At 39.3% G+C, this 72,089-nt stretch overlaps 1 protein-coding gene across 1 annotated transcript; it reads left to right on the top strand.

Annotated features, from left to right (window-relative positions):
- The first annotated feature begins 24,393 nt into the window (after positions 1-24,393).
- On the top strand, positions 24,394-52,520 carry LOC107800886 (akuammiline synthase 2-like). Its single transcript, XM_075220545.1, has 5 exons — positions 24,394-24,529; positions 24,644-24,977; positions 46,954-47,416; positions 51,298-51,832; positions 51,957-52,520. Exons 1-5 carry the CDS (start codon positions 24,394-24,396, stop codon positions 52,289-52,291), a joined length of 1,803 nt encoding a protein of 600 aa, XP_075076646.1. The 3' UTR covers positions 52,292-52,520.
- The last annotated feature ends 19,569 nt before the right edge of the window (positions 52,521-72,089 follow it).

Here is a 72,089-nt window from a genome sequence, read left to right on the forward strand (position 1 = left end):
GTCCCAGCGCCTGCTCACATCAAGGATCACACTTAAGAGCCCCAGGGCTTGTACGATCAACTCCGGACCTACGAGGATACCGCAAAGCACCGAAACCAGCCTGCCTGGTCAAAAGCAATAACATAAAAGAGATGTATAAGAAATAAAGCTTCAAGTTTCCTCTTATATTACATATGCAAAGAAGGCGCACTCTCCATCTACATACATGCTCTACGTATATAAAAAACAAAGCGACAAAACAACGAAATCTACGCTCCGCCCCAAAGGGCTATAGCTTGCGAGGTTCTCTCTTCGTCTCATAATCAAGAAGTGATCGCGCATCACGCTTGTCCGCCCTTGCTCGAGTCAATTCCTCTAAGAGAACGAAGCCCCTCGCACCAATCTCCTCAAGTAATTCTCTTCGGTATCTGCAACGAATATATTCCTCGACCCTCTTCTCCCGCTCAAGGGCTCGCCTCAACTCGGCTTGAGCATCCGCAACATCTTTCATACGAATCGCCATCTCCTAATCAGCCTTGGTTCGACTTAGTGCCGCTTTAGCCCGGGCATCAATTATTTCAGCCCTAATCTTCGAGAGGTCAGACTCGAGTTTCTCGATCATATCCGCTTGGACTTCGACATTATCATGAGCCAAGCGAAGTTGGGCTTCGAAGGAAGGGACCTTGGCCGAGGTGCCTGCCTTCTCTAAAGCTTGAGCTTGCACCTGAGCCCTCAGCTTACTACAGGCAGTTCTGGCGCGGTCCACATTGCCCTTAAGGTACACCAAGGCCTCCGTCTTTTTTTGCAGCTAATGCAACAAAAAGGGGGTTAACCTCAAAGGTCTAAAGGGACCAAAACATGTGTCACAGAAAGTTACCTGCTCCGTCAAATAACTCTCATAATTCAAGCTCCGATACACCTCATATCGCCAATGTTGCAACTCAACCTCCTTATCCTTGCTAAGGAGCCTAAGGGACTCTCCCTCGTCTAGAATTTTCTGGAGCCTGGCCCCTTGACGGAGCAGCTCAGACATAAGCCTATCACAGGCCTGCACAAGGAAAGTTCAATAAAGGGAGGAGGACACGGAATACAGAGGAACTGCGCCCAAACTCACCACAAAGTGAAGCCGACGAACTTCTTCGAAGTCTGAACACACTCCTGTTGATCCTGCCTCTTCGGCCCCAGGAGAACCGACTTCGGGCACAGTATATTCACTCAAAGGAACTGTTGACCGAAAATCAGGTACTTCGGGAGCAGCAGACTCGAATGATGCCCTCTCGTCAGAAGCACAAGCCTGATCAGCACCACTATAAGCTCCATCACACCGCGGATGCCGATCCCCCTTATTGCCATCGTCCCTCGGCTCGGAGGCCGATGACTCCTTCCCCTCTTCGGAAGAGCATCACCTCATCCCAAGGAACCGCCCGATATCTGCAAGAGATGAATCCAGTACAAATGAAGGGGGAAAACGTTACCTCAAATATACGAAGGGCAAGGCAAAGGCAGCATGCATACATACCTTGGTATTTCGCTCCCCATCTGGCACGGAATACAGCTCGCCATCGATGTTCATCGCAGGACGAATGGTTCACCAGCCCCCGGACCCAGCTGGGCAGGTCGAGGACTTCGCCCGAAGTCCATGAAGTTGCTGCAACAAGGGAGGCAGCGCTATTACTCAACTGATTTTCGCTATTGGTAAAATCTGAAAAGTACCAGACGCTCCACTCACGAGCATAATTCCACCCTTCGGGAAAGGGAAAAAGTTCCACGGGGATAATGTCAACCGTCCGGACCCGGATAAACCAACCGGCCCACTCTCGACCCCGTCCCTTTCATCGTCAACTACAAAAGGTGTGGATGAACGACACCTCAGGGTTAGCAGGCCCTGGTGAAGAAAAGGCCAGTATAGCCTGATAAGATGGTTAAGCGTAAATTCAAGCCCAGCCTCCTCTGCAAAGAGCCTCATCATCAGCACCACCCGCCAAAATGACAGATGTATCTGCGCCAAAGTAACCTGATACTTCAAGCAAAAGTCAAGCACAACCCTATCAAGGGGACCAAACGCAAATGGATACAGATATACACTCAAGAATCCATCAGTAGAGTCTGTAATACTCTCATCCGGGGGAAGCACTTGCAGTGCTACCCCCTCATTCCATCCACAATATTTCCTCACCATCTCCAGATGTTCCTCCCTTATCAAAGACGTTGTATTTAGAGCAAACTCCCTCGGATCCTAAGCGCCGGGAGCAATACTCCCCGTTCCCTACCGAACCGATCCCGAAGTGGTTTCCATGACTATGGTAAAACTAACAGGTCAAAGCAATGGCGTGCACCAACACTTTTTGTGCTTCAAGAGATGAAGTACACTATGCCAAAGAAGAAAAATGGCTATCTAAAAAATAGTGAAGTCTTGCAAAGACGCCGAAGCCGTCCCACATATGCGCAAGAAGTAGCGACGACTCACCTACCCGAAGTGAGCCCCGAGAAACCTACAGCCTCGATGCAGATCAACCCAGTCATACCCGATCCCGAAAATATCCTTCAACGAGAAGCCCAAGTTCAAGAAATTGCCCATATTATCTCCAATCTCAAGACAGTGCTCTACTCCGAGGATCCCCGCCAAGGAGAAGTCGGACTTCGGGAAGCTTTCAGCGCCATCACTTAACGCAAGGCAAGTACCTAGTCTCATGGTTCCCTCTTTCTAAAAAGAGGAATAAACACAGGAAGCTCCGATCACGAAACATCCACGAAGGTCCGAGGTAGTGCCTGAGTACAGGTAACTCCTCAGCAGAAGTCTATCCTGTGCGTTTTAAAAAGGGTTATCTACATCAGGATCAAAAGGGACCCCGGGGTACTCGAAGATGACCTTCATTTAGGGTAACAATCCCAAAGGCCCCGGAATTCGACGCATTATCTCCATATAACTCGGAGGGCCTCGGTAGCCCGATCCTATCAGATCAATCTAGGATTGGTCCGAAGAATGATGATAGGTTCGAAAGAGAGCCATGTCGATCAACGGAGGATCGGAAAGAGCGCTTGTGCCAAGTCAGATATCAGCAATTAACAAATAAAAGAAGGCGTTCAAAGGGCCTCGAAGGGCATGAGAGCATACAGAAATGAGCAAACCAGAAGTCAGTAAAATGTATTCTTATTCATAAAAATTTATGTACAAGCAGCTCTCGAGGGGTCGATACATACAATTACAAAAGCCTACAGAAGTCTACACCTAAAGCAGAGGAATGGAAGGATGTACATGTGATGAAACCGGGCGCCCGGTCTGCCCTCGAAGATCCATCTCCGATATCAGCATCTTCGAGCGCCGCCCCTCGAGTGCGCATCCTCGAGGGAGATTCCTTCGACCTCCACCTCCCATAGGTTCCGAGCTCAATCCCCCAAGGGATTCCTATCGGAGAAGATGAAGAAGAGGAAAAGGAGGGGACGCAGATAAAGCAGAGAAAAGAGACATGGCCTGCTGAAGCCATAGGTTGAAGATTCGGAGGGTCCCACCCTCAACGGCTGGTAGTTCCACTTTGTCCCTTGGGAAAGAAAACCCTAGGGATGAAGTGCCACACCAGGCCTGGGTAGGAGAGTGAGCAGCGGTGCATAATCCGAACGATTGTATACATGAGGGGGAAACCGACTCCCCGTCCATCATCATCTCGGGCCAACAGCAGCAGCCACAGTGAACATGTTAACTACCATGGCAGTAACAGGACAGCATGGTTATGCTCGACAAAGGGAAGGCCCGGCAGAAGGCCACAACACAGTCTAAGGAAGCTCCGCCTAACGTCCTTGAGGCCATGAACCCCAAGCATAATGTTCAAAGGTAGAAGAAAATGGTAAGAGGGAATAGGCAAGCAAGCCAACAAAGGCACTGGGATAATAAAGACAACGCCAGAACATCCCCGTTTATAGGGGGTTACGACACGGTCATCGAGGCTTCAAAAGATTGACCAACAGATGTAGTTAATGCATCCTTGGAAAAACAAACCAACGGCGGTACTTTCACCTTGGAGAGCGGGAATCAGGAGTGCATTGAATGAAGTCGAAAATGCATGAGCCCGTGGATGCCCTAGTCCCCACAAAGCTCGTGCCAGGAGTCACATCATCGGAATGATGTCGCCGTAAGGAGCTCGAGGAGTCAGAATCATTTCCCATCACTTCGTTATGGGAAACGCGGAGACTATCTGTACGCGGAAAAAATCAGAGGACTTGATTTCTTGCTGTCAAGTCACTTCAGAAGAACGACTCGAGACCCAGAGGGCAGGAGACCACGACCGAGTTCCCGACCTCGGGGCTCGTCAAGGCCTGACTTAGGAAAACACAGAGATCGAAGCCAGGACAAAGGGGAAAGCTCCCAAGGCACACAGTTAAGTCTAATAGGGTCGGCCTATCCAGAGCCTATGTTGAGGCATCACGTCAAGCCATCCCATCTCCATACTTTGCAATTGATCTCCACATACTTGCAGTCGAGTTCCCCTTCTATATAAAGGGGACTCACGCTACCTTGTAAGGGACTGATGTTGCTCCATTTCTCCACAATTGCAATAATCTCTCTCTCTCTCTCTCTCTCTCTCTCTCTCTCTCTTTCTAACTTGTTCATTCTCACTAGCCCGAGACCACCTCGATATTCATCATCTTCTTACTCGTTCTTCATCGTACGCCTTAGTATTGTCCATAAAGATCCTTGTTTAATTATATCGTCAACTGTTATCCCATCCTCGACTATCTCCGATAGCTCGAGCTCGACCCCGGCGTCGACCCCGAGGTCCTTCATCGATCAGACCTATACCAGGGCAGCAGGCCCTACGGTTCAATTACTATCTCGTTTTAGCTAACATTTCATCATTAGATTCCATATTATTAGCATCAACTGCTCTAGCAACTAGCTCGGGAATAGATCATGTAATTTTAGAATTCCATTTACAAATTTAATTGCTGTTACCATTTTCACGCTAAACAATTTTCATGTTTCATATACTCACACATCAGAGAACTAAAACTAAGCGTTTGCTTGGCGGTTTTGCTTCTACACACAGATCTCTTATGTTTGACATAATACCGAGAAAAGTTAACCTCTTATGCTAAACAAATACATGTGTCGAAAGCCGAAGACAACTATCCCTGGTGTTCAAAGGACACATTTTTCCTTAAGAATATGGAAGAATAAGAAGTAAGGTTCACCATAACCACCAAAATTGTCTCCTCCAAATGTCCTCAATGTGTTTCAAGTTTCAAGAGTGCCAATGCTATTTTTTCTCTTTTCCTCTTTGCTAATACCAAGTCAAACTATCGAGTAAAATTTCTGATCAACATATGCAAACCGAGGGGATTATGGGAAAGAGGAAATAGTTAAAGCCATAGAGATTTTCTTTTGAAGTACACCAAGTATAATGTCCTAAAAGTATCGCGACAGAACAATAATCACGTTTGGTCTATGAAATTTTATGAGCTTCAATGGGTTATCCAGTGAGGTGAAACACCATACATAATAGTGGCAAAAATGGGTTGGAACTGAATTGATCTCTAACCCATCCCTTTAATTAATTAGGGAGGTTGATCTTTAACCTTGGAAATGAAGTGTTATGTGTTTAACACATTACTTTGCCACCTATTGTAATAGATGTAAGAATCACCATGTTTCTAAAGGCAAAAACTGCCAAGTAATTCCCTTGTCAGGGGATTTAAACATTATCCAATACTCAATTAATTAATTAAGTAATATCCCGTTATCCGATAATTAATCAATTACCCGCATAATTAAAAATTATCTTAAATTACCTAAAATTCTACTTATTTTTAATATATTTTATATGACTTGCTATCATGGTCATGTGGTACCATATAAAATAAATACATACACTATTATTTCATTAAAACATCCATGTAAAATATATATATATTTTCTCAACTTCTAATTTTCCTAATCTCATATAAAGAGTAAAAATTTTCGTATGCTTAATTCTTAAAATGGTAAAAAGATAACCTTCTTTTCTTCTGGGAAAATAATTTCTATCTTTACAATAAAGAAAATCTCATAAACTTTCTCATATTTTATATTTATAAAATTTAAAGCATATTCGAAAATAGTAATATTAATAATTATATAAAATCATAATTTTCAAACTTTTTACAAAAGTATTCCACTCAAAAAATCATATCAAATGTATATGGCAGTATTAAGGTTGTTACAATTACGAGGTCTTATAGTCGCAATTTTTGTACTCAAAAGTTGTATCAACTAGTAGACATGAAAGTACAAGCTACGAAAATCAATATAGACATTTCCTTGAACTGTTTTATATCACTTCAAAGCTAAGATATCAGACAAGTAATATAACTTGGACTATACAGGATAAAGAAAAGAACTTTTACTTGGTGAGGTCCAGAAAATGTAAAGAACATTACCTTATAATGATTTAAACCAATTCTTCAAGAAAATAGATAACATACCCCCAAGAAGTTATTGAAGCACTTGGAATTGCAAATAAGTTATTTTGGTCATATCAAAAGTCTAATATTGCAAAATTAATGGCCAATAAATTTGAAATCCCAAATGACATGAAAGGGCTTCCCTACAACTTGATTAATTCAAGATTACTCATCTATAGGTACACAAAATAGCTTTCAACCTCGTATGGATTACTACGACTTATCCTAATATTAAAGTACGGGGTGTAACAACATATGCGACCCTAGAACAACAGAACACAATCCTCATAGATTGTAACCTCCTTGGCACCACCCTATATTACCGTCTCTCTAAGAACCAACAAGTGCAGATCATTGTGTTGACGAGCCTTGATCCTTCCAAGTAATGAAGACTGAGCCACTACACACGCAAGAAATCAATTGAGCTCAGAAACATCCAACCTCACAAGTCTGTTAGCTAAGGACTGAATGTCCAAAGCTAATAGCCTCTCCTATGTTGAAATGAATGCCAAACTGCCCATACTCTTAGCCTTTCTGCTCAAGGCATCCGCAACCACATTCGCCTTGCTCGGATCATAAAGTATGGTAATATCATAATCCTTTAGTAACTCGAGCCACATGCGCTGCCTCAAATTAAGATCCCTCTATTTGAACAAATGTTGCAAGATGCGATGATTGGTGTAAACCTCACAGGACACCCAATAAAGATAATGCCTCAAGATTTTAAGAGCATGAGTTATCGTAGGCAACTCCAAATCATATACGGAGGTTTCAGCTGACATGAAGCATATGCAATAACTCACCCCTCCTGCATCAATACACAATCCAAGACAATGCGTGAAGCGTCGCAATACACAATATACTTCCCGAATTGAAAGGCAACACTAACACAGGCACTGTAGTCAAAGCTATCTTGAGCTTTTGAAAGCTCGCCTCGCAATCATCGGACCATCGGAACGAAGCACCGTTTTGGGTCAATCTAGTCAAAGGTGCTGCAATAGATGAGAAGCCCTCTACAAACCAGCGATAACAACCTGCTAACCCCAAGAAACTCCTCAGTCGATGTGGTAGGACAAAGCCAATTCTGGACTGCCTCGATCTTCCTGGGATCTACCTTAATACCCTCGCCTGATAAAGCATGCCACAACAATGCCATAAAATCTAACCAGAACTCGCACTTTGAGAACTTAGCATATAACTTCTATTCCTGCAAGGTCTGAAGCACAACTCTCAAATGTTGCTCGTGCTCGTCCATGCTACATGAGTAGATCAATATGTCATCAACAAATACAATGACAAATGAATAAAGATATGGTCTGAACAGTGGGTTCATCAAATTCATAAATGTCGTTGGGGTATTAGTCAAACCAAAGAACATCACCAGAAACTCATAGTGGCCATATCTAGTCCGGAAGGCTGTCTTCGGAACATCCGAAACATGAATCTTCAGTTGATGATACATGTATCTCAAGTCGATCTTAGAGAACACCCTGGCACCCTACAACTAGTCAAACAAATCATCAATATGATGCATTAAGTACTTGTTCTTAATGGTAACTTTGTTCAACTAGCGGTAATTAATGCACATCCATATAGTCCCATCATTCTTCTTCACAAACAACACCGGTGCACCCCAAGACAGCACTCTCAGTCTGATGAACCTCTTTTCTAGCAACTCCTCAAGTTGTTGCTTCAACTCCTTCAACTCTTTCGTAGCTATGCAGTACGGTATACTAGAGATAGGCTGGGTACCTGGAGCGAAATCAATATAGAAATCGATATCATGATCTGGTGGCATGCTTGGAAGATCAGAAGGAAACACATTGGAGAACTCCCGCACCACGGGCACTGAATCAATCATCAGAGTCTCTACAGCAGTATCCTGAACATAAGCTAGATAAGCCAAATATCCCTTCTCGACCATGTGTCAAGCCTTCAGGAAAGAGATACCCCGACTAGATGCACTGACAGATGAACCCTTCCATTCCAATCTAGGCAACTCTAGCATCACCAAGGTAATAATTTTGGTATGGCAATCAAGGACAACATGATATGGAGACAACCATTTCATGCCTGGAATGACCTCAAAGTTGGTCATATCGAGCAATAAAAGATCCGCTCGAGTCTTATAACTACAGAAAGTCACAATACAAGACCGGTAAATCGGATCCACAAAAACAAAATCGCCCACTTGTGTGGATACATATAAAGGAGTGTCCAAGCGCTCATGAGGAACACCCAGAAAATGAGCAAACAGAGATGAAACATATGAATATGTAGACCCTAGATCAAATAGCACCGTATCATCCCTACCGTAGATACAAATAATACATGTGATCACGGTATCTGAGGCTGATGTATCTAGTCTAGCAAGAAAGGAATAAAACCTGGCTAGATTGCCACCTTACTGGCCTCCACCTCTAGGACAGCCCCTACCTACCTGTCCTCCGCCTCTAGGCGGATGGACGACTGGTGCGACATCTCGTATGGTAATCATAGGCTGATAGTCCTGCTGCTCAGTATTGCCTCGAAGTCTAGGACAAAACCTCTTCACGTGGACAAGATCCCCGCACTCGAAACAACCCCTCGGAATAGTGGACTACTGACCTAAAGTCTGACCGTAATGGCATGAATACCCACTAAAGTAACCCTGAATAGTTGGGGGCGATAAGTACTCTCTAGAATTGCACTGAAATAGGGTCGTGCTAGAGTACCCCGAGCAAGCGATGGTGCTAACTACATGGGACTGCTGGGCTGAACCCTCATGAACTGACCTCTTCTCCTACGTGTGGCGCCACTGAATCCTCCAAACTACCGGGGCCGGTTGTCCCTCGGTGCAGACTCTCCACTGTAGATGCAAATACGCTCAATCCACCGAGCTATATCCACAACCTAAAGAAAAGAAGTCCCTGGCTCTACCACACTGGCCATAGGTACCTGAATCTCAGGCTGCAGACCTGCAATGAGCCTCTGCACCCTCTCTGAATCTGTGGGGAGTATAATATTTACATTGTGAGACAAGTTAGTGAATCTCGCCTCACAGTCGGTGACAGACATGTGACCTTGACGGAGTCGCTCAAACTAACGCTGAAGCTCCTCTCTCTCAGAAGATGGTATATACTTCTCCAAAAACAGATGTGTAAACTGGTCCCAAGTCAAGGGAGGTGAACCTGCTGGCATGCTAAGAAACTAAGCCAACCACCATCTATAGGCCTTGCCCTCAAACTGAAAAGTGGTGAAGTCCACCCCATTGTACTCTAGTATCCCCATGTTCCAGAGCCTATTCCTGCACCGGTCAATTAAATCCTAGGGTCCTCTAACCTCTCACCCCTAAAGGTAAGGGGCGAAGCCTAGTCCTTCAGTCCAGCCGCTTCTGCTGATCATCAGTCGTGACTGGTACAACCTCTGGCATAGCTGCTGTAACAGGTTGGACCTTATTCGCAGGTAGTGCACATGCTATTGGATAAATAGTAATGGCATGCCTTGGAGCCTGAGCGGTAAGGGTCTGTGCTCCCCCTCTTACTAGATGTGGTAGGGTCCGCTGGAAATAAAGCAACCTGTGTCATAGAATCTATGAACTATAGCATACGGCCCATGACTTCCTGGAATCCTGGCGCACTCAAGAAATCTGTTGGGGCTGGCACAGCTGGAAGCGCTTCATCCTGCTTCTCAATAATTGGATCCTCTACTAGATCCACAGGTCGCACAATAAGAGCAACCCAAGAGTGCCCTCGTCCTCTTATTGGAGCTGGAGGCCTTCCCCAACCTCTAGAAATGGGGGAGCAGCCCCTCGACCGCCTGATACATTAGTTGTGCGTGTCCTCACCATCTGTGAGAGAACGCTAAAAAGACACTTAGTATAATATCAACTATACGATAGGATATGAAGAAAGGGAAGTTTCCTAACACCCTATAGCCTCTCAAATATAAGTACATACATCTCTGCATCGATCCGTAAGACTCAATTAGGCTTGTTCATGACTTGTGAGACCTACGTGAACCTAGTGTTGTGATACCAAGCTGTCACAACTCAATTCTGTAATAGGTCGAGACTGTACCTAAGGCCACCATTAGGCAAGCCCACAAGCGAATCTACAATTTATATATATCCCTTTTAACATATTTTTAATTACACTAAATTTCATGCAACGATGCTAAGTCTTATTAAAAAAATATCAACATAATAAGTACATAGTATGTTATGATAGAAGTGACAAGTACAACAGTACAAAAGTGCTACAAACCCCAAAACCTGACGTCACATGTACATGAGCAATGTAGGGAATATACAAAACTACTAAGACTACTATCTGAAAGTGATAGAAAGAAATAGTAAATAAGATAGAAGGGGAGCGTCTGGTGCTGCGGATCGTAGCAAGGCAAGCAGCTCACTCCTGTGTGACCACTGGTGGAACCTGTCTTAGTACTTGCACATCAGTGCAGAAGTGTAGCGTGAGTGCGAAGAACAACACGTATCTAGTAAGTATCAAGTCTAACCTCTAAGAATTACTAACGAGGGGTCGACTTGACACTTACTAGAGGTTAATAATAATAGTAAAGGTGCATAAAGTAGACATAGTAGGCATACAACAGGTATTAATGTGTCAAATAAAAGAAACTACAATAAATACAGCAGGAGCCCGTAACACATTACCAACATCTCATAGCTAACCGTGAAGGCACTAACTCAAATATTAAATCTGGAACCCGTTTCGATTATTAAGCATGAAGTTTTCAAGGCAAACGGCTCGATCCCACAAGAATAGTGATACTCAGTACTGCCAATACGAAAGGCCCGATCCCATAAGAATAGTATTACCATCATATTGCCAAGGCAAACGGCCAATCCCATAAGAGTGGTGTTATCATACTGCCAAGGTGAACGCCCAATCCCATAAGCGTTGTATTATCATACTGCCAAGGTAAACGGCCCGATCCTATAAGAGTGGAGAAGATTACCTCGCTCGCGAAAGTACTTGCGACGTGAGAGGACATGGATTTTTCATAGTTATTAAATATTCCTCAATTTTTCCAAAAAAAGAAAGCTACATCGATAATTGCAACTTTAAATCCCTGTCTCAGCTCTATTCAAGACAACCAATATGTAAGATAAATACAACAGTGCAATTAAAAGCATGATGTGGATCTAAGTCTACCCTGACATAACAAAGAATATAGCTACGCATAGACTCTTATCACCTCGTGACCTAGATCCTCACACAAGTAATACACAAAAAAATACACCAAAGGGGATGAATTCCCTCTTACCAGGTTAGACAAGAGATTTACCTCATATCCAAACTCACTTCCAGTCCACTAATCCGCTCTAGAAGCCTCAAAGCATTGCTGAACAATCCGAAACTAGCCAAATATTATATAATTCAATCAATATACGCTCAAAAATTCAAAATTTAGCACCTGGAGTAATTAACCAACCCAAATTGGGAGATTCCTAAAATTCACCGCTAGGCTCACGTGCCTGGATTCAAGAAATATTCAAAAAAAATGTTACCCATAACCTCACAAACCCAAATATATAATGTCCACTCAATTCCACAATCGTTTTAGTGGTCTAATCCCATTTTTATCAAAATTTAGGTTTCCAAAATATACCCATAAGTTCTATAAGTTATATATTAAGAATCTACCAAAAATTTAAGTATTAAGCTCATATTGTGTAGAAATTACTTATCTCAAAGTGTTAGGTGAAAATCCCCCATCAAAGAGCTCTAGACTCGACCAACAAGTGAGAAAAATGGACGAGAAATCCTAAGTCCCAACTTTTGTAACATTGTGCCATGTCTGTGCCTTCATCGCGATTGCAAAAAAGCCCTTACGATCGTAAAGGCTAAACTGATGAACATAGGAAATTTTTTCTGCACAATCATGAGAGGACACTCGTAAACGTGATGCACTAATTTGCCTCCTCATCGCAAACGCGTGCCCTAACTCGCGAAAAAGTAAGGAAACTGGGTTGCCCAGGCCCTCGACTCTATGCGATCGTGATAGGTCTCCCGCGAACGCAGAGGCCACTGGGTCCAAGCCTTCGCGAACGCGGACAACACTTCACAAATGCAAATCCAAAACCACCCAATTCTAACTCCTTCTCCGCGATCACGTGGGTTCCCTCGCGTTCGCGAAGAAGGAAACCAGAACAACACACCAACATATTTTGACTTAGCTCCAAGCGGTTGGAAACACGCCCAAGCACTCTGGGATCCCGTCTAAATGCACCAACAAGTCTATAACCATAATACGAACCTTCTCAAACTCTCGAAACACATAAAAAACACCCAAACTAAGAATCTCACCCCAAACCAAATTGGATAAAGTTATAAACTTCAAGCTTGTCAACTTACTCTGAATGCGCCGAATCACACTTAAACTACTCAGAATGACACCAAATTTTGTGTGCAAGTCATAAACCACCATAAGAAACTATTTCCATTCTTGGAATCCCAAATAGGCCTCGATAATACTGAAACTTACTCCAAACCAAACTTAAAGGACTTGAAAACCTTCAATGCGTCAACTTCCAATATTAAGCGTTGAAACACTCCCGGGTCATCCGAAACACGATTTGAGCATACGCCCAAGTCCAAAATCATTATACAAACCTATTGGGACCATAAAATCTCGGTTCCAAGGTCGTTTACTTAAAATGATGACTCAAGTCAAACTTAACCATTTTAAGCTACTATTAAGGAACTAAGTGTTTTGTTCCGATTTTGACCCGAACCATCCCAAACACGAACTAACCGTCCTCACAAGTCATATAATACTAAAAGCACATACGGGGAGTCTTAATTAGGGGAATAAGGATCTTGAAAGCAAAATAATCGGTCGGTCGTTACAGGTTTCCTTCACTTGAACCCATTCATATTTCATCTGTACACAAACTATGTTGTTGCTTAATTACTTCGTTGTTTCTCATTGTCATTCGTGCTCCATTATTTTCACTGTTGATTGTAATTTGAAATCCTTCTTTTATTGGCCTTATATTGATGTTCTTTCCTCGTTACGTTTATGTATTATCCTACACATGTTTACATGTCCGGTAGGTGTTTTTACCTGGCATTGTCAATAATCTACTGAGGTTAGGCTTAATACTTACTGGATACCACTGTGGTGTACTCATACTATGCTTCTGCACATTTTTGTTCAGATCAAGTACTTCGGATCCAGGTATTTCTAAAATGTACAAGGTGTCTCTTTACTTTTGTTTTTAGTGATTAGTTGTTTCAGTCTTGAGTTTTAATGCACTTTTAATAGGTTGGCCTTATTAAAAGCTGACTATCTGAATAGGTTTCACATATGTGGTCATCTAAATAATCCACGTCTCACATACTTTGTATTTTATGCACACGTTTTACATACCTTATATTTTATTTTATTTATTATCTTTATTAAAGTTTTTCGTTTCTATTATATTAATAGAATGTATATTTATATTTTTGTGTAAAAATGGTTCTTAAAGTGATGCTTGCTTGAAGGATAAAATAGTCCTCCAACGTTCGTGATGGTAATTTTAGTCTTTTGACTTTCACTTTGAGCTTTCACACTTATAATATAGTACTAATAATCTTAGTGTACGTGCGGCACACATGTATTTTGCATCTTAAAAAGTGCACCGAATATAGATTAAAATAAAGTCCCAACTTTTGTAATATTCTGCCCAGGTCTGTGCCTTCATCGCGATCGCAAAAAACCCTCATGATCACGAAGGCTAAACTGATGAACACAGGAAAAAATTTCTCTGCGCGATCGCGAGAGGACACTCGCAAACGTGATGCATTGATTTTCTTCCTTATCGCGAACACGTGCCCTAACTTGCAAACGCGTAAGGCAACTGGGTTGCTCGGGCCCTCGCCTCTATGCAAACGCGAGAGGTCTCCCGCGAACGCGAAGTCCGCTGGGCCCAAGCCTTCGCGAACACGGCCAAGACTTCGCAAATGCAAAGCACAAAACCACCCAGTCCCATTTCCTTCTTCACGATCGCGTGGGTTCCCTCGCATTCGCGAATAAGGAAACCAGAACAACACACCGGTAGATTTTGACTTAGCTCCAAGAGGTTGGAAACGCGCCCGAGCCCTTTGGGATCCCGTCTAAATGCACCACAAGTCTATAACTATAATACGAACCTACTTGAACTCTCAAAACACATAAAAAACACTCAAACTAAGAATTGCACCCCAAACCAAATTGGATAAAGTTATGAACTTCAAGCTTTTTAACTTACTCCAAACGCGCCGAATCATACTTAAACTACTCGGAATGACACCAAATTTTGTGTGCAAGTCATAAACAACCATACAGAACAATTTCCATGCCTGGAATCCCAAACAGGCCTTGATAATATTGAAACCTACTCCAAACCAAACTTAAAGGACTTGAAAACCTCCAATGCGCCAACTTCTAATATTAAGAGCTGAAACGCTCCCGGGTCATCCGAAACACGATCTGAACATACGCCCAAGTACAAAATCATTATACGAACCTATTGGGACCGTCAAATCCCGGTTCTAAGGTTGTTTACCTAAAATGTTGACTCAAGTCAAAGTTAACCATTTTAAGCCATTATTAAGGAACTAAGTGTTCCGATTTCGATCTGAACCCTTCCAAACCCGAACTAACCGTCCTCACAAGTCATAAAATACTAAAAGCACATACGGGGAGTCTTAATTAGTGGAATAGGTACCTTGAAAGTAAAATAACCAGTAGGTCATTACAGGTTTCCTTCACTTGAACCCATTCATAATTCATCTGTACCCCAACTATGTTGTTGCTTAATTACTTGGTTGTTTCTCTTTGCCATTCGTTCTCCATTATTTTCACTATTGATTTTAATTTGAAATCCTTATGCTATTGGCCTTATATTGATGTTCTTTAATCGTAAGCTTTATGTATTATCCTACACAAGTTTACATGTCCGGTAGGTGTCTTAACCTGAAGTCGTCAATATTCTACCGAAGTTAGGCTTGATACTTACTGGTACTACTGTTGTGTGTTCATGCTATGCTTCTTCACATTATTGTTTAGATCATGTACTTCGGATCCAGGTATTTCTAAAATGTACAAGGTGGCTCTTTACTTTTGTTTTTAGTGATTAGATGTTTTAGTCTTGAGTTTTAATGCACTTTTAATAGATTGGCCTTATTAAAAGCGGGCTATCTGAATAGGTTTCACATATGTGGTCATCTAAATAGCCCACGTCTCACATACTTTGTATTTTATGCGCATGTTTTACATACTTTATATTTTATTTTATTTGTTATCTGTATTAAAGTGTTTCGTTTCTATTATATTAATAGAATGTATATTTACATTTTTGTGTAAAAAAGGTTCTTGAAGTAATGTTTGCTTGAAGGATCAAATAGTCCTCCAACATTCGTGATGGTTATTTTAGTCTTTTGATTTTCACTTTGAGACTTCACACTTATAATATAGTACTAATAATCTTAGTGTACGTGCGGCACACATGTATTTTGCATCTTAAAAAGTGCACCGAATATAGAATAAAATAAATTATGTGAAATAACAATTGATGTTGAAATAGATGCAATAATTACAACACCTTATCCAAATTGGAAGTCTTGTGTTGTGATTACTATAGGGAGGGCGAAGGAGCTTCTTTACTCCTGATTTGTTATCCTATAATTCTGTGAAGCATATTCAGTAGAAATTTTATCCATTTTGAACAATCTACTTGCAAAACCATGTGCCAAAAGGTGTATATTTGTGCCTAACACAATTAATGGTTGCAGCTCTATATGGGAAATTGGCACAATCTTTAGCCCATTTTGCTTGCTGCAATTAAGTGATATAGACATTTATTGAAGGTGTAGTTGTATTCAGATAAAATTGTGCTCCCGTTATTTCTCCTTATGTTGAGTTTTGCTAGGAAAGAGTTGTGTTTAGGTTTTCCAACTAATCCCATAATTTTTATAAGTTATATGTTAAGAATCTACTCAAAATGCAAGTATTAAACTCATATTGTATAGAAATTACTTACCTCGAAGTGTTAGGTGAAAATCCCCATCAAATAGCTCTAAACTTGACCAACAAGTGAGAAAAATGGACTAGAAAGCCTAAGTCCCAACTTTTGTAACATTCTGCCGAGGTCTGTGCCTTCATCGCGATCGCAGAAAAGCCCTCACGATTGCTAAGGCTAAACTGATAAACATAGGAAAATATTTCTCTACGCGATTGCGAGAGGACACTCGAAAACGTAATGCATTGATTTACCTCCTTATCGCGAACACGTGCCCTAACTCGCGAATGCATAAAGCAACTGGGTTGCCCGGGCCCTCGCCTCTATACGAACGTGATAGGTCTCCCGCGAACGCGAAGACCACTGGACCCAAGCCTTCGCGAATGTTGTCAAGACTTCGCAAATGCAAAGCAAAAAACCACCCGGTCCCAATTCCTTTTCCGCAATCGTGTGGGTTCCCTCATGTTCGCAAAGAAGGAAACCAGAACAACACACCAGCAAATTTTGACTTAGCTCCAAGCGGTTGGAAATGCGCCCGAGTCCTCTGGGACCCCATCTAAATGAAACAACAAGTCTATAACCATAATACGAACCTTCTCGAACTCTAGAAACATATAAAAAACACTCAAACTAAGAATCGCACCCCAAACCAAAATAGATAAAGTTATGAACTTCAAGCTTTTCAACATACTCCTAACGCGCCGAATCATACTTAAACTACTCGGAATGACACCAAATTTTATGTGCAAGTCATAAACCACCATAAGGAACTATTACCATGCTTGGAATCCAAAATAGACCTCGATAATACTAAAACCTACTCCAAACCAAACTTAAAGGACTTGAAAACCTTCAATGCGCCAACTTAAAATATTACGCGTTGAAACTCTCCCTGGTCATCCGAAACACGATCTGAACATATGCCCAACTCCAAAATCATTATACAAACCTATTGGGACCGTTAAATCCCGGTTCTAAGGTTGTTTACCTAAAATGTTGACTCAAGTCAAAGTTAACCATTTTAAGCCATTATTAAGGAACTAAGTGTTCCGATTTCGATCTGAACCCTTCCAAACCCGAACTAACCATCCTCACAAGTCCTAAAATACTAAAAGCACATACGGGGAGTCTTAATTAGGGGAATAAGGATCTGAAAATCAAAATAATCGGTCGGTCGTTACAGGTTTCCTTCACTTGAACCTATTCATATTTCATCTCTACCCCAAATATGTTGTTGCTTAATTACTTCGTTGTTTCTCGTTACCATTCGTACTTCATTATTTTCACTGTTGATTGTAATTTGAAATCCTTCTGCTATTGGTCTTATATTGATATTCTTTTCTCGTTAGCTTTATGTATTATCCTATACAGGTTTACATATCCGGTAGGTGTCTTGAACTGGCTTCGTCAATACTTTACCAAGGTTAGACTTGATACTTACTAGGTACCACTGTGGTGTACTCATGTTATGCTTCTGCACATTTTTGTTCAGATCAGGTACTTCGAATCCAGGTATTTCTAAAATGTACAAGGTGACTCTTTACTTTTGTTTTTAGTGATTAGTTGTTTTCGTCGTGAGTTTTAATGCACTTTTAATAGATTGGCGTTATTAAAAGCAGGCTATCTTAATAGGTTTCACATATGTGTTCATCTAAATAGCACACGTCTCTCATACTTTGTATTTATGCGCACGTTTTACATACTTTGTATTTTATTTTATTTGTTATTGTGACGACCCAGCCAGTCGTCTCATGAGTTACCGCTCCGTTTACCCCCATTTTCACTTCTTATTACTTTGTCTAATGGTTATATATGTGATCGGTTGGTTGGCTCGGGTTCGGAAAGGAATTGGTAAGGTTTGAGACATTTAGTCTCTTTTGAGGAAGCTTAAGTTAGAAAAGTCAATCGGATGTTGACTTATGTGTTAGAGGGCTCATATGTGAGTTCCGATGGTTCTATTAGCTTCGGTAGGTGATTTGGGACTTAGGAGCGTGATCGGAATGAGTTTTGGAGGTCCAGAGTAGATTTAGGCTTGACTTGGCGAAATTGGATTTTTGGCGATTTCCGGTTGATAGGTGAAATTTTTATATAGGGGTCAAAATGGAATTCCGAGAGTTGAAATAGTTCTGTTGTATCATTTGGCATGTGTGTACAAAATTTCAGGTCATTCGGATGCGGTTTTGTTGGGTTTTTGATCAAAAGCGTAATTTAGAAGATTTTGGAATTCTTAGGCTTGAATCCGATGCGAATTTGGTGTTTTGATATTGTTTTGAGCTTTTCGAAAGTTGGAACAAGTTTGAATGAGGTTATGGGATATTATGATATGTTTGGTTGAGGTCCCGGGGGACTCGGGGGAGTTTCGGGTGGTCAATCAGACCATTCCATGAAGTTTGGAATTGCAGAAAATTGCAGGTCAGTGCTGCAGATAAATGACCTTCGCGTTCGCGAGAGGGTCCTCACGTTCGTGAAAGGTCAGTTGAGGAAGCTGGGATTTAAACCTTCACATTTGCGAGGAAGGCTCCGCGTTCACGAAGAGCTGAGTATTTATGCATCGCATTCTCGGGGTGTTGTCGCGTTCGCATAGAAGAAAGTGGGCAGTTGACCTTCAGGGGAATTTATTCATTACTTTCACGAGAGGGGGGACGCGATCGCGAAGATTTTTCTGAGTGAAGCATCCTGTTCGCGATGGGAAGGTCGCGATCGTGAAAGAGGAATTTTGGTCAAGGTTATTTTGTGTTTCATGAACGCGAAGTTTTGACCGCGTTCATGAAGAAGGATTTCAGGCCTGGGCAGAAGGTTTAAATAGTCATCTTTTCCGCGTTATTGGGGTTTATTTCTTTCATTGTTGGTCATTTTTGGAGTTTTTTGAAGAGGATTGAAGAGGGATTCAAGAGGAATCACTTGGAGGTAAGATTCATAGACTTAAAACTCGATTCTAATATTAAATCTACCTAATAAATCAAAGAATCTAAGCCGAAAATTAAGGAATTAGGGCTTGAGATTAAGATACTTTAAAATGAGAATTTGAGGGGCCATTTGGATTCCGATTTCAGTGTTCATGGTATGTACAGACTCATGGGAGGATAAGGATTCCGTTGATATGATTTTTATCGAGTTTCGAAATGTGGGCCCGGGGGTCGGGTTTGGCCAATTTTGGGATTTTTGGTATTATTTGATTGTTTTCGCTTGGGCTTCATTCCCTTAGAATATTTTGACGCCGTAATTCTGATTTTGGATAGATTCGATGTGAGTGGAGGACGATTCAAGGGGCAAAGGTGTCGCGGAGTAGTATTTTCACTAGTTTGAGGAAAGTAACCATTGTAAATTTGGAACTGAGGTTACAAAACCCCGGTAATTGAATTGATTTGATAAATGCGATGGTGCACATGCTAGGTGACGAGCGTGTGGGCATGCACCAGTAGGGATTGTGACTTGGTCCATCCCATAGCGACTATTAAAATGCGTATTCGATTTGGTACCTTATGATATTTCGTACTTTAGTGATTTATACTATAATATGGGATGTATGCCATGTTTGGGGTCTTGTGCCGACCTGTTGAGACCCTTAGGGGCATTTTTATTAATTTTCCTCACTCTACTTGTTGAAAGCATATCCTAGGTCATGTTTTACCTGTTTAAATGTTTAAAACTGGTTTTATCACTCTACTTCTAAATGCGAGGATTGTTTGGACTGAGTTCCCTAATTTCTACTGTTGTGCCCGAGAGGCTGTGAGGTTAATGACTGAGAGAGGTTGAGAACCTAATGGTGAGGATATTTATATATGTATGAGTTATGGATCGGGCTATACACCGCAGCGATATATATATTGGATCGATCTACGCGTCGCAGCGATATGACGCTTGGGCTGTTGAAGCCCCCTCTGGAGTCTGTACACCCGTAGTGAGTGTAGTTGACTATAAACTATGGATCGGGCTGCACGCCGCAGCGGTTATTATGATTTCTATTATTATGAGATATTAATTAGCCTGAGTATTGAGAGTCAGTACTGAGTGACGAGCGTTGAGTCACGAGTGACTGAGAGGCTGCCCGAGAGTCCACATTCTGAGTGATACCTTGCCCGAAAAGCCCGTTATGATATTTTCACTGATTTCACTCTTCTTCTAAAATAAGCCTCTGTTGGAAAAATTTCCAAGTATATGATTTCAAGTATTTAACTGAACTTGATGATTTTACGATGAAACTGGTTTTAAACTGTGGAATTTGATCTATTATCCTGTTGTTTATTCATTTATATGATTTTAACTGCTCGTTACTGCTTTCAGACCTTATTTACTTTAGTTACTTACTCAGTTGGCGTACTCACATTACTACCTGCACTTTGTGTGCAGATCCAGGTGCCCGAGCGGCAGAGTGAGGGTCCTTAACTGATCCAGAGTTTGTCGGAGATTGCAAGGTAGCTGCATGGCGTCCGCAGATTTCTCCCTCCTATCTTGTTTTTTTACGCATTTCCTAGTCTTATGATGTATTAAACAGTCGATTGTGTATTAGAGGCTCTAGACTCGTGACACCAGATATTTGGGGATTTGTTGTCTTATGTTTTTATTATTTTTTGCACATTTAGTTATTTTAAGCACTTATTATGAAAATTTGGTATTTAAACCCATGTTAGAAAATGGCTTATTTAAAGAAAAAGGGTTGTGATTAAGTCTTTGGGTTGACTTGCCTAGTAATGTGATAGGCACCATCACGACCGGTATTTAGGGTTGTGACAAGTTGGTATCAGAGCCTAGGTTACATAGGTCTCACGAGTCATGAGCCGGTTTAGTAGAGTCTCGCAGATCGGTACAGAAATATCTGTATTTATCCTCGGGAGGCTGCAGAACCTTTAGAAAAAACTTCATATTCTTGAAATTCTTGTCGTGCGAATCTATTGATTCAAGTACTAAACTTCTGTTATTCCATTCTCTTATAGATGGTGAGGACACGTGCTATCGAGTAGGATGGACGACCACCAGTACCACCAGCTGGGGCCACTAGAGGCCGAGGACACGATCGAGGTCGTGGTAGGGGCAGAGCAGCTAGGGCAGCACCTGCAGTTCTACCAGCTGCCCCAGTTCAGGATCACGTCCCAGTTGTGGATGCTACAACAACACCAGCTCAGGCACCGGCTGTGCCTATTATGATTCTAGGCCTTCAGGAGGCTTTAGCTCATATCTTATCAGTGTGTACCGGTTTGGCTCAGGCGATCTCAGTTACTATGGCCGCAGCTACTTCTCAGGCCGGAGGAGGCACCCAAACTCCCGTTGCTCGCACACCTGAGCAGGTTGTGCAGGGACTCCATACACCGATTATGTCAGATGACGAGTAACATCGACTAAAGAGGTTTGGCAGACTTCAGCCTCCAACTTTCAGCGGTGCAGAGGGCGAGGATGCCCAGGGTTTCTTGGATAAGTGCCAGATGATGATTTGTACAACAGGTATTGTAGAGACCAGTGGTGTAGCTTTTACTACCTTCAGTTTTCTGGGGATGCCTTTACTTGGTGGGAGGCTTATGAGAGGCGTAGGCCTGTTGTGCAGCGCCCCTTACCTGGCAGCAGTTCTCTGTTCTCTTTTTGGAGAAGTATGTGCCACAGTCTCGCCGAGAGGAGCTCTGCAGGCAGTTCGAGCAGTTGCGTAAGGGAGAGATGACTGTGACACAATATGATATGTGGTTCTCTGAGTTAGCTTGTTATGCGGTTTGGTTGGTTCCCACAAATCGAGAGAGTATCAGGAGGTTTGTTGATGGCCTAACATATCAGTTTGGATTCTCATGACTAGGGAGAGGGTGACAGGTGCCACTTTCGAGGAGATTGTTGACATCGCCCATGAGATTGAGTCAGTTCGCCTCCAAGAGCGAGAAGAGAGGGAGGCCAAGAGGCCTCAGAGATCTGGCAGCTTTAGTACTGCTCCTTCAAGGGGTCAGTTCCAGCAGGGTAGAGCCTGTCCATTCAGGCAGGCTCATTTAGCTCGCCTAGGTTATCGTGGGGCATCATCGGGTCATGGTTCTCATAGTTCTCATCAGGGCCACTCATCACTCAGTGCCCTTCCAGCCCAGAATTTGTCCCATGCTCCATCAGTGCAGGGTTCTTCCATGCCAGGTCCTTCTACTGGTCATTCCGGTGCCAGGGGTTCCCTTTAATCCCCATCTCCAGCACCGAAGAGTTGTTATGAGTGTGGAGAGTTTGGGCATATGAGGAGGCAGTGTCCTCGTCTTCATGATGGTCAGTCTTAGAAGAGGGGTCAACCCTCGACTTCTGCTCTAGTTACTTCACCACCCGCCCAGCCAGCTAGGGGTGGAGGTCAGTCAGCTAAATGTTCAAATAATGCAAAAATTGGCTCTAATCATGACTTTATTGTCTTACAGGAGTTCAATAAACAAATGAGGATTTATGATGGTAATCAAGTGAAAAATAGAGTCAAATGACGAAAAGTTGAGCAGCAACATCTTAACAAGAGCAAACCCCACTAGCGCGGCATGCGCTGGTCATGCGCTCCTGCACTAGTTCAGTGATTTGGACAGTAAGAAACTCGATATGCGCTGGTCATGCGCTCCCGCGCTAGTCCTGTCCGGTAAAGCAATTATTGAGGGGTAAATTGGTCAATTTGCGAGTAATCCACTAAACTACCATAAAGTAAAAGCTCCATTATTGGATAGATCATATTTTGAGAGGAAGAAATAATTTTAGAGAGATAAAGTGAAGAGAAGACTCAATCTTGAAGTGAAGAAAAGAAGAGGATTACAATCTTGAAGCAAGAACTAAAAGAGTTTTTCTAAACTTTCTTCTTGTATTTACTTATATTATGTTTAAGACTTTTATTGTTGATTTTTGTATCATTATGAGTAGCTAAAAACTCTAGTATTCTTGGGTCATGGATGTTAGATAATTATGTTATTTGAAGCTTAGATTGAAGATATTGAATTTATTGTTATGGGTTGTTTATTTGATTCTGCTTCTAATTATTTTACTGCGTAGCTAACAGTGAAATATTATTTACGAATCTTGAGTTAAACTTGAAAAAGGAAATTCTTGGTTGCATATAGAATCAAATAGAACAAGTTTTGAATCTCGGGCATCGGGTGAAGAATTCGCAATTAAGATAGACATATACTTAATTGCCTTGTTTGGTTGAAAAATAGGAGTTGTAAATGTATTCTTGCTAATATTAATACCATAGACATATAGGTATTAGTTTAACTTGAATAGATGCATAAGAACTCGAAAGATTCTTATGAATATTATTAACCCTATAATCAATAACCCGGATAATTCAATAAATCCATTTTAAGCTAAAATAGTAGCATAATTTCTAGCAAGTCCATGACCCGGGAATATATTTATCCAAATTGTTATAAACATAATGTATAAGTGGTGTAGTAATTCTGTGTAGTATTATTGTTAAATTACCAGTCAAGCTTTAAGTTGGATATTTATGTATTTTGTAAAGAATTAGCTTAAATCGATAATTGTTTGAGTTTGCATCAGTTGATAAGTTAATCACAAGTCCTCGTGGGAACGATACTTTACTTATTACTATATTACTTGTCGATCGCGTATACTTGCGTGAGTGTTTAGGTCGCAACAAGTTTTTGGCGCCGTTGCCGGGGACTTGGAAATTAACTATTTTTCTAGATGAGACATTGAATTGTTTTTATTTATTCAATTTTTTTGTTTTAGTTTAGTTAATATTTTTTATTTATTTTAACATGGAATCTTGGAATGAAAGTTATTCGAATGATGGTTATTCTTATTTTGATGATCTTTGTCCATATTGTGGAGGACCGCACTGGTGGAAAAATTGTTAGAATGTTCCCGGAAATGAGTTGTGCGCACAATCTCAACCCTTTGAGTGGAATATTTGTAATATGTGTGTTGGTCAAGATGGCCACTGGGATGGTTGTCCTAATTCTTTTCATCCTTCGCTGAGCCCTTATTATGATCATTCTAATAATGTTTGTGAGTTGGATAGGGGCAATGAAGTACAAGATATGGAACCTGATGCATATATTGGGGATATTTTAAAGCAAGTAGTAGAGCAACAGGATGAATTCAAAAAAGATATGAAAAGAATGAGGGCAACAATCACAATAATGAAGGCCAATATAGAAGAATTGAATGATGATAGTGAGCACCAGCAAGAGGAAAATTTTGAAAAAGAGGAGATTTTGAGTCAAACCTGGCTGGTGGAACAAGCTGAAAGATTGGAGATATATGAGGCTTAACGTGAGAAAATTACAGATGGGATACAAGGCCTAATAGAAGGAAGAACTAAAATAGGACAAGAGATCGAAAAATTTGGCACTGTTATTCATGACTTGGGAGCTCAATTGATTGCAAAGGTTGATGCGTCTAATGCCCAACAAAATAGTTCTGAGTTGTGTGAAACTGAAAAGGAACTTATACGCCAATTCGAGGAGCTAAAATTGGAGAGTCAATCATTCGAGCGTACTTTTATTAATGATGTCCATGTTGAGGAAAGCACTCTAGAGCCATGTGAAGAAGTAGATAATATTATATTTGAAGACTCTAGTGTGTGTACATATGAGGAAGTAACTAGTGATACAATTCTAGAGTTAGGGCGTACTGCTCCTCATTCCATACATTTTTCAACATTGTGTTTGAATGATGACATGGAAATCGAGTCATCTGAGCCTTTGGAGGGAACCAATGTACGAGGACCTGGGTGCTTATATTCTGGAATTTATCATGCCAGAGAGACATAATTACATACCTCATTTGAAAGCCAAAAAGTGTAGAACATGATATTGGTTGCTCGACCATGTTAAATTTGTCTCACCACCCCTAGAGCATAGCAAAAAGCTTGAAGCCAAATTGGGGGCTCAATTTATAAGTTCAAGGTGGAGGCAAAAAGTGATTCACGTCGTGCCGCGAAAATTAGGCGCTTGTTGGGAGGCAACCCAGCTTTACTGCTTTCTTTTATTTTTATTTATTTTTGTTTATTTTAGTTTTCTACCTTTGTAGCATTTGTTGTAGGATTATGAGCATAGAAGAAAAGCCACTGAAAGTGTGCAAATGCAAGTCAGTTGGTTGGAACTAGTGTGAGGTACCCGCACAAAGGACCATCCTTGGGAGAAGTCTGAGTACCCCGTGAGCTGCTAGTGCTTCGGTCTTTGGCCTTTCAGGGAGTTTCTTGTCCACCCTTGTTATTTTTTTTGCTTTTATTTGTGCATTGGGGACATTGCACTCTTTTAAGTGTGGGGTGGGAGAATTCCTTTGGATAATTAGCTTTTTAGTATTTTAGCTTCTTATTTCTTTTCTTCGTAGTTGTGTAGTATTTTAGAAGATTAATTTTTTTTATGTGAAAAAAAAATGGTAAAAAATTAGACTTTTCCCTACGACGGATCTTTTAGACGAATTTTCTTGAGGGAAGTGAGTCTAGAGAAAACAACAAAAAGATTTTTTTTTTTTTCTTAGGTAGTGTAGCAATTCCCCCTTGGTTTTTCTTTAAGCCGCGGTTCTTTTCCAAGGGTTTATCTTGAACCGGGCATAGGTAGTTTTTAATTTTTGTTTTTATATATTTTTTTATTTTGTAGACTAAAATAAGGAGTTATAAGCTATAGAAAAGTAAACCCATAGCGTTGACACACCTGAACACAATAGACCCTAGAATGTAACGCTTAGTCCTAATTGTTGAATCTCACTGAAAGTGCCTTAATTTGTATGTTTGTACTGAATTGAATGCTCGTAATGGAGTGTCTTGATGAGCTGATCTGGAATGAGTCATATGCCATGTGTGGTGAGTATTTGTGTAGTCCATGTATTGTACTTGTGTCTAGAACTTGCTCGGTATGTGAGTTGAAGCGAAATTTGAGGTGATGCTCGGTTTGAAAAATGATGTTAGGCTTTCTTTGACCTTTTTGAGCTTAATTGCTTATTAAAAATAAAATTTGTCCCTAGTTAACCCTTTTGAGCCTTCAGACTTTTTGTTTAGCACCCGTATTACAAGCCTATACCCTTTTGTTCTTAATTGACAGTGTTTTGATCCTTTTACCTGTTAAAGCACTTAATTGTGAGAAGACCGCTAAAAGAAGTAAGAAGGAAATAAGTGTGGGGTGACTTTTGAGTGAAACCAATAAAAGGATGAAAGGTGCACTTATGTTGTAAACGAATACACCACTAGCAAAAATTGAGTGACAAGAAAAAAAAAAGATAATTACATTGTGTTTTGCTCTAGCTAGTGGGAATGAATTAATAGAGTGCTTAAAGAAGAAGGGCGTATTTGTGGGATGATATTGTGTATGAATAAGAAGTGGGTTGAAGAATTTACGCTGAAAATTGCTCGTGTGATGTGTTAAAGTGATTAGGGGTTGAGTCACTATTCCTAAATACATCCTACCCGTCCCTTAGCCCACATTACAACCATGAAAAAGTCCTAATTGATTTTGGATCGAGCTAGCCTACCTTAGTAGAGATTTACATTAAGGGCAAGCTTATGGTGCCAATTGCATGCATGTGACCTCTTTTGTGAGAGTGAGTGATTTCCCTGATATATGTGAATATATGAATTGAATGTGGTGGATTGGACTCAGTTTTTGTTGATGTAATTGTGAGGGAATATGAATCGTGACGGAGAAGCAAGTCTTGATTTCTGTGTAGAATACTTTGAGGAAGTGTGAATATTGCATGGCACTTGAGAGTTGGCTTTAAGGCTAGGATTGTTCACTGCTAGGCGTAATACATGTACATTGTTCTAGGTGTAATGCGTTAAGGGAAATGGTTGAGTGAAGAATTCTCTAAAAAGAATATAGTGGATTGCTCGAGGACTAGCAATAAGCTAAGTGTGGGGTGTTGATAATAGTCTAAATTGTTTAATATAGCCTATGTTTTAGCTCAACTTAAGGATGGTTTACTATTGTAAATGTTCAAATAATGCAAAAATTGGCTCTAATCATGACTTTAATGTCTCACAGGAGTTCAATAAACAAATGAGGATTTATGATGGTAATCAAGTAAAAAATGGAGTCAAATGACGAAAAGTTGAGCAGCAACATCTTAACAAGAGAAAACCCCACTAGCGCGGGTCATGCGCTCCCGCGCTAGTTCAGTGATTTGGACAGAAAGAAACTCGATATGCGCGGGATGTGTGCTGGTCATGCGCTCCCGCGCTAGTCCTGTCCGGAAAAGCAATTATTAAGGGGTAAATTGGTCAATTTGGGAGTAATCCACTAAACTACCATAAAGTAAAAGCTCCATTATTGGATATATCAGATTTTGAGAGGAAGAAATAATTTTAGAGAGAGAAAGTGAAGAGAAGACTCAATCTTGAAGTGAAGAAAAGAAGAGGATTACAATCTTGAAGCAAGAACTAAAAGAGTTTTTCTAAACTTTCTTCTTGTATTTACTTATATTATGTTTAAGACTTTTATTGTTGATTTTTGTATGATTATGAGTAGCTAAAAACTCTAGTATTCTTGGGTCATGGATGTTAGATAATTATGTTATTTGAAGCTTAGATTGAAGATATTGAATTTATTGTTATGGGTTGTTTATTTGATTCTGCTTCTAATTATTTTACTACGTAGCTAACAGTGAAATATTATTTACGAATCTTGAATTAAACTTGACAAAGAAAATTCTTGGTTGCATATAGAATTAAATAGAACAAGTTTTGAATCTCGGGCATCGGGTGAAGAATTCGCAATTAAGATAGACATATACTTAATTGCCTTGTTTGGTTGAAAAATAGGAGTTGTAAATGCATTCTTGCTAATATTAATACCATAGACATATAGGTATTAGTTTAACTTGAATAGATGCATAAGAACTCGAAAGATTCTTATGAATATTATTAACCCTATAATCAATAACCCGGATAATTCAATAAATCCATTTTAAGCTAAAATAGTAGCGTAATTTCTAGCATGTCCATGACCCGGGAATATATTTATCCAAATTGTTATAAACATATTGTATAAGTGGTGTAGTAATTCTGTGTAGTATTATTGTTAAATTACCAGTCAAGCTTTAAGTTGGATATTTATGTATTTTGTAATGAATTAGCTTAAATCGATAATTGTTTAAGTTTGCATTAGTCGATAAGTTAATCACAAGTCCTCGTGGGAACGATACTTTACTTATTACTATATTACATGTCGATCGCGTACACTTGCGTGAGTGTTTAGGTCGCGACACCCTCGACTTCTGCTCCAGTTACTCCACCACCAGCCCAGCCAGCTAGGGGTGGAGGCCAGTCAGCTAGGGGTCGCTCTAGAGGGGGAGGTCGATCAGGTGGTGGTCAGGCTCGTTTCTATGCCCTCCCGAGTAGACCAGATGATGCTGCTTCAGATGCCGTGATTTCAGGTATTGCTTCTGTCTTCCACAAAGATGTCTTTGTATTATTTGATCTTGGTTCCACCTTTTCTTATGTGTCATCATACTTTTCCTGTTATCTGGATATGCCCCATGAGTCTCTTGTTGCACCTGTTCATGTATCTACTCTAGTGGACGATATTGTTGTTGTAGACCGTGTGTATCGGTCGTGTGTGGTGACTATTGGGGGTCTAGAGACCCAGGTGGATCTTTTATTATTGTGTTGGTGGATTTCAATATCATTTTATGCATGGATTGGCTATCTTTATGTCGTGCTATTCTGGATTGTCATGCTAAGACAGTCACATTGGCTATATCGGGTGTGCCACGGATTGAGTGGCAAGGTTTGACTGATTATGTTCCTAGCAGAGTGATCTCATTCTGGAAGGCCCAACGTATGGTTGGGAAGGGATGTCTCTCGTATCTAACCTTTGTGAGGGATGTTGGAGCTGAGACTCCAGTATTAATTTGGTTCCAGTTGTGAGGGATTTTCCCGATGTGTTTCCTGCAGACCTGTTGGGCATGCCACCGAACAGGGATATTGATTTTGGTATTGACCTGGTGCCGGGCACTCAGCCCATTTCTATCCCGCTGTATCGCATGGCACTAGCGAAGTTGAAGGAGTTAAAGAAGAAGTTTTAAGAACTCCTTGATAAGGGGTTCATTTGGCCTAGTGTGTCACATTGGGGTGCGCCGGTTCTATTTGTGAAGAAGAAGGATGGCACTATGAGGATGTGCATGGATTATAGGCAATTGAACAAAGTAACAATTAAGAACAAGTATCCTTTGCCTCGCATTGATGATTTATTCGACCAGCTTCAGGGAGCGAGAGTATTCTCCAAGATTGATCTCTGTTCGGGTTATCACCAGTTGAAGATCAGGGACTTGGATATTCTTAAGATAGCTTTCAGGACCCGATATGGTCATTATGAGTTCTTGGTGATGTCTTTTGGGCTGACCAATGCCCTAGCAGCATTAATGCATTTGATGAACATCGTGTTCCGGCCTTATCATGATTCGTTGTCATAGTCTTAATTTATGATATTCTGATGTATTCGTGTAGTCAGGAGGAGACGTAGCATTTGAGGGTTGTGTTGCAGAGATTGAAGGAAGAGAAGCTTTATGCAAAATTCTCCAAGTGCGAGTTTTGGCTCAGTTCAGTGGCTTTCTTGGGGCATGTGGTGTCCAGCGAGGGTATTTAGGTTGATCCGAAGAAGATAGAGGCGGTTCAAAGTTGGCCTAGACCATCCTCAGCCATAGAGATTCGCAGCTTTCTTGGTTTGGCAGGCTATTATCGCCATTTTGTTCAGGGATTCTCATCCATCGCATCGCTCTTGACTAAGTTGACTTAGAAGGGTGCTTCATTTGTATGGTCGGATGAGTGTGAGGAGAGCTTTCAGAAGCTCAAGACAGCTTTGACCACAACTCCAATGCTAGTTTTGCCATCAGCTTCAGGTTCATATACCATGTATTGTGATGCTTTGAGAGTTGGTATTTGTTGTGCATTGATGCATGAGGTAGATTTATTGCCTATGCTTCTCATCGATTGAAGCCCCATGAGAAAAACTACCCCGTTTATGATTTGAAGTTGGCTGCCATAGTTCACACGTTGAAGATTTGGAGGCATTACTTGTATGGTGTGTCTTGTGAGGTGTTTACTGATCATCATAGCCTCCAGCACTTGTTCAGATAGAAGGATCTCAATTTGAGGTAGCAGAGGTGGTTAGAGTTGCTTAAGGATTATGACATCACTATATTGTACCATCCGGGGAAGGCCAATGTGGTGGCTGATGCTTTGAGTAGGAAGGCGGTGAGTATGGGGAGTTTGGCATATATCACAGTTGGGGAGAGACCTCTTGCAGTTGATGTTCATGGCTTGGCCAATCAGTTCATGAGGTTAGATGTTTCGGAGACCAGTCGGGTATTGGCTTGCGTGGTTTCTCGATCTTCCTTATATGATCGCATCAGAGAGCGCTAGTATGATGATCCGCATTTGCTTGTCCTTAAGGACAGAGTTCAGCATGATGATGCCAGAGATGTAACCATTGGTGATGATGGTGTGTTGAGGATGCAGGGCCGAATTTGTGTGCCTAATGTAGATGGGCTTCGGGAGTTGATTCTGGAAGAGGCCCACAGCTTGCGGTATTCTATTCATCCGGTTGCCGCGAAGATGTATCAGTATTTGAGGCAACACTATTGGTGGAGAAGAATGAAGAAGGATATTGTGGGGTTTGTAGCTCGATGTCTTAATTGTCAGCAGGTGAAATATGAGCATCAGAGACCGGATGGCTTGCTTCAGCAGATGGATATTCCCGAGTGGAAGTGGGAGAGGATCACTATGGACTTTGTAGTTGGACTTTCACGAACCTTGAGGAAGTTTGATACTATTTGGGTGATTGTGGATCAGTTGACCAAGTCCGTGCACTTCATTCCTGTGTTTTGCTACCCATTCTTCTGAGCGGTTGGCAGAGATCTATATCTGGGAGATTATTCGTTTGCATGGTGTCCCAGTTTCCATCATTTCAAATAGGGGCACTCAGTTTACTTCGCAGTTTTGGAGGTTTGTGCAGCGAGATTTGGGTAATCAGGTTGAGTTGAGCACAGCTTTACACCCTCAGACGGACAGGCAGTCCGAGCGCACCATTCAGATATTGGAGGACATGTTGTATGCTTGTGTCATAGATTTCGGAGGTTCATGGGATCAGTTTCTACCGCTTGTAGAGTTTGCTTATAACAACAGCTACCAGTCGAGTATTTAGATGGCTCTATATGAGGCATTGTATGGGAGGCGGTGTAGATCTCCAGTTGGTTGATTCGAGCCCGGTGAGGCTAGGCTATTGGGGACAGACCTGGTGCAGGATGCTTTAGAAAAGGTGAAGGTGATTCAGGAGAGGCTTCGTACAGCGCAGTCGAGGCAGAAGAGCTATGCTGACAGGAAGGTTCGAGATGTGTCCTACATGGTTGGCGAGAAGGTACTATTAAAGGTTTCGCCCATGAAGGGTGTTATGAGATTTGGAAAAAAGGAAATTGAGTCCTCGGTTCATTGGGCCTTTTGAGGTGCTTCGAAGAATTAGGGAGGTAGCTTATGAGCTTGCTTTTCCACCCAGCTTGTCGAGTGTGCATCCGGTATTCCATGTTTCTATGCTCCGGAAGTATATTGGGGATCCGTCTCATGTTCTCGATTTCAGCACGGTTCAGTTGGATGATGATTTGACTTATGATGTGGAGCCAGTAGCTATTTTGGGTTGTCAGGTTCGAAAGTTGAGGTCAAAAGATATAGCTTCAGTGAAAGTACAGTGGAGAGGTCGGCCCGTGGAGAAGGCTACCTAGGAGACCGAGCGGGAGATGGGGAGCAGATATCCTTACCTGTTTGAGACTTCAGGTATGTTTCTTGACTCGTTCGATGACGAACGTTTGTTTAAGTTGGAGAGGATATGATGCCTGGCCAGTCATCTCATGAGTTACTGCTCTGTTTCCCCTCATTTCTGCTTCTTATTGCTTTGTCTAATGGTTCTATATGTTATCGGGTTGGTTGGATCGGGTTCAGAAAGGAATTGGTAAGGTTTGAGACACTTAGTCTCTTTTGAGGAAACTTAAGTTGGAAAAGTCAACCGGATGTTGACTTATGTGTTATAGGGCTCGAATGTGAGTTTTGATGGTTCGGTTATCTTTGGGAGGTGATTTGGGACTTATGAGCGTGATCATAATGAGTTTTGGAGGTTCGGAGTAGATTTAGACTTGAATTGGCGAAATTGGATTTTTGGCGATTTCCGGTTGATAGGTGAAATTTTGATAAAGGGGTCGGAATAGAAATTCGAGAGTTGCGGTAGTTCTGTTGTGTCATTTGGGATGTGTTTGCAAAATTTTAGGTCATTCAGATGTGGTTTGGTTGTTTTTTTTTTATCAAAAACGTAATTTTGAATATTTTGGAATTCTTAGGCTTGAATCTGATGCGAATTTGGTGTTTTGATGTTGTTTTGAGCTTACCGAAGGTTGGAACAAGTTTGAATGAGGTTATGGGATATGATGGTATGTTTGGTTGAGGTCCCGGGGGCCTCGGGGGAGTTTCGGGTGATCAATCGACCATTCCATGAAGTTTGGAACTACAGCAAATTGCAGGTCAGTGCTACAGAGAAATGACCTTCGCGTTCGCGAGAGGGTCCTCGCATTCGCGAAGGGTCAGTTGAGGAAGCTGGGATTTAAGCCTTTGCGTTCGCGAGGAAGGCTCTACGTTCGCAAAGGGATGAGTATTTGTGCATCGCATTTGCGGGGTGTTGTCATGTTCGCATATAAGAAAGTGGGCAGCTGAGCTTAGGAGAATTTATACATCGCGTTCGCGAGAGGGGGAACGCGATCGCGAAGGTTGGTCTGAGTGAAGCATCGCGTTCACGATGGGAAGGTCGCAATCGCAAAAGAGGAATTTTGGTCAAGGCTATTTTGTGTTTCGTGAATGCGAGGCTTTGACCGCGTTCGCGAAGAAGGATTTTAGGCCTGGGCAGAAGGTTTAAATAGTCGTCTTGTCCGCGATTTTGGGATTTATTTCTTCCTTTGTTGGTCGTTTTTGGAGCTTTTTGAAGAGGATTGAAGAGGGATTCAAGGGGAATCACTTAGAGGTAAGATTCATGGACTTAAAACTCGATTCTAATCTACCTAATAAATCATGGAATCTAAGCCTAAAATTGAGGAATTAGGGCTTGAGATTGAGAGATGTTAAAATGAGAATTTGAGGGGTCATTTGGACTCTGATTTCAATGTTCTTGGTATGTACGGACTGATGGGAGGATAAGAATTCTGTTGATATGATTTTTATCGAGTTTCGAGATGTGGGCCCAAGGGTCGGGTTTGGCCAATTTCGGGATTTTTAGTATTATTTGATTATTTTCGCTTGGGCTTCGTTCCCTTAGCATATTTTGACGTCGTGATTCTGATTTTGGATAGATTCGACGCGAGTGGAGGCCGATTCGAGGGGCAAAGGTGTTTTCACCGGTTTGAGGTAAGTAACCATTGTAAATCTGGAACTAAGGGTACAAAACCCCGGTAATTGAATTGTTTTGATAAATGCGGTGGCACACATGCTAGGTGACGAGCGTGTGGGAGTGCACCGGTAGGGATTGTGACTTGGTTCATCTCGTAGCGACTATTAAGCCTCGTATTTGATTTGATACCTTATGATATTCCGTACTTTAGTCATTTATAGTATAATATGGGTTATATGCCATGTTTGGGGCCTTGTGCCGACCTGTTGAGACCCTTAGGGGCATTTTTACTATTTTTCCTCACTCTACTTGTTGAAAGCATATCCTCAGTCATGTTTTACCTGTTTAAATGTTTAAAGCTGGTTTTATCACTCTACTTCTAAATGTGAGGACTGTTTGGACTGAGTTCCCTAATTTCTACTATTGTGCCCGAGAGGCTGTGAGGTTAATTACTGAGAGAGGTTGAGAACCTAATGGTGAGGATATTTATATATATATATATATATATATATATATATATATATATATATATTAGTTATGGATCGGGCTGCCGCAGTGATATATATATATATATATTGGATCGGGCTGCACGCTGCAGCGATATGACGCTTGGGCTGTAGGAGCCCCTTCGGAGTCTGTACACCCGCAGTGAGCGTAGTCGACTATAAACTATGGATCGGGCTGCACGCCGCAGCGATTACTATAATTTCTATTATTATGAGATATTAATGAGCCTGAGTGCTGGGAGTGAGTACTGAGTGACAAGAGTTGAGTCACGAGTGACTGAGAGGCTGCCCGAGAGGCCATATTCTGAGTGATACCTTGCCCGAAGGGGCCCAGTTATGATATTTTCACTGATTTCACTCTTATTTTAAAATAAGCCTCTGTTGGAAAAATTTCCAAGTATATGATTTCAAGTATTTAAACTGAAATTGATGATTTTACGACGAAACTGGTTTTAAACTGTGGAGTTTGATCTGCTATCATGTTGTTTATTCATTTTTATGATTTTTAACTGCTCGTCACTGCTTTCAGACCTTATTTACTTTAATTACTTACTATGTTGGCGTACTCACGTTACTCCCTGCACCTTGTGTGCAGATCCAGGTACCCGAGCGGCAGGGTGAGGGTCCTCAACTGATCCAGAGTTTGCCGGAGATTGCAAGGTAGTTGTATGGCATCTGCACCGCTGTTTTCTCCCTCCTATCTTGTTCTTTTCCGCATTTTCTAGTTTTATGATGTATTAGACAGTCAATTGTGTATTAGAGGCTCTAGACTCGTGACACCAGATATTTTGGGTTGCGTTGTCTTATGTTTTTATTGTTTTCCGCACATTTAGTTGTTTTAAGCACTTATTATGAAAATTTGGTATTTAAACCCGTGTTAGAAAATGGCTTATTAAGATAAAAAGGATTGTGATTAAGTCTTTGGGTTGGCTTGCCTAGTAATGTGATAGGCGCCATCAGGACCGGTATTTGGGGTCATGACAGTTATCTTTATTAAAGTGTTTCGTTTGTATTATATTATTAGAATGTATATTTACATTTTTGTGTAAAAAAAGGTTCTTGAAGTAATGCTTGCTTGAAAGGTAAAACAGTCCTCCAACATTCGTGATGGTTATTTTAGTCTTTTGATTTTTATTTTGAGGTTTCACACTTATAATATAGTATTAATAATAATCTTAGTGTATGTGCGACGCATGTGTATTTTGAATCTTAAAAAGTGCAACGAATATAGAATAAAATAAATTATGTGAAATAACAATTGATGTCGAAATAGATGCAATAATTATCTATACCATATTAAAAGCATGAACCCCTTAGTTAAAAATTAAATTACTTAAATGCCCTTTTATATAATATTAAAACCCTAATTTATTTATTTTTTTAAAAAGAAAAATTAACGCCTATAAGAGGGCCCAAGCAACGTTTCATACTTTATTAAGAGACACAACTTATAACCATTTTGCGAGGGAAAAGACACATTGAATAGCTAAATCCAAAAGGTACTATTGTTGATAAAATGATAGGTACCAATCATTGCCGAAATATGACAATATCCAAAGCGGATCAAATACGAGCATTACCTATTTAACCCAACAAGTTGTATTTGACTCTATCGAGATATCTTTACATGTGCAAAAATACTTTAATACATATATACCTTAAAATTGCATCCATTTACCGTTGATCCTGAATTTCATCTTTACGGTATCTCTCTTCAATTTTTGACATTCACACTTTGCTCCAGTATTTATTATTATGTCCGATACCAATCCCTTCGCAACAATGCAAGCAAATCAACAGATAACCAAAAACTTATCCGTTTGACACCTTTGGGTTTGCTTTTAGGAATTATAGTGGAAAGGTAGCGACTATTTTTCGGATTAACTTCTTCATCTATCATGCTGCTATAAACTCATTTTTCTTCAATGTCGGAAAATTTGATGAGCAATGGATATGGATTGTGACAATAAAGTGCCACTGTTACTGAAAGGTAAATTTTATAGGGCAGTGGTTAGGCCTGCTATGTTGTATGGGACCGAGTGTTGGCCGGTGAAGATCTCACACATCCAGAGGATGAAAGTTGCAGAGATGAGGATGTTGAGGTGGATGTGCGGGCATACAAGGAAGGATAAGATTAGAAATGAAGATATTCGAGAGAAGGTGGGTGTGGCCCCCATGGAGGACAAGATGCGGGAAGCAAGACTCAGATGGTTCGGGCACATTCAGAGGAGGAACACTGATGCACCGGTGAGAAGGTGTGAACGACTGACGGTGGTGGGTACGAGGAGAGGTAGAGGGAGACCTAAGAAGTATTGGGGAGAGGTGATCAGACAGGATATGGCGCGACTTAGGGTTACTGAGGACATGACCCTAAACAGGGAATTGTGGAGATCGAGCATTAAGGTTGTAGGTTAGGGGAAATTGTGATGTCTTTTTTTTAGCGCACTAGAGTGAGACTAGCCAGTTAGGAATTAGTCTTAGGATGCTATTGATCAACTACTGATGATGAGCTTTATCTGCTGTGTATTAATACCTTACATCTTTCTCGTATTTCCTATATCTCTTATATTGCTGTTACTTTGTTATTTTATGGTATTTATGTTATGTTATGGATTTTATGGTATTTTATGTTGTTTTATTATGAGTCTATTGATAGTACTAATATAGTGTCTCTTGTTGCCTCTTTGAGCCGAGGGTCTCCTGGAAACAGCCTCTCTGCCCCTCGGGGTAGAGGTAAGGTCTGCGTACATATTACCCTCCCCAGACCCCACTTGTGAGATTACACTGTGTTGTTGTTGTTGTTGTTGTTGAATCAAAACTAACTTCAACTTTATATACTGCTTAGTTATCCATTATATCTAATTTTCATTTTGAATTCAACCACAGAATCGACGAACAGTACTTTGCTTCTTCAATTAAAAATTTGGTGACAAGTGTCAGCTTCTAGAATTCCTAAAGGTAATGCCAATATTCTTTTATTCCTTTCTAATTTAATGTATGCATTTTAGATTTAGCTTAGTAAGATTGAATGAAGGAGAAGCATTGTTCAATACTGTAGTATTTTGGAATTCTAAGACATCAAATTGGAAGCTTAATGCTAATCAAGACGGTGTTAAGTAAACTTAGTGAATTAATTTTCTTTTGGTCAAAATTGATAAGAAAAGTGCAATTTCGTCTTCAACAGAGTCTACTCGACTGATTCATCCACTTGAAATTTATGGAAAAATTACTAAAACTTAAAATTTATATGGAAAACTTTAATTACTCAAAAAAAATGAATATGAAGATGTTGATGCTACCACAGTTGAGGAATAAGAAGATGAACTAAGGATGAGGATGAAAAGAATCACTGAAGATTAACGTTCACTAAATACAGATTAGTTGTCTTTCTTTATAATGGAAGAAATTATGAACTAATTTGATTTTTGAAGTTGTATTTAATGAAAAATTATTATTGTTGGTGTATCAAGCTATATATCAAATTTCGTGTTTTTCTTCACATGAAAAGCAACTTGTACTGGCATAATATTAAAAATTTTATTTGTATTCTTGCCTTCTTCAGTTTGATCCATAATTATTCTACTACTTTTATTTTATTGATTTTCACATATTATCTATCTCCTTATATATGAAGACAATTATTCAATAAAAAAAAAAGCATCGGTGCAATCTATAGTAAAAATTGCACGGGGCGCCCTATTTGGTCGCCCCCATTTAACCTATTCCCATTTTTTTTAACAACTTTTAACTTGTACCACTTTTTAAACAACTTGAGCCCCCTTTCTCCTCCTCCTTCTCCCAATGATCTACATATCTCTCCAGAACTTAACATTGATGTAACAATATCTCTCCTTCTGTGGCTTCACTCAATTCCTCAGAAGCCATCTTATTATACATAATTAAAATAATTGTAACGTAAGAATTTTTTTTTGTGATATGGTTGATGTGGCTCAAAATATATTTTTACGTCATTAGTTCAAATCTCAAATATATTTTTGCATTTCTCCGAATCCCCTTGACACTGTCTCCATCGTCGAGATGCTATGGTCAAGCAGAACCATAGTGCATTCCTCGACGTTTCGATCCAGAATAAATCAAGGAAGCTATCTCCATACTTAGAATAGCAGTTTGAAAGGTCAATCTTCCTCCCCCAAAAATAGAAACTTCAGCAGTACATACTCAAGGGTTTTAAAATCTTCAGCTCTATAGATGATGTTCGCCAGTTACAAACAAAAACTTCAACTCTAAAGCTGAAGTTCGACAGTTACAAAACAAAAACTTCAGCTCTAGAGCTGAAGTTCGACAGTTACAAAAGCAAAAACTTCAGCTCTAGAGCTGAAGTTCGCCAGTTACAAAACAAAAACTTCATCTCTAGAGCTGAAGTTCGCCAGTTACAAAAACAAAAACTTCAGCTCTAGAGCAGAAGTTCACCAGTTACAAAACAAAAACTTCAGCTCTAGAGATGAACTTCAGGTCCGGCTACTAGAATGCTGAAGTTTTGCGTGATTGCCTTTGCTACTTCAGCCCCGTATGCTGAAGTTATGCGAAAAAACGGGTACGCTTGTAATTTTTTTTGCAAAGCGGACACAAGTTAAAACGTGACACAAAAAGCGGATATAGATGCAAATGTCCCCAATTTGTACTATAGGTATAAGTCAAATCTATATTATTATATGTTTAGCTAAATGATCGAGGGTGTGTTGTTAATAAACTTATTTTATTGGTCTGACGATGTTATCTTGTGATATTCTTTTAATATTATCAAAAGTTGTATGTGATAGATCCACATTGCTCATATATAAAATCTTTACTATATACTTTTACGTATAATTATTTCCTCAAAGATTTGTTTTTAATAATATAGACATTATTTTACAAAACTCTATATTACATAACTTGATATACACGTGCAATGTACGTGAAGAGAAACTAGTTTAAATAAAAAGCTTTTACATTAACACAATATATAAATTCAAACAATTGAATGTTTTCTAAATCTTCACGTACGGAGGGATTTAGATGAGTTAGTTATTTATTAGTAACATATATATATATATATATATATATATATATATATATATATATATATATATATATATATATATATATATATATTATTGTATGAAATAATGATATGCTATGCTGTTGTATTTGACCTAATTTATCATATTTGTGTTTTACTTTCTTTTCTTTTGTTTTTTGAAGCAAGGGAAACATATTTACCACAATTGTTTGTTTACTTTTCTTAAAAGGAAAATATAAATTTCTTCCTTATTGGCTAATCCTTTTTTGGAGAAAAGGTTTGTGTACTATCTTTTTCTAGTGAATTTCTCCTATATAGGTCAAGTGACCAAATTATATTATTGCATCTCTTTCTATATATTTCTCTTTGTCATGTGATAATTGTTTTTAAAAATTTGTTTTGTGAACTTCTGCATAACACATAGTTAATTCAACTTCAACAAATTAAAGTTCATGAAATTGATAATGACCATAAGGTTTGCACCAAAAAAAAAAGATAATGACCATAAGGTTTGAACTCCACAGTGACTAACATTCATTATAAAATAAATTATAAACTAAAAAAGCACAACCTTAACAAATTACTACAACAAATCAAAAATAAACATACATGTATTAAACAAATCAAACTTATACAGATAATTACAAACAATACTAATTCTTATGATAATTTAATATTAAATTTTATTATCCCAGTGACATTAGATTTGGTCTAAACCAAATGTAAATAAATTATTAAGAAAATCAAAATACAAACACATCGACTGAACAACCCTCGCCTAGACTTTTACAGCATGCAAGTAACAATATTTTAAAATTCAATATTCTTCAAACTTTTTATCAATTCTTTTGTCTATCCCAAAAGAGTAAATTTTTGGGACTAAAATTCTAGTTTCACCTTTCCAAATAAGAAGAAAATCACTGTTAAACTTAAAAGCAGAACAGAAGTTAAAATAAGTTCACTCCCTCTAGGAAAACAAAAAGATATAATGAAAATTTTAAAAAAGTACCCATCAATATAACATAAAGCTGATTTTGACGGTCTTATCTTCTGCTACCAAAATCAAACTTTTATGGCAATTGCTGGGGATTCTTTTATAGAAAAAACCATCTTTTGGTGACCTTTAAGAAATATATAGGAAACAATGAATAAACACTAACAGTAGTTTATTAATATTATACGGTCTTCAATTCCAGTGAATTAAGAAATATGATTAAACTAAAGTAGCACGACAATATTTTAATCAAAACAATGGTTTCTCAAAATCATATATTTAACTTTAAAGATCTAAACATTATTAGTCCGAAACGTGTACATATTTTACTATTGTTATTTGCAAGGGAAAAATATTGTTTTAGCTATATTAGAGAACCAATTTAACCTTATTTAAATTAAATAAGAGATCCGTCACTTTAACTTCCATAAATTGCTAGAACTTTATAATTAATTGAGGAAACTCTATTTCTTTTTGTTGTTATTATGTTAGAAAGCAATAAATTAGAATCCTTCAAGTTCTCATGTTTAAACACACAATTAACGTTAGAAATCCTATACTTAATGGAAATAAGAAAATTTTGATAAACTAAATTTTTGTTTGATTTCAAAGTCCTAAATATAATTAAAAATGACGATATTGTCCCGATGCAAATTCAGTTTTAAGGGGTAAAAAAAGCGAATGATATTTTGCTAAAGATTTTCGTGCTTTAAATGTAGCTAGTCTTAGAATATGCGCGTTGCGCCTGTACCAATATTAAGAAGTATAATTTTTTAAAAAATTACATAAATATCAATTAAAACAGCATATAGATAAAAAATAAGACCAATAGCTCCTATAGTGCAAATTCTATTGTAGGAGTATTAATTTTAGGGTTGAGTTAAGGAGTATAAAATTTAAATAAAAATCACATAAGTATAAGTTTGAGTTTGAGTTTGCTTACGGATAAATTCACACCAAAAAGTTAGGTATTCTTTTATAATGCCGCCAACAACTACACTTCGATTTCCTTCAAAAGCCGTCTAAGAGATACTAGGGATATGACCAATAGCTCCTATAGTGCAAATTCTATTGTACGAGTATTAATTTTAGAGTTGAGTTAAGGAGTATAAAATTAAATAAAAATTATAAATAAATATAAGTTTGACTTTGAATTTTTTTTTTATTTTTTTCAGTTTTTTAAAGCATTTTTTTGTAAAAACTTGAAAAAAAGTTATAAAAACCGAAAAATGTTTTTAATAAAATATTTTCGTTTTTTAAAAACTGAAAAAAATATTTTCAACAAAATATTTTTGTTTTTGATTTTTTTTTTCATTTTTTCATTTTTTTTAAAAAAACGAAAATATTTTTTCTTTAAAAAAAACTGAAAAATGAAAACAAAACGAAATGCATTAAAAAACTGAAAAAAATAAAAAAGAAAATATATATATATATATATATATATATATATATATATATATATATATATATATATATATATATATATATATATATATATATATATATTATTGTATGAAATAATGATATGCTATGCTGTTGTATTTGACCTAATTTATCATATTTGTGTTTTACTTTCTTTTCTTTTGTTTTTTGAAGCAAGGGAAACATATTTACCACAATTGTTTGTTTACTTTTCTTAAAAGGAAAATATAAATTTCTTCCTTATTGGCTAATCCTTTTTTGGAGAAAAGGTTTGTGTACTATCTTTTTCTAGTGAATTTCTCCTATATAGGTCAAGTGACCAAATTATATTATTGCATCTCTTTCTATATATTTCTCTTTGTCATGTGATAATTGTTTTTAAAAATTTGTTTTGTGAACTTCTGCATAACACATAGTTAATTCAACTTCAACAAATTAAAGTTCATGAAATTGATAATGACCATAAGGTTTGCACCAAAAAAAAAAGATAATGACCATAAGGTTTGAACTCCACAGTGACTAACATTCATTATAAAATAAATTATAAACTAAAAAAGCACAACCTTAACAAATTACTACAACAAATCAAAAATAAACATACATGTATTAAACAAATCAAACTTATACAGATAATTACAAACAATACTAATTCTTATGATAATTTAATATTAAATTTTATTATCCCAGTGACATTAGATTTGGTCTAAACCAAATGTAAATAAATTATTAAGAAAATCAAAATACAAACACATCGACTGAACAACCCTCGCCTAGACTTTTACAGCATGCAAGTAACAATATTTTAAAATTCAATATTCTTCAAACTTTTTATCAATTCTTTTGTCTATCCCAAAAGAGTAAATTTTTGGGACTAAAATTCTAGTTTCACCTTTCCAAATAAGAAGAAAATCACTGTTAAACTTAAAAGCAGAACAGAAGTTAAAATAAGTTCACTCCCTCTAGGAAAACAAAAAGATATAATGAAAATTTTAAAAAAGTACCCATCAATATAACATAAAGCTGATTTTGACGGTCTTATCTTCTGCTACCAAAATCAAACTTTTATGGCAATTGCTGGGGATTCTTTTATAGAAAAAACCATCTTTTGGTGACCTTTAAGAAATATATAGGAAACAATGAATAAACACTAACAGTAGTTTATTAATATTATACGGTCTTCAATTCCAGTGAATTAAGAAATATGATTAAACTAAAGTAGCACGACAATATTTTAATCAAAACAATGGTTTCTCAAAATCATATATTTAACTTTAAAGATCTAAACATTATTAGTCCGAAACGTGTACATATTTTACTATTGTTATTTGCAAGGGAAAAATATTGTTTTAGCTATATTAGAGAACCAATTTAACCTTATTTAAATTAAATAAGAGATCCGTCACTTTAACTTCCATAAATTGCTAGAACTTTATAATTAATTGAGGAAACTCTATTTCTTTTTGTTGTTATTATGTTAGAAAGCAATAAATTAGAATCCTTCAAGTTCTCATGTTTAAACACACAATTAACGTTAGAAATCCTATACTTAATGGAAATAAGAAAATTTTGATAAACTAAATTTTTGTTTGATTTCAAAGTCCTAAATATAATTAAAAATGACGATATTGTCCCGATGCAAATTCAGTTTTAAGGGGTAAAAAAAGCGAATGATATTTTGCTAAAGATTTTCGTGCTTTAAATGTAGCTAGTCTTAGAATATGCGCGTTGCGCCTGTACCAATATTAAGAAGTATAATTTTTTAAAAAATTACATAAATATCAATTAAAACAGCATATAGATAAAAAATAAGACCAATAGCTCCTATAGTGCAAATTCTATTGTAGGAGTATTAATTTTAGGGTTGAGTTAAGGAGTATAAAATTTAAATAAAAATCACATAAGTATAAGTTTGAGTTTGAGTTTGCTTACGGATAAATTCACACCAAAAAGTTAGGTATTCTTTTATAATGCCGCCAACAACTACACTTCGATTTCCTTCAAAAGCCGTCTAAGAGATACTAGGGATATGACCAATAGCTCCTATAGTGCAAATTCTATTGTACGAGTATTAATTTTAGAGTTGAGTTAAGGAGTATAAAATTAAATAAAAATTATAAATAAATATAAGTTTGACTTTGAATTTTTTTTTATTTTTTTCAGTTTTTTAAAGCATTTTTTTGTAAAAACTTGAAAAAAAGTTATAAAAACCGAAAAATGTTTTTAATAAAATATTTTCGTTTTTTAAAAACTGAAAAAAATATTTTCAACAAAATATTTTTGTTTTTGATTTTTTTTTTCATTTTTTCATTTTTTTTAAAAAAACGAAAATATTTTTTCTTTAAAAAAAACTGAAAAATGAAAACAAAACGAAATGCATTAAAAAACTGAAAAAAATAAAAAAGAAAATATTTTGTTGATTTTTTTTTATATTATTGTATGAAATAATGATATGCTATGCTGTTGTATTTGACCTAATTTATCATATTTGTGTTTTACTTTCTTTTCTTTTGTTTTTTGAAGCAAGGGAAACATATTTACCACAATTGTTTGTTTACTTTTCTTAAAAGGAAAATATAAATTTCTTCCTTATTGGCTAATCCTTTTTTGGAGAAAAGGTTTGTGTACTATCTTTTTCTAGTGAATTTCTCCTATATAGGTCAAGTGACCAAATTATATTATTGCATCTCTTTCTATATATTTCTCTTTGTCATGTGATAATTGTTTTTAAAAATTTGTTTTGTGAACTTCTGCATAACACATAGTTAATTCAACTTCAACAAATTAAAGTTCATGAAATTGATAATGACCATAAGGTTTGCACCAAAAAAAAAAGATAATGACCATAAGGTTTGAACTCCACAGTGACTAACATTCATTATAAAATAAATTATAAACTAAAAAAGCACAACCTTAACAAATTACTACAACAAATCAAAAATAAACATACATGTATTAAACAAATCAAACTTATACAGATAATTACAAACAATACTAATTCTTATGATAATTTAATATTAAATTTTATTATCCCAGTGACATTAGATTTGGTCTAAACCAAATGTAAATAAATTATTAAGAAAATCAAAATACAAACACATCGACTGAACAACCCTCGCCTAGACTTTTACAGCATGCAAGTAACAATATTTTAAAATTCAATATTCTTCAAACTTTTTATCAATTCTTTTGTCTATCCCAAAAGAGTAAATTTTTGGGACTAAAATTCTAGTTTCACCTTTCCAAATAAGAAGAAAATCACTGTTAAACTTAAAAGCAGAACAGAAGTTAAAATAAGTTCACTCCCTCTAGGAAAACAAAAAGATATAATGAAAATTTTAAAAAAGTACCCATCAATATAACATAAAGCTGATTTTGACGGTCTTATCTTCTGCTACCAAAATCAAACTTTTATGGCAATTGCTGGGGATTCTTTTATAGAAAAAACCATCTTTTGGTGACCTTTAAGAAATATATAGGAAACAATGAATAAACACTAACAGTAGTTTATTAATATTATACGGTCTTCAATTCCAGTGAATTAAGAAATATGATTAAACTAAAGTAGCACGACAATATTTTAATCAAAACAATGGTTTCTCAAAATCATATATTTAACTTTAAAGATCTAAACATTATTAGTCCGAAACGTGTACATATTTTACTATTGTTATTTGCAAGGGAAAAATATTGTTTTAGCTATATTAGAGAACCAATTTAACCTTATTTAAATTAAATAAGAGATCCGTCACTTTAACTTCCATAAATTGCTAGAACTTTATAATTAATTGAGGAAACTCTATTTCTTTTTGTTGTTATTATGTTAGAAAGCAATAAATTAGAATCCTTCAAGTTCTCATGTTTAAACACACAATTAACGTTAGAAATCCTATACTTAATGGAAATAAGAAAATTTTGATAAACTAAATTTTTGTTTGATTTCAAAGTCCTAAATATAATTAAAAATGACGATATTGTCCCGATGCAAATTCAGTTTTAAGGGGTAAAAAAAGCGAATGATATTTTGCTAAAGATTTTCGTGCTTTAAATGTAGCTAGTCTTAGAATATGCGCGTTGCGCCTGTACCAATATTAAGAAGTATAATTTTTTAAAAAATTACATAAATATCAATTAAAACAGCATATAGATAAAAAATAAGACCAATAGCTCCTATAGTGCAAATTCTATTGTAGGAGTATTAATTTTAGGGTTGAGTTAAGGAGTATAAAATTTAAATAAAAATCACATAAGTATAAGTTTGAGTTTGAGTTTGCTTACGGATAAATTCACACCAAAAAGTTAGGTATTCTTTTATAATGCCGCCAACAACTACACTTCGATTTCCTTCAAAAGCCGTCTAAGAGATACTAGGGATATGACCAATAGCTCCTATAGTGCAAATTCTATTGTACGAGTATTAATTTTAGAGTTGAGTTAAGGAGTATAAAATTAAATAAAAATTATAAATAAATATAAGTTTGACTTTGAATTTTTTTTTTATTTTTTTCAGTTTTTTAAAGCATTTTTTTGTAAAAACTTGAAAAAAAGTTATAAAAACCGAAAAATGTTTTTAATAAAATATTTTCGTTTTTTAAAAACTGAAAAAAATATTTTCAACAAAATATTTTTGTTTTTGATTTTTTTTTTCATTTTTTCATTTTTTTTAAAAAAACGAAAATATTTTTTCTTTAAAAAAAACTGAAAAATGAAAACAAAACGAAATGCATTAAAAAACTGAAAAAAATAAAAAAGAAAATATTTTGTTGATTTTTTTTTTCTGTTTTTAGAAAACGAAAATATTTTATTATAAACATTTTTTTCTGCTTTTTACAAAAAAAAAAATCAGTTTTTACAAAAAAAAAATCTTTAAAAAAACTGAAAAAATGAAAAAAAATAATTTTGTAAAAACTGAATTATTTTTTGTAAAAGCTGAAAGAAAAAAAAAAGACTTTACTAAATTAGTGGACTATTGGTACATTAGTTTAAAAAAACGAAAATATTTTGCAAAATATTTTTTTTAAGTTTTACAAATAGAATAATAATTATTTTTAATTTAGCATTAACCTAACGGTTAAAGGGCATAAGTGAACCAAAAAAGTGAATGGAGGGATATTTTTAGCCCAATAAATAGATGAAGGATATTTTTAAATATTTTCCAATAGTTTAGGGGCATTTTGAACCCTTTTCCGTTCATAATGCCGCCAACAACTATACTTCGATTTTCTTTAAAAGCCGCCTAAGAGATACTAGGGATGTTAAACTCAGTATGCTTCCCAAATTTGAAACTATGGATGTTAAAGTTCTTTCCGTGGAAAACATCAAACCCTCTGTGCCAACTCCTCAGCACCTAAGGAACTACAAAATTCCTTGCTAGATCAATTTGCTCCATCTTCTTACATCCCGGTCATTCTCTTTTATAATAATGCCAACGTTGTTGATGACCACTTGAATAAAGGAAAAACCTTGGCTTCAGATCTCCTTAAGAAATCTCTTGCTGAAACCCTAAGTTATTACTATCCTCTTGCTGGTAGATTCAAAGACTTAAACTCCATTGAGTGCAATGACAATGGAGTTCTATTTATGGAAGCTCAAGCAAACTTCCATCTCTCTATGTTTCTTGAAAATCCTGATATTCCATTCCTTAACAAGTTCCTTCCATGCAAAGGGAACTGCCTAGAACAGAGTTGTCAACCTCTCCTTGCTGTACAAACCACCATATTTGAATGCGGTGGAAGAGCAATTGGAGTTTGCATGCTTCACAAGGTTGGCTTTTGCATAGTTTGTACTATTTTCTCCGTCTCAATTTATGTGGCACACTTTTCTAATAAATTTATTCCAAAAAAGTAACACATTTTTATATTTGCAAAAAATTCAACTTCAAACTTTCCACCTAACTCATTTACTCTCGATGAGAAGTTCTTATAGTCGCACTCGCACATATTGAAAGCCCCACAAAAGCTTTTACCCTTTATACTTTTAAAGGCATAAATTTCAAAAATCTTTTTTTAAAACTCCATATCAAGTAAAACTACGTAACATAAATGAAATAAAAGGAGTAATATATATGAAGACTGAAGTGGGTTTGTCTCATATCGAAAGTCAAAAATGACTTTAGAATTTTTAGTTTTTATATGAAACTTGAATTAAATTAAAGTTTTTTTGGTAGTTAAAGATTTTATTTACCAAGTAGAAATATTTACACTCTATCAAAATTTGAACTTCCCATCACAGCTCCTGGTGGACATGAAGCCCCAGCTAGGAGATGTCTATCCTTACTACATACCCTCCAACTGCCTCTTCACTTAGACTCTACCTTGATACCAATTCACATCAGTCAAGTAACTATCTAGCTTCGAAAACTGCTTAGCTCTTATATGTATTTCTTGGATGATCAATCTGACAATAGCATTTGCAGTACTCTGCTTCTTCTGAAATATGGCATTATTCCTTACTTGCCAAATGTGATAGAATGATGCTGCTAGTACCATTCTGCATATTGCTGCTCCTGCACTCTTTCCTTTGGTCACCTTTTCTATCCACTGTAGTTCTGTTGGTATTACTGTGTTCGAAACCAGAAAATGAGAGAAGAAAAAAAATGTTAGTTCAATAAATAAAACATAAAATAATTTTCGAGCCCACAAGTTGCTTGTGTGTCCTTAAGGAATTTAATCCCCTCACTGTTGCCCAAGGGTATGGATTGCTTCCTCCCAAGATAGAACAGAAAAACTATTCTGTAATATTGGCAATCGAAATTACAGAACTTCAGTGAACTCAATAAACGGAGCAAATCACAATTGACACTTTGTTTATTTGAAAAACAACGCAACAATGAAGAAAAAAGGAGAAATTTTTAGATTTTTCTTATATAAAAAATAAGGCCAAGCCTCTAAATTTATAGAAAATGAAAGGGTGAGATGAAGAGGTGCAATCCAAGAGGTGTCTCTTTCATTTCTCATTCACACCCCTTAATAAAAACGGAACAAGTTCTTCTTGCCATCCTTCTTTCTTCTCTTTGATGCATTGCCAGTGTAAAAGATTTTGTCATATATTTGCTGACATTTCACGTTCAAAAACCAAGTGTTGTATAGTTTCATTTTCTCTTTGACAAAGTGAGCATGTTGTATCTTCTAGGATTCCCCATATTGCTAGCCTTTCTTTTGTGGCTAGATATCTTGTATTGCCAACCTTAAGATGAATATCCACTTTGGAAGTATGGTTATTGCAAACTCACTTTCTCCATGGCACCTTCTGGAATCCCCCTTGCAATGCTTTATATATATGCTTTACAATGAACTTTTCTATCTTAGTCACTTCTTCTTCTGAATATCCAGCATCCTCAAACTGTCTTTTGGCTTTGAAGATCTTCTGGATAATCCACGATGCACTCTTTGGCTCTGTGTTCCATATAGTATTCCCCTTTATGTAGTAGGCATGTATCCATTGTACCTACAACTTTTCCTTCTATGTGCAGATGTTCCATAACAACTCTCATATACCTGCAATAAATCAAACGATCCAAGTTGCGGAAGCACTAGTGCACCCTTTTGATAACGGTACATGTTATTGTTCTTTCGATTGGCCTTCATTACCACTAGTGTACCGGAGCATACTCTCATCACTCCATTTTCTGCAATGATTTTGAACCCTTTTGATTCTAGGGCTCCCACAGAGATGAGATTTTTCTTCAAACCCTGTACATATCGAACTTCTGTTAATGTTCTGATCATTCCATCATGGTTCCTTAATCGTATTGAACCAATGCCATATGAGGTAAGAGGGCTGTTATCTGCTGTGTGGACGACTCCATATTCTCTTTCTTGAAAATCCACGAACCAGTCCCTGTTGGGACACATATGATAGCTACAAGCCGAATCCATCAACCATATGTATAATAATGTTGATGGCTCTGTTGTAACTAATGAGAAGTCTAAATCATCACCATCAGCTACATTTGAATCCATAATGGCCTTTCCATTGTTATGTTTGACCTTATTCTTCAACTTCGGACAATCTTTCTTTCAGTGTCCCTTTCTCGACAAAAGGTACATTCATCTTTGCTGGGTCTAGATCTTGACTTGGATCTTCCTTTCTTTGTCCTCGTTTGATTTTGAGGGCGACCCCTCACAACCAGTGTTTCTCCTTCTCCGCCCTTCTATTTTTCTCCTTTTCTTTGTTTGTAGCTGTACAAAGCCGAACAAACTTCTCTGAGAGAAATTTCGTCATACCCATGGAGTAGAGTAGTTTCAAGGTGATCATACTCATCAGGAAGTGACCCCAACAACATCAAGGCCAAGTCACCATCATCAAAAGTTGCATCCATATATTTGCAAATCTGTGACCAACTTATTAAAACTGGTGATATGTTCATTCATCGTGGTACCAGGAACATAGGTGAAGCGAAACAGTCTCTTCTTCATGTACAATTTATTTTGACTGTTTTTCTTCAAAAATTTATCCTCCAGTGCTTTCCATAATTTACTTGCAGAAGTTTCCTTTGTGTATGGATATTTCTGCTCTCTAGCAAGGTAGGATCGAATAGTACCGCAAGCAACACGGTTGATAATTCTCCAATCTTCTTCTCCAATAACATCTGGTCTTTTTTCTTCAATGGCAAGATCTAGCCCTTGTTGAAAAAGAACATCTACAACCTCGCCTTGCCACATCCCTAAATGTCCTGACCCGTCAAAAATTTCTACCGCAAATTTCGTATTTGACACAATTCTTGTCATTAGCGAAGATGCCAATGATGACGTATTGTTGACACTTGATGTAGATTCTTCTTGTTTATTGTCTCCCATCTTTGACACAAATATTATTTAATAGCTGACGACACAAATCAAGATTATTTCCTTTCTGGTGTGGAAGATCAGACTAAGCTGTAACCCCAGAGCATACTCAGACAGAACCTTGACTCAGTTACCAAGACAAATCTTTTATGATGTGGAAGATCAGACTATGCTGCAACCACAGACATACTTAGACAGTACCTTAGCTCTGATACCAATTGTTGCGGAAGCCAAATGTATATAGAGTGAATGAGTCACAACTACTAACCAAAAATTATGGCAGTCACCAAATAATAAATAAGACAATAAAACAACAATAAAAGAAACACCAGAATTTACGAGGTTCGGCCAATTTCGCTTACTTCCTCGGACACAACCAATATTTTATTTCACTCCAAAATACAAGTGAAATAATACTAAAGAGAGAAGATACAAATACCTTAAAAGGATAATAAGGCAAATGAGAGGTGTATTTAAATCCTAAACATTAGGCCTTCTTTTATAGGGAGCAATTCTCCCCCAAATACAAGTCTCCCACCGATGTGGGATGAAGACATATTCAACAGTAGGCATGTATCCATTGTTCCTACAGCTTTTCCTTCTGTGTGCAGATGTTCCATAACAGCTTTCATATACCTGCTTTGTTCCACAATTCCACATTGATGAAATTTAAGCCTCCTGCTACCTTTGGAGCACACAGTTTATCCCAGGCAATTAGTGCCTTCTTAAATTTAGGTTTTAATTTAACGAACATGCAGTTTGTTCATGAAAAGAAATGAATGTTCTGAATAGCCTTCTTTCGACTCTATAAATTCGTGCCTTCTTGTGACTTTTTTTAATTGGATTTTCTACTAACAGGTTGCAGATGCATCTGCGATGAGTGCTTTCTTGAAAACATGGGCCAAGCTTACCCATGGTGAAGGTGATAAAACAGTACTGGATCCAGACTTCACCTCAGCAATCTCTGTATTCCCTCCAATAGAATCATTACCAACTAAGTTCATAAGGAATTTCGAGAACTTCTATTTCCAAGGCTCAAAATCACCAATGAGAAGGTTCTTGTTCGATTCCAAAGCCATAAAAGGTCTCAAAGCTAAAGCATCTAGCCAAAGTGTTCCTTTTCCATCTAAGATTGAAGCATTGACAGCTTTTCTTTGCAAACGGATTGCATCAGCCTCTAAATTTCTTACGAATGCACCAATGACTTTGGTGATCACACATGTTGCAAATTTAAGGCCTCGCACTGAGCCACCCTTGCCCCAAAACTCTTTTGGAAACATTCTTTGGATACCATTTGCCTTTTATGACCCTTTGGATGCTAGCATGGAGTTGCCTGATTTAGCAATAATGCTAAGGGAGGTTTTTTCCCAATTAACCGCCGACAACATTAAAGGTATATACTTTCGAACTGCTTGATCATTTCATCTGAAAATGTAATTTTTTTTCAGAGGAAGATCATATTTCCATTTACTTAATTATGTCTTCAGCATTAATATTTATATTTATGTCTTCAACAGATATAGACAACGAGTCTACATTCACGACCCTCAACGAGTGGCTTGAAAGTGTTTCAACAAATGAGAACGTAAAGGTTTTTAAATTCACAAGCTGGTGCAATATGGGATTTTATGATGTTAATTTTAGTTGGGGAAAGCCTGTTTGGGTTGCTCATATGGGGGATTTGGATGATTCTAATATTCGATCCAAACATCAATTTGTCTTTTTAGAAAGTGCATGCAAAGAGGGGATAGAGTTGTGGATTGCATCTGATGATGAAGAGATTAGGGTTGTGGAAAAGGATCCAGAGTTTCTCGGATATGCGAAGCCAAATCCAAGTATTTGCATGAACTAACTAAATGGATCATTTGAAGAAAAGTCCAAAGAATTTATCAACTTTCTACAAATTTGTCTTGGAAGCTAAGTGAGCGAGAAATGTTATGCATCATTCTAATTTGGCTGGCATAAACGTTCTCTCTCCATTGTATGTATTCTTGCATTTTACATTGTCTAGTGTGTGCTGAGTTTCTAATACGTAATAGATTATATTGAGGTGTTTCAAATGAAGTAAGCATTTCATTTAACCAGGCTCAAATCCTTGTTTTAGTATTGTTGCTGGTATCTTTACTTAGTAGTGGCGTCCTATGAAATACCTATAATATAGTAAAATTTTAGGTGAAGTAAAAATAATTCATTGCCTAGGATGTGAGTGAATTAGGAACATTTATATTACATCTGTTTCGGCTCATCTTGCTGGCAATAAGATAATTTGTATAAAAAAAAATCTAAAATAAGATTAAGTTAAACTAGCGCTGTCTGATCAAGCTTATTTTAAAAAGGATGTAAGTTGTACGCATGACAGTGTAATGACTTTGTTATATGATCAATATAGTTTAATATGTTATAACAAGTTATTAATTATTTGTTCAAGAATATTAATTAATACTATTAAATTAGAGCTATCTGCAATTATCTTTGAAGTGACTTTATTGTATACATATTTATTGTACCATTATATTGTTGCATTGAAACTAAAATCATTCACAAAAGGGTGTGTAACGACCCGGCCGGTTGTTTTGAGAAATTACGTCCCATTAGACTGCATAAGATCTTGAGCAACTTCATATTATGTGTTATGACTTGCGTGCGTGGTCGAGTTCAGTTACCGGATGATTCAGAGTCAAATTGGAGAAGGATTCTAGTTTTGGAAGCTTAAGCCGTGAGAGTTTACCGGAATTTCGACTTTTTGTGTTAACGGCTCCAGAATGGATTTTGGATGATTTCAATAGCTTCGTACGGTGATTAGGGACTTGGGAATGTGTCCGGATTAAGATTTGGAGGTCCGTAGGATAATTTAAAGCATTTCGGCAAAAGTTAGAAAAGTTGAAGTTTGGAAGATGGAGAAGTTTGACCAATAGTTGACTTTGGTGATATCGGGGTCGGAATGTGATTTCGAGAGTTGGAACAGCTCCGTTATGTCATTTGGGACTTCTCTGCAAAATTTGACGTCATTCCGGGTTGATTGATAGGTTTCGGCGCAAGTTTTAGAAGTTGGAAGATTTGAAAGTTCATAAGTTTGATTCATGGTGCGATTCATAGATTCGAAGTTGTTTTATGTTATTTGAGACCTCGAGCCAGTCCGTGTTAGGTTATGGAACTTGTTGGTGTGTTTAGACGAGGTTCCAGGGGCCTTGGTTGAGTTTCGAATAGGCTACGAGCCATTTCCTTCTATTTTTGGATTGTTGTTTTCTGTCATCTTGTTTCCTTCATTGCGTTCGCGTCACTTCTTTCGTGTTCACGTAGAGTAATCTTGGAGGATGAATTATTTCTTCTCCGCATTCGCATGTCTCCTTCCGCGACCGCGGAAGGCTGCCATCCCCTCTTTCGCGTTTGCATCCGTCTCTTTGCGTTCGCGTACCATTCCACGTGTTCGCGTACTATTCCACGCGTTCGCGTAGGCCAGTCGTGAGCTATCAGACTTTTCTTCCACGCGCTTGCGAGCATGCTCTCACATTCTCGAAGCACAATTTGGGCAGCACTCTTTTCCTTCTTCGCGATCTCTATTGATGTTCTGCAATCGTGATGCTTTGACGTCTAGGCAGCAGAATATATCTTCCAAATCGAGGTTTAGGCCATTTTTTATCATATCTTGAATTGTAGAGCTCGGTTTTGAGCAATTCTTTGTGGGTTTTTCAAGCAAAACGATTGGTTATTTTTTGCTAGATTTGAGCCATCCGGAGATTATTTCACCCAAGAAGTTCATTTTGAGTATCGGTCTGTCGTCTTTAAGGTAAGTATCTTACCTAACTTCGTGCGGTGGAACTATCCCTTAGGATTTGAGTCTCTTATGCTAACTGTAGTCCGTGTACAGGAGGTGACGAGTACGTGCTCGGGCTTATTTGTGGAAAGTTGGCCTTTTAGGTTTCTTTGGTCCTTATATTCACTGAGTATGAAGTTGTTTTGGTATGATTAAGCTTCTTAATTACTAGTTTCAGCCCTACCTACTTTAATTGAAATAAATTGGTTCATGATCCACTCCCATTGCTTATTTGACTCTCATTTGACTTAACTGAAGAATTTACCTCTTCTATTGTCATGCTAACTTTTCATAACTGCTTATCCTTACATGAAACTAGTATTATCTCTCATGTAATTGTTTAGTCTTAATTGAAATTATGATTATCTTTCTGCTGCTTATCCTTAATTGAATTTGTTGTCTTCTTCTGTAATTGCTCAACATTAAAAGAAGTTTAGATATCTTATATCTTAGTTAACTTATCCTTATTTTGAATTAATCGTGTTATCTTCCTTGTTGTTGAACTGTACCTTGTGGGACCATTGTTACATATTGTTTTCTCCCTTGTAGGGCTATTCTTATTGTGACTAGTATTCTTGATTGTGGTTATCGCTTGTGAACTAGTTATACTGTTTCTTTGTGATCGAAGGTTCTTGAATTGATTTACTGGTCGTACTCTTGTATTATTATCTTTGTGGCTGTGGTACTCAGTGTTGTGGTGCACGAGGTTTCTGCCGTGCAGTTGGGGTTGTGTTGCACAAGGTTCCTGCCGTGCTAATTTTACTGTTGATTTTGCACATGCGACGTAGTGCCACCACTCATAGGCGACTCCTCGAAGCTGGAAGGTAGTGAAAGAAACCCCGCTCAATTCTGAGATACCTATGGTACGGAGAATGCGATAACACTCGTCAAAAAATCCCAGAGCATCCTCCGATGCTAGACCACTGAATACAGGAGGCTTGCACTTCTTGAACCTCTCAAGCAGCAGCTGCTCATCCTTGGAAGCAGCTGCCCTGTCCTCGGGCTGAGCTGGCACTGCAGGCGGTACAAGGATAATCTCAGGACCTGCTCGATATGCACTCGCTGCTTAGGAGTGCGAGCGGTGGGGGTCTGTGCCCCTCCCCCGGCCTGGAATGTGACTGCAGCAAGGGGAAGCAACCATGCCTGAGTCAAGGTGGTGTACATGCTCATGAACTGTGCCAGAGTCTCCTGAAGAGCTAGAGTAGTAGTAGCAGTAGGCGTGTCAGGTGCCTGGTCTCCGGCAGGATCCGCTGGTGGTACCTCGGCGGAAGCTTGCACAGGTGCTCTAGCTACACCACATGCACGTCCTTGGCCTCTACCCCCACCCCGGCCTCTAACGGCTGCAGTAGGGGGCACGGGTGCCTGATCATCTCGGGTAGCACGTGTCCTCACCATCTGTGAGAGAATAGAAGACAGAAGTTTAGAATTGTGATGTCAAAATATCGCACGACAAGGAAATCAAATGAAGTGGAAATTTTCCTAACAGTTACATAGCCTCTTGTAGATAAGTACAGACGTCTCCGTACCGATCAGCAAGACTCTAATAAACCGGCTTGTGATCCATGACTCCTATGAACCTAGTGCTCTGATACCAACTTGTCACGACCCCGGTTCGCCCTCCGTGAACCATCATGACGGCACCTAGTCTCTACGACTAAGTAAGCCTAAATTGCGGAAGATAACCAAAACTTGTGAAACTAAAACAATTTAAAGGCAGAAATAAGGCAATAACAGTGTTTAAGTGTGCCACTCGACATGCACCATATAAAAATCTCAAAAACCAATATCCAAATCCAACACCCGAAAACCCACGAACCACAAGCTAAGAAAAAAAATGCTACATAGCTCTAACTCCGGAATTTGTCTAACAATAACAGAAAGTACAGAATGGCTAAATACTAAAAGGCAGGAATAGAAAGGGACTCCTCGGTCTGCGGATGCGGCAGATGTACCTTGAAGTCTCTAAGTAGTCGTCTCCCTAAAGGATGGTAGGCCTGAATAGAAGTACCTCGATCTGTACATAAAAAACATGCGCAGAAAGGGCATGAGTACACCATAGCAGTACTCAGTAAGTGCTAATCCTAACCTCGGTTGGGTAGTGACGAGGAAGGTCAGGGCCCTACTGAGGTTAAATACAATATAAGGGTTAACAGTGCGGAATAAAACAATATAAATAAGTGCAACAGTAAGAAATAACATAGAATTGATAGAACAACAACAACTAGAACAGAGACAAAACAAGCCACAAAAAGAAATACAGCTCAACACAGAGATAACAACCGGGGCACCTTCCAAGATACCATCCTATAGTCCCAATTACAACTGTCCAGTAGATCTCCCGGGATACCGTCCCGTAGTCCATCATATATATGTACGAAGGATATCCCGAGATCCCATCCCGTAGTCCAACTATCAATGCGCAGGGATCTACCGGAATCCCGATCCGTAGTCCCAAATGTAAATACCCAGTACTGGTGGAATCTACCGGGTGCATTCCCGTAGTTCCATATAACTATGCAGGGGGATCTATCGGGAATCTAACTCGCAGTCCCAAAGTAAATGTGCAGGGGGATCTATAGAGAATCTAACCCGCAGTCCCAAAGTGAACAGAAAAGGGGGAGCTACCAGAATCCCACATCCGTAGTCCCAATGTAAATACACAGCAGCAACAAGAAGATATACAGAAATGGCAAAATTTCATATTAAGGAAATAAGTGATTCTAGCCTAGCATGTTGCACAGAATTCGAGTAAGGTAGGTTGAATCAAATAAAGCAATTAAGTCACTTAGACATGCTTTCCTAAGCTAACAACATGCTTAATAGTGCAAGTAATAGAAACAGGAAAGGAAACATACTAGTATTTACTTAAAGAAAACCGGATTTCCAGCAATTAGCACAAGTACGCACTCGTCACCTCACCTACAAGGAATTTCAATTACCAAACATACAAATGCTAAGGGGAAGGTCCTCCGTACAAGGTTAGACAAACCACTTACCTCGAACTGGCTCAAAATCAACCCGACACCACGTCTTTGCCATGAGTACTCGACTCCAAATGACCCAAATCTATTCAATTCATTTGTATAATATAAATAACACTTCAAGTAACTAATTCTACAATTAAATTCTAAGCTAATACGCGAAATTGTGTAAAATGACCAAAACGCCCCTCGGGCCCACGTCTCGGAATCGGGTGAAATTTATATTTTCTGAATCCTCATATTCTCACGAGTCTATGCATAATAAGAACACTAAAATCGGAGTTCAATTGGCCCCTCAAATACCCCTTTTTGTTTCTCTTAAACTCTAGCCCTAATTACCCATTTCTCCCAAATTTTTCACCACTAATTAGGTGTTTAATCTTATAAAAACGATTTATGAAGTCAAAAATGTTACCTCTTGAATCCCTCTTCAACCCTCTTCAAAAAGCTTCAAAATCGCCTAACAATGGAGGAAACTAGGCTGAAATTCGCGAAATAACCCTTTTTAAACATTCTGCCCAGGTATTTTAATTCCTTCTTCGCGAACGCGGTCAAAGCCTCGCGTTCGTGAAGCACATAAAGTCATTGACCAAAAGTCCTCTTACGCGAATGTTACACTGCTCTCGCGAACGCAATGCTTCCACTGACCAACCCTTCGCGAACCGTTACGCCTCTCGCGAACGCGAAGAGCAATTCCACCTCGAACCTAGCTAACCACTTCCTTTTACACGAACGCGATGCTCAAACATCACTACCCTTCGCGAACGCGAAGGCAAAATTCCATCAACCCCTCACTGACACTTCGCGAACGCGAGGGTCTACTCGCGAACGCGAAGGGTAAAATCCCTCTGCAACAGCTGAACAAAAACCTGCAACTTTTTAACAACTTGAAATGATCCGTTGAGCATCCGAAACACACCCGAGGCCCTCGGGACCTCAACCAAAGGCATCAACATATCCTAAAACCTTATTCAAACTTGTACCAATCTTCAAAACACTTCAAACAACATCAAGACAACCAAAACACATCGGATTCAAGCCTAAGTTTCAAAAATCTTCTGAATTCCGCTTTTGATAAAAAAACCCAACCAAACCACGTCCGAATGACCTGAAATTTTGTACACACATCCCAAATGACATAACGGAACTGCTGAAACTCTCAGAATTCCATTCCGACCCTTGGATCAAAATCTCACTATCGAATCGGAAACTTCCAAAATTCAACTTTCGGCATTTCAAGCCTAAATTACCTACGGACCTCCAAAACACAATCCGAACATGCTCCTAACCCCAAAATAACCCAACAGAGCTAACGGAACCATCGAATTTCCGTTCCGAGGCCGTCTCCATATGTTTCCGACTACGGTCACTTTTCCAACACTTAAACTCTCTTTTAGGGACTAAGTGTCCCAAAACTCTCCGAAACTCAAAACCGAACATCCCAGCAAATCACATTAGTAGAAATAAACTTGGGGAAAGCAGTTAATAGGGGATCGGGGCATCAATTCTTAAGACGACCGGCCAGGTCGTCACAAGGAAACATACTCGTAATTACTTAATGAAAACTGGATTTTCAACAATTAGCACAAGTACACATTCGTCACCTCACATACAAGGCAGTTCAATTAACAATAATACCAAATCCTAAGGGGAAGGTCCCCCACACAAAATTAGGCAAGCTACTTACCTCGAACCGGCTCAAAATCAACTTGAAACCACGTTCTTGCCACGAGTACTCGACTCCAAAGGGCCCAAATCTATTCAATTCAATTTCATAATGTAAATAACACTTCAAGTAACTGATTCTACAAAGACATTCTTAGCTAATACGCGAATTAGGTAAAATGACCAAAATTCCCCTCGGGCCCACATCTTGAAATCCAGTAAAATTTACATTTCCAGAATTCTCACACTCTCACGAGTTCAGTCATACCAAAAGTACCAAAATCGGACCTCAAATGGTCCTCAAATCATTGCTCAAAGGTTTCTTATTAGTCGAGCCCTAACCCCCAAATTTACCACTGATTTTCCTTAAATTTTCATGTTTATAATGATAAAAATCACCTCAATAACGAGTTTAGGTTCCAAGAATCTTACGTTCTCGAAGTTCCCTTGAATTCCCTCTCAAAACGTCCCCAAAAGCGCACTTCCCGGATGAAAATGGTAAAAGAATAGCTCAACTCGCGAAGGCAATTATTTATATGTTCTGCTCAGCAATCCCACATCTGCGGTCCACCCATCGCATCTATGATACTGCTTCTGCGGTTCTCACTTAAAGTTCCATCTACGCAGGTGCGATAATCCTATCGCTTCTGCGATCCCTACGCAAATTCGTCTTAGCCGCTTCTGCGGCTCAACTCCGCATCTGCGGCCTACCAACCGCAGATGCGGTTATGACAACAGCCCAAAGACATCAGCTGCAAATTTCAAACTTTCCAACTTCCCGTTAACCACCCGAAATCTTCCCGAGGCCCCCGGGAAATTAACCAAAAGCACAAAAAAGTCCAATACCCTTGTCCAAAGTTATACCTATCCTTAAAACACCTAAAACAACATCGAAATGACGAATCAACTACGAATTCAAGCCTAAGAACTCCAAAACCCTAAAAATATGCTTTAGATCAAAAAGTCTATCAAACCTCGTCCGAATGACCTAAAATTTTGCACACACGTCACATTAAACACTACGGAGCTACTCCAAATTCCAAAATTCTATTCCGATCCTTGTATCAAAATCTCAATATCGAACTAGAAACTTCAAAATTCGACCTTTCAGCATTTCAAGCCTAAATTAACTATGGATCTCCAAAACACAATGCGAACACGCCCCTAAGCCCGAAATCACCCAACGGAGCTAACAGAACCTTAGGAATTCCATTCTGAGGCTTTCTTTATACTATTCCGACTACGGTAAAATTTCCAACACTTAGCTCTCATTTAGGGACTAATGTCCTCCCCGAAACTCAAAACCGAACATCCTGGCAAATGAAAATAGCAGAAATAAACATGGGGAAAGCAGTTAATAGGGGATCGGGGCGTTAATTCTTAAGAATACTGACCGATTCGTCACATCCTCCTACACTTAAACATTCGTTCGTCCTCGAACGAGCATAGAGACATACCTGAAGTAGTGAAAAGATAAGGGTAATGGCTGCACATATCTTGCTCGGTCTCCTAGGTCGCCTCCTCGACCGGCTGACCCCGCCACTGAACCTTCACGGATGCAATGTTCTTTGACCTAAACTTTCTAACCTGCCTGTCCAATATTGCCACTGGCTCCTCAATATATGATAGATCCTTGTCCAACTGGATTGAACTGAAATCCAACACGTGTGACAGATCACCATGATACCTCCAGAGCATCAAAACATGAAATACCGGATGGACTCTTGCCAAGCTAGGAGGTAAGGCAAGCTTATAAGAAACCTCCCCAACACGCCTCAAAAAGGGTCAATAATCCTCGGACTCAACTTCCCTTTCTTCCCATATCTTATAATGCCCTTCATAGGCAAAACCTGAAGCAGAACCCGCTCTCCAACCATATAGGAAACATCACGAACCTTCTGGTTCGCATAGCTCTTCTGTCTGGACTAGGCTGTACGGATTCTATCCTAAATAACCTTGACCTTCTCCAAAGCATCTTGAACCAAGTCTGTACCCAATAGTCTAGCCTCACCCAGCTCAAACCAACCCACCGGGGATCTACACTGCCTACCATATAAAGCCTCATACGGTGCCAACTGAATGCTGGCCTGATAGCTGTTGTTGTAGGCAAACTCCGCCAACGGCAAGAATTAATCCCAAGACCCTCAAAACTCAATCACACACGCACGGAGCATATCCTCAAGAATCTAAATAGTGCACTCGGACTTTCCGTCCGTCTGAGGGTGAAATGTTTTACTTAACTCCACCCGAGTACCCAACTCTTGCTGAACTGCCCTCTAGAACCGTGATGTGAACTGGGTAACTCTATCTGAAATAATGGAAACTGGAATACCATGCAAACGAATAATCTCCCGGATATAAATCTCCGCTAGATGCTCCAAAGAATAGGTAGTGCACACATGAATATAGTGAGCGGACTTGGTCAGTCGATCCACGATTACCCAAATAGCATCAAGCTTCCTCAAAGTCCGTGGGGGGCCAACTACAAAGTCCATGGTAATCTGCTCCCACTTCCACTCTCGAATCTCTATCTGCTGAAGCAACCCACCCGGTCGCTGGTGCTCATACTTCACCTGCAGACAGTTGAGGCACCGAGCTGCAAATCTAACTATATCCTTCTTCATCTGCCTTCACTAATAGTGCTGTCTCAAATCCTAATACATATTCGCGGCACCTAGAAAGATGGAATACAATGAACTGTGGGACTCCTCCAGAATCAACTCCCGAAGCCCATCAACACTGGGTACACAAATTCAACCCTACATTCTCAATACCCCGTCATCACCAATAGTCACATCTCTGGCATCACCGTGCTGAACCTTGTCCTTGAGGAAAAGCAAATAAGGGTCATCATACTGATGCTCCCTGATACGATCAAATAAGGAAGACCGAGAAACCACACAAGCTAGAAACCGACTAGGCTAAGAAAGATCCAATCTCACAAACCGGCTGGCTAAGGCCTGAACATCCATCGCCATAGGTCTCTTCAATGCTAGTAAATAAGCCAAAACTTCCCAAATTCTCTACCCGGCAACTCAAGGCATCGACCACTACATTGGCCTTGCCCGGATGATACAAAATAGTGATATCATAGTCCTTCAGCAACTCCAACCACCTCCTATGGCGCAATTAAGATCCTTTTACTTGAACAGGTGTTGCAAGCTCCGAATGATCGGTATAAATTTTATAGGGGATACCGTAAAAATAATGACGTCAGATTTTTAGGACGTGAACAATGGCAGCTAACTCTAGATCATGGACATGGTAATTCTTCTCATGTACCTTCAACTATCTAGACACGTAGGCAATTACCCTACCGTCATGCATCAAAACCGCTCCGAGGCCAATCCTCGAGGCGTCACAATAGACCATATAAGACCCTGAACCTGTAGGCAATATCAAAATTGGGGCTGTAGTCAAAGTTGTCTTGAGCTTCTGAAAGCTCGCCTCACACTCCTTCGTCCACTGAAACAGAGCACCCTTCTGGGTCAATCTGGTCTAGGGGCTGCAATCGATGAAAACCCATCCACAAAACGACGGTAATAACCTACCAAGATAAGAAAACTGCGGATCTCTGTAGCTGAGGATGGTCTGGGCCAACTCAACACAACATCTGCTTTCTTCGGATTCACCTGAATACCCTCACTCGACACCACGTGGCTTAAAAATGCCACAAAATCCAACCAAAACTCACATTTCGAGAATTTAGCATATAACTTCTTTTCTCTCGAGGCCTGGAGCACTTCCCTCAGGTGCTGCTCATGATCTCCCCGACCCTGGGAATACAAGAGAATATCATCAATAAAGACAATGATGAATGAGTCAAGATATGGCCGGAACACACTATGCATCAAATGCATAAAGGCTGTTAGGGCATTGGTCAGCCCAAATGGCATAACAAGGAACTCGTAGTGACCATACCGAGTCCTGAAAGTAGTCTTCAGGATATCCGGCTCCCGAATCTTCAACTGATGGTAACCTGAGCACAAGTCAATATTAGAAAACACCCATGCGCCCTGAAGCTGGTCAAACATATCATCAATACGAGGCAAAGGATAACGGTTCTTCACTGTAACCTTGTTCAACTGGCGATAATCAATACACATACGCATAGAACCATCCTTTTTTCTTCACAAACAAGACAGGAGCCCCCAAGGTGATACACTGGGCCGAATAAAACACTTATCAAGAAACTCTTGTAACTGATCCTTCAACTCAAGGGGAGCCATACGATACATAGGCATAGAAATGGGCTGAGTACCCGACAATAGATCAATGCCAAAATCAATATCTCTATCAAGCGTCATTCCCGGAAGAGCAGCTGCAAACACATCGGGAAAATCCTATACTACTAGGACTGAATCAACTGAAAGGGGTATCAATACTGACATCCCTCACATAAGCCAAATACGTGTCACACCCCTTATCAACCATACTCGGAGCTTTATGAAAAGAAATAACTCTACTGGGAGTGTGATCTAAAACACCCCTCCACTCAACACGCGGTACACCTGGCATAGTCAGCGTCACGGTTTGGCATGACAATCAAGAATAGCATAATGGGGCGACAACCAGTCCATGCCCTAGATAATATCAAAATCTACCATGTTGAGCAACAATAAATAGGCTCTGGTCTCAAAACCACTAAGAGCAACCAAACATGGCCGATAAATGCGGTCCCCAACAAGAGAATCTCCCACAAGAGTAGAAACATAAATAGGGAAACTCAAAGAATCTCGAGGTACACCCAAATGCAAAGCAAAATACGAAGACACATAAGAGTAAGTGGAGCATAGATTGAATAGAACCGATGCATCTCTATGACAAACTAGTATAATATTTGTGATGACAAAATCGGAGGCAACAGCCTTGGTACGGGCATGAAGGGCATAATATCTGGCCAGACCTTCCCTTCTAGCCGGCTGAGCAGGTGGGTTAGCAACTGGTGTTGTGATCATAGCCTGAGAACTCTACGGAGCGCACTGTGGCTGAGAAGTCTGTGGAGGTGCACTCCTCCCAAGTCTAGGGCAATCCCTCACCACATGGCGTGTGTCACCACACTCAAAACAAGCTTTGGGAGGATGTGGCAGTGGGATCTGTGCGGTACGGGTACTCCAAGACCCCTGAACACCTGAAACACTATGTGAAATATAAGATGCAAGCTGAGCTGGCTGACCTACAAAACCTCTACCATGCTGTACTCTTCCTCCAAAATAAGGACCAGTGGATCTCTCCAGTCTACGAGGTCTCCTCACATCCCTATACTCTCTCTCTCCTGACCTCGTCTGTCCTCTCTCTCCTGGACCCACCTATCCTCTACTCGGTGAGAGGTCCTCACCACCCGCTGAACTGGGACCACAGGCTATGCCGCTATGACACCTGGAACCCGACCAATGAGAACTCGCTGCTCTGGAGTGGGAGTGGCAGAAGTTTGGGTCCTTCCCCGATCTGTGAAGTAGATGGTACAACCTGAATCAACCCCGCCTGAACTAATGTACCAAACATGCTCAAGAACTATGCTAATGTCTCTTGAAGTGCTGGAGCAGTAGTAGTAGTAGGCGCATCCGGTGCCTGGGCTCTGGCTGGAAATACTGGTGGCTCCTCGGTGGTAACTCGCGTGGGTGCTCTGGTTGCACCGCGTGCGCGTCCTTGGCCTCTACCCCGGCCCCGACTTCTGATGGCTCTCGCAGGGGGCGCGGGTGTCTGATCATCTCTGGTAGCACGTGTCCTCACCATCTGTGAGAGAATGGAAGACATAGGTTTAGGATTCATGATTTCAAAAATCTCGCACGACAGGGAAATCAAATGAAGTGGAATTTTCCTAACGGTTACATAGCCTCTCGTAGATAAGTACAGACGTCTCCGTACTGATCAGCGAGACTTTTATAAACCGGCTTGTGATTCATGACTCCTATGAACCTAGAGCTCTGATACCAACTTGTCACGACCCTGGTTCACCCTCCGTGAACCATCGTGACGGCACCTAGTCTCTACGACTAGGTAAGCCTAAGATGCGGAAGATAAACCAAATTTGCAGAAGAAAACAATTTAAAACAGAAATAGAGTAATAAAATAGAATTTAAAAGTGTCGTTCGGCATACACAATATTAACTCTTAAAACCAATACACTTTCCCAAAACCCGGAAACCCATGAATCACAAGCTACGAATAAAATAAAAAATGCTTTAACTCTGGAATGTCTACATCAACAGAAGAAAATAGAAGGGCTATCACTATAAGATAGAATGCAAAGGGACTCCTCGGTCTACGGATGCGGCAGATATACCTCAAAGTCTCTGGAACAGTTGCCTCGCCTCAAGGGTGATAGGACTGAGTCAAAGTACCTGCATCTGCACATGATAAACATGCACAGAAAGGGCATGAGTACACCACAGCGGTACTCAGTAAGTGCCAAGCCTAACCTCGGTCGGGTAGTGACGAGGAAGGTCATGGCCCTACTGAGGTTAAATAAAATATAAGGTATAACAGTGTAGAATAAGGTAGTATAATTAAGTGCAATAGTAAGAAATAACATAGAATAGAAAGAACAACAACCACGAGAACAGAGACAAAATAATCACGGAAAAGAAATACAACTCAACACAAAGATAACTACCGGGGTACCTTCCAGGATACCGTCCTGTAGTCCCAATTACATCTATCCAGTGGATCTCCTGGGATACCGTCCTGTAGTCCATTGTGCAGGGATCTACCGGAATCCCGATCTGTAGTCCCAAATATAAATACCCAATACTAGGGAAATCTACTAGGTGCAGTCCCGTAGTTCTATATTACTGTGCAGGGAGATCTATCAGAATCCCACATTTATAGTCCCAATTAAATAGACAAGGGAGTTCTACCGGAATCCCACATCTGTAGTTCCAAATAAACAGACAAGGGGGATCTACCGGAATCCCACATCCGTAGTCCTCATGTAAATACACAATAGCAATAGGAAAATGTTCAGCAAGTGTCAATTTCATATTAAGGCAAACGAGTAATTCTAGTCTAGCATGCTGCATAGAATTTAGATAAAGCAGTTTGAGAAAATAAAGCAATAAAATCACTTAGACATGCTTTCATACGCTAACAACAGGCTTAAAGTGCAAGTAATATAAACAAGGAAGAAAACATACTAGTAATTACTTAATGAAAACTCGATTTTTAACAATTAGTACAAGTACGCACTCGTCACCTCACGTACAGGCATTTCAATTAACAATAATACCAAATCCTAAGGGGAAGGTCTCCCACACAAGGTTAGGCAAGCCACTTACCTCGAACCAACTCAAAATCAACTCGAAACCACGTTCTTGCCATGAGTACTCGACTCCAAAGAGACCAAATCTATTCAATTCAATTTCATAATGTAAATAACACTTCAAGTAACTGATTCTACAAAGCCATTCTCAGCTAATACACGAAATTAGGTAAAATGACCAAAATGCCCCTCGGGCCCACATCTCGGAATCATGTAAAATTTACATTTCCTGAATTCTCACACTCTCAAGAGTTCATTCATACCAAAAGTACCAAAATCGGGCCTCAAATGGTCCCTCAAATCATCGCTCAAAGGTCTCTAATTAGTCGAGCCCTAACCCCTAAATTTACCACTGATTTTCCTTAAATTTTCATGTTTATAATGATAAAAATTACCTCAATAACGAGTTTAGGTTCCAAGAATCTTATTTCCTCTAAGTTCCCTTGAATTCCCTATCAAAACCTCCCCAAAAGCTCACTTCCCAGATGAAAATGGTGAAAGAATAGCTAAAATTTGCGAAGCCAACTACTTATATGTTCTGCCTAGCAATCCCGCATCTGCGGTCCACCCATCGCATCTGTGATACCGCTTTTGTGGTTGGGGAACCGCTTCTGCGATTCTCACTTAAAGTTCCATCTCCGCACCTGTGGTCCCGCAGGTGCGGTAATCCTATCGCTTCTGCGGTCCCTGCTCAAATTCCTCTTAGCCACTTCTGTAGCTCAACTCCGCATCTGCGGCCTACCAACCGCAGATGCGGTTATGACAGCAGCCCAAAGACTTCAGCTGCAAATTTCCAACTTTCCAACTTCCCGTTAACCACCCGAAATCATCCCGAGGCCCCCGGGACCTCAACCAAAAGCACAAACAAGTCCAATACCCCTGTCAAAACTTATACCAATCCTTAAAACACCTAAAAACATCGAAATGGCGAATCAACCATGAATTCAAGCCTAAGAACTCCAAAACCCTAAAAATATGCTTTCGATCAAAAAGTCTATCAAACCTCGTCCAAATAACCTGAAAGTTTGCACACACGTCACATTCAACACTACGGAGCTACTCCAACTTCCAAAATTCCATTCCGACCTTGGATCATATTCTCACTATCGAACCAGAAACTTCTAAATTCGACCTTTCGGTATTTCAAGCCTAAATTAGCTACGAACCTCCAAACTCAATCCGAACACTCCCCTAAGCCCGAAATCACCCAATGGAGCTAACAGAACCATCAAAATTCAATTTCGAGGCCATCTTCACACTGTTCCAACTACGGTCAAATTTCCAACACTTAGCTCTCATTTAGGGACTAAGTGTCCCAAAACTCCCCAAAACCCAAAACCGAACATCCCTGCAAATCAAAATAGCAGAAATAAATACGGGGAAAGCAGTTAATTGGGGATCAGGGCGTTAATTCTTAAGACGACCATTCGGGTCGTCACATCAAACGATGCCGAGGACTCCGAAACTAATCAAAAGTCATATAAACTAATAAATATATGCTCAAATATTCATAATTTAGCTGTTAAAGTAATTACCCAACTAAATTTGGATGATTTCCTAAATTAACCTCGGGCCCACGTGTCTGAATTTCAGAAATTTTTGAATGTAAATGTTTCCAAAGACCTCAAGAACTCAATATATAATTTATTCCCAATTACATGATCAATTTCGTGGGAAAATCTTATTTTTTTCAAAACCCAAGGTTCTAACGAAATCCCACAATTTTTTTCCTTAATTTCATGCTAAATCTACTCATAATTCGTGTATTTAACTCAAGAATTGATAGTTATCACTTACCTCTTGATATTGATGAGAATTCTCCACAAAAGTGCTCTCAAAATCTCCTATGACCAAGTAGAAGTGTGTGGAAAAATGGGCCAAGTCCTAAAATAAATGCAACTCTGCCCAATGATTTTCGCATCTGCGGTTACTTAACCGCATTTGCGCAATCACAGGTGTGGTACAAAAGCAACATTTGCGATCCTATAACAACCCGATCGGTCGTTTCGAGATTTGTAGCCCTATTTTCCCATTTTCTACTCTTTTTGTACTCTACAACTATAATATGACTTACTGGGTTGGTTGGTTCGGGTCCGGAAAGATTTCAGAGTGAATTGAGATATTTAGTCTCTTAATAGAAAGCATAAGTTGGAAAGTTGATCGAATGTTGATTTATGTGTAAATGACCTCAAATTTGAATTTTGATGGTTCCGTTAGTTCCATTAGGTGATTTATGACTTAAGAGCGAGTCTAGATTTTGATTTGGAGGTCCGTAGTAGAATTAAGCTTGAAATGGCGAAAGTTAGAATTTTGGAAAGTTAGACCGGAAGTGGAATTTTTGATATCGGGGTCGGATTGGATTTCCGAAAGTTGGAGTAGGATCGTGATGTCATTTATGACTTGTGTGCAAAATTTGAGGTCAATCAGACGTGATAGATTTCGACGTCGTTTGTAGAATTTGGAAATTTCTAAGTTCATTAGGCATGAATCCGTGTGTAATTCATGTTTTTAATGTTGTTTAGGTGATTTTTAGGATTTGACTAAGTTCATATATTTTAAGACGTGTTGGTATATTTTGTTGAGGTCCCGGGGGTCCCGGGTTGATTTCGGGTGGTTATCGTATCAAGTTTTGAAGTTGTTAGATTGTTGAAGACTGTTCTCTACTGGTGTAATCGCACTTGTGAAGTGTGAACCGCAGGTGCGAGCCTGCGAAGTGGGAAGGAAAGCCGCAGAAGAGGGAAATGGCCAGAAGGAGCAGGGGTCATAGGTATGAAGGATTTCCCGCACCTACGAAGCTGCAGATGCGGATTGGGAGTCGCAGAAGTAGAGGTAGTGAGGGTAAAGTGACTTCCGCAGAAGCAGAATTTCACCGCAGAAGCGGATTTTTGGCCGCAGGTGCAGAAGACCAGGGCAGAACATATAAATACGAGGTTTCGAGATTTTTCACCATTTTCATCATTTTGAGCTCGGACTTTGGAGGGTTTTGAGAGGATTTTTGAAGAGATTATTAAGGTAAGCTCTTTGTGTTTATTTTTCTTCAATAATGATATTTCTCCACTGATTTACCACCTAATTTGTGTGTTTTTGAGGTATAAATTGGGGGTTTGAGGCTAGGGATTTGGAGAATTTATTTTTGGGGGTTTGAATGACTAATTGGTGTTGGATTTTTGGTAATTTATGGTTAGACTCGTGAGTGAATGGGCTTTCGAGTTTTGTGACTTCTGTCGGATCTCGAGATGTGGGTCCGGGGGCCGAGTTTGAGCCGATTTTGGATTTTGGCTATAATTTCATATTTTTCTTGTGGAACTGATTCCTTTAGCCTATACTGATTGTATTGTACTGCTTGTGGCTATATTCGGGAAGTTTGGAGACCGATTTGAGAGGCAAAGGCATTTTGGAGTAGAGTTTTGCTCGAATCGAGGTAAGTAACATTTCTAAATCTGGTCCTGAGGATATGAAACCCCAAATTCTGTGTTATGTGATTGTTTTGGAGGTGATGCACATGCTAAGTTGGTTTTACTCACACTACACTCTACACTTCATGTGCAGATCCAGGAGTTTTTGGACATGGAGGGTGTGGATAGTTCTCGTAACTGACCAGTGAAGATAGCGAGGTAGCTGCCTAGCATTCATAGACCTTGTTTTATCCTTCCTTACCTTTTCTTTCGTTGTATTTGGATACAAACTATTATGGTCATTTCATTTCTAGACTTATTATGTATAGATGTTCATGGCTTAGTGACACCCCGATATTTGGAGCTATTTTTCTACACTTGTGTTTTGGGTTTTACCCATGTCTATGAAAAACATTGTTTATTTAAAAACTTTGATTCAGTTTTCTGTGAAATATTGGAAGTATTTTGGAAATGTTGGCTTGCCTAGTAACATCGATAGGCGCCATCACGACTGGTTAGGATTTTGGTCATGACAAGTTGGTTTTAGAGCCTAGGTTACATAGGTCTCACGAGTCATGAGCAGGTTTAGTAGAGTCTTGTGGATCGGTACGGAGACATCTATTCTTATCTTGAGAGGATGTCGAACACTTAGGAAACTTCACATTCTTGAATTCTTGTCGTGCGAATATGTTGATTTTGGTAACTTAACTTCTATTATTCTATTCTCTCATAGATGGTGAGGACACGTACTACCGGGAAAGATGGACACCAGTACCACCAGTTAGGGCCGCAAAAGGCCGAGGTCGCGGTAGAGGCTGCGGTAGGGGAAGAGGTGCAGCTCGTACAACATCTAGGGCAAATTCTGCAGATGCACCAATTGCCCCAGTTCAAGAGCAGGTCCCAGTTGTGGATGCGTTAGTGGGGCCAGCTCAGGCACAACTCGTGCCTATTGTGATCCTAGGCCTTCAGGAGGCCTTAGCTCATATTCTGACCGTGTGCACCAGTCTTGCTCAGGCGATCTCTATTTCGGCTGCAGCAACCACTTCTCAGGTCGGGGGAGGTACTCAGACTCCCGCCGCCTGCACACCAAAGTAGGTGATGCATGGACTCCAGACACCGGGGGCACTACCAGCCTAGCCTGTTGCATCTGCTCAGGCCCATGTGGTTCCTGTTATATGTGATGATGAGCAACGGAAATTGGAGAGGTTTGGGAGACTCCAGCCTCCATATTTCAGTGGTACATAGTTGGAGGATGCCTAGGGTTTCTTGGACAAGTGTCAGAGGATTCTCTGTACAGCAGGTATTTTGGAGACGAGTGGGGTCTCATTCACTTCTTTTCAGTTCTCTGGGGCTGCCTTCAGTTGGTGGGAGGCTTATGAGAGGCATAATGCGGTTGGTGCAGCGCCACTTACATGGAAGGAGTTCTTCGTTCTCTTCTTGGACAACTATGTGCTGCAGTCTCGTAGAGAAGAGCTGCATAGAGAGTTTGAGCAGTTATGTCAGGATGATATGGCTATGACACAGTACGATATGAGGTTTTTTGAGTTGGCCCGTCATGCCGTTTGGTTAGTCCCCACTGATATGGAGAGGATAATGAGGTTCATTGATGGCCTCACATTTCAACTGTGGGTGCTTATGACTAGAGAGAGGGTATCTAATGCTACTTTTGATGCGGTTGGTGACATTGCTCGACAAATAGAGCTGGTTTGTAGCTAGGAGCGGGTTGAGAGAGAGGCCAAGAGGTCTCATGGATCAGGTGGTTTTAGTACTGTTCCTTTTGGAGGTCAGTTCTACCACGGCAGGGGTTGTTCTTACAGACATGCTCAAATAGCTCGCCCAGTTCACCTTGGTGAATCATATGGCCATGGTTCACATAGTTCTTATCAGGGTCACTAATCTCTCAGTGCCCTTCTAGCTTAGAGTTTGTACCGTGCTCCATCGGTTTAGGGCTCATCTATAATAGGTCCTTCTACCAGTTACCTCGGTGCTCGGGGCTCCCTTCAGTCCCCATCACCAGCGCCAAGGAGTTGCTTTGAGTGCGGGTAGCTTGGGAATGTGTGGAGACAATATCCTTGTCGTTAGGGAGGTCCAGTGTAGCAGAGGAGTCAGGCTGCATCTTCTTCACCAGTTGCTATACCACCCGCTCAGCCAGCTCGGGGTGGGGCCCAGTCAGTTGAGGTCTCCCTAAAGGGGGCGGCCAGGCCTAATTCTATGATCTTCCCGCCAGACCAGATGCAGTGATCACAGGTATTATCTCAATTTTCCACAGGGATGCCTCGATATTATTTGATCCTGGATCCACTTATTCATATGTATCATCTTATTTTGCTTGTTATCTAGATATGCCCCGTGAATCCTTAGTTTCATCTATTCATGTATCTACACCAGTGGGTGATACTATTATTGTGGACCGTGTATATCGGTCGTGTGTAGTGACCATTAGGGGATTGGAGACTAGAGTTGATCCATTGTTGCTTAGTATGGTTGATTTTGATGTGATCTTGGGTATGGACTGGTTGTCCCCATGTCATACT

This window comes from Nicotiana tabacum, chromosome 8 (genome assembly GCF_000715075.1).
Source record: "Nicotiana tabacum cultivar K326 chromosome 8, ASM71507v2, whole genome shotgun sequence".
Lineage (NCBI taxonomy): Eukaryota > Viridiplantae > Streptophyta > Magnoliopsida > Solanales > Solanaceae > Nicotiana > Nicotiana tabacum.

Coding starts and splice junctions, on each gene's coding strand:
- LOC107800886 (XM_075220545.1), top strand. CDS start 24,394: ATGGAACCTGATGCATATATTGGGGATATTTTAAAGCAAGTAGTAGAG. Junction 24,978..46,953: donor ACTAGTGATACAATTCTAGA/GTTAGGGCGTAC, acceptor TGGATGTTAAAG/TTCTTTCCGTGGAAAACATC. Junction 51,833..51,956: donor AACCGCCGACAACATTAAAG/GTATATACTTTC, acceptor TGTCTTCAACAG/ATATAGACAACGAGTCTACA.